General features: G+C 34.9%; 1 pseudogene; it reads right to left on the minus strand.

Annotated features, from left to right (window-relative positions):
• Positions 1-38,967: 38,967 nt before the first annotated feature.
• Positions 38,968-39,873, minus strand: LOC101397137 (zona pellucida sperm-binding protein 4 pseudogene; annotated as a pseudogene).
• Positions 39,874-72,089: the final 32,216 nt, after the last annotated feature.

Raw genomic sequence — 72,089 nt, forward strand, 5'->3', positions numbered from 1 at the left:
AGTACCAAACACAAACAAAGTGCCATATAAGTATTATCATTATCATCCTGAGAGCTGGAGGCTTACTGATACTGCGTGACTAACTTGCTCTTCTCAGGGAAGGATGATGGTAAACAGAAGGAGATTTGTTCGACGACTACTGCCAAGCCTTATGACTTTGGAGGAGATAAGAGTTGTGACTGTATTTGTTACCTTCTGGTGGAAAAAAAATGGTGATCTGTGGTAAAATTCGATCCAGTCTTCATTATTTCATTGAGACATTTCAACAGACACTTCCTTTATTTTTAAGAGAAACAGAAACTGAAAGTAATCTCAATATTTTAAATCAAAAGAGACTTCTCAGAGGAATATGGCAGACATGATGTTAAATTTCTCATTGCAGTATGTAAAACTTATGTACTATAAAACGATCTTATTTTGATTTGCGTAAGAACAAAAGGCAACAGACAATTTGCTAATTCCATTTATTTTCCACATTAAAAGAGATAATCATAAATTCTCTAAATATCATATATGACCACGGGTCAGTCAAGGATCACCTAGATAGACTTTCTTCTATATCTTAATCCCCTAGTTGGAAAGTATAGCCTCCCTTTCTGTAATCTCCCCTGACTCTCTATACTGTAAAAGTTAATATAATTTTTATTTTGGATCTACTTTATGCATAATAAATGTTTCTCAAGGCTAGCGGACTGATTTTTTTTTTTTAACCAAAGTCCTCTTTCTTTCAGAAGCCAACTAAATTAATTGGGCAGTAATGGCTGTCTACATTTCTATTTGTATTTGTTTGATTTATTAAATTTTCTTCAAATATTGTTCATATTATGACAAAGTTGACATTTTATGAAGTAGTCAACTTTCCAATAAATGAAATATACTTCATGGAGAATAATTTTTGATCATAGCCTGAAGTACCACATACATTTTGGTAAAGAGGAAAATTATAGAGCAAAATTATAATTCCACTTTTATACAGATAAAATCTAACATGCAACTGAAAAATTAAAATCAGAGCTCTATATTTCAATATTTTCCTTTTAGTTTTACACAGGAGTTTATTGGTCTTATTTAAAGTAGATATCTTAATTGAAAAAATATTTTTCAACTTAATATTTTTGCATTTTTGGAGAAGAATCACTCTACAAGAAATTTTCAGATGTATGTTTAATCTAAAAAATATTTCTAGATATAGAAATGAACATTTTATATTTTGTGTGAAATTTGATTTGAAAGTCCAATTAAGAAGCTTTTTCACTGCAAGTTTTAGTTGAAGTATGATTTGTATAACATACAATGCACAGGACTTTTGTTTACGTTCATGAGATTTGATAACTATATATGCCATGTAACTAACAAAAAAAGATACAGAATGTTTCCGTCACCCAGAATATTCCCTCATGCCTCTTACAGTCAATCTGAGCCTCTCACTGCTACCTTGATCCAGTGGCATCTCCTTTTTCTCAATATAATGTTTTGTTTTGTTTTGTTTTAAGGAAGATTGGCCCTGCGCTAACATCTGTTGCCAATCTTCCTCTTTTTCTTTTTTCTCCCCAAAGCTCCAGTACATAGTTGTGTAGAGTTGTAGGTCTTCCATATGGGACGCCGCCTCAGCATGGCTTGATGAGCAGTGAGTAGGTCCAAGCCCAGGATCCAAACTGGCAAACCCTGGGCCGCAGAAGCGAATCCCGTGAACTTAACTGCTAGGCAACCAGGCCAGCTCAATCCATATAATGTTTTTGAAATTCATTCCCCTTTTTGCCTATATCAATAGCTTATTTTTATTGCTGAATAGGATTCCATTATACAGATGTATCACAATTTGTTTTTTCACTCACCTGTTGATGGGCATTTGGGTTGTTTCCAGTTTGGGGCTTTCATGAATTAGGATGTTAAGAACTCTCCTGTGCAAGATTTTGTGGGGACATATATTCTAATTTCTCTTTTTAAAATCCCTACTAGTGGAATTGATAAGTTATATTGTAGATGTACAATTAATATTATAAGACAGTTAAACAATTCTTCACAGTGGTACTATTTTACACTCCCACCAACAATGTATGAGAGTTCCATTTCCACACCCTTGTCAACACGTATTGTCAATTTTTAAATTTTATTAACATAATTTTATTACAAAAGAATAAAATAATTTAAAATGCTTAAATTAAACCAATATTTTGTAGAATTAATTCTTACATTATTCATAGATTTAAAATATATTTTTTAATAAAATTATTATTATTAACCCTATTATATCTTGCTTAGTACTCACTGATCGTCTCCTGCCCCTCCTCCTCAAAAGCTTTATTCCCTAGAGGCTACTATGTTGAGTTGAATTTTGGCAATTTTCAAGTCTTTTTCCCTCAAAAATATTTTTCCATTTGATTATCTATTAAGTCTACTAAGAATTAATACATCAATGAATAATAAATGTAATAATTAGCTTTAAAATAGTTACAGGGTATTCATGATAGCTTTGAGTAAATATTTCATAAGAAATTAAAATGAAGTCTGCATCTTAATTACATTGCATAAAGATATTATTTCAGAAATATTAAAAGTACATTTTTTAGTAGTCAAATTTTGCAGCTGGATGTTTAGGGTTCTTCACACATTTGCATTGCTAAATATTCTTCCATATTATTAAAGAGTCAAATTTGATTAACTAATAATTAAAATATGTTGTATGTAGTATCTATTTGAACTTGTTTCAATTATTTTACCACTGTATTATACGCAGTAGGAGAAAGAAATATCGTGTGTGGGTCTCTGTAAGTGTTCGAAAAGGGAAAACTATGAAATGTGATGGAATAAGAATCAGAATTTTCATAATTATTTAAGAATTAACTTTTTGTGTTTAGGATATGGTAATTAGCCAATTTAAAGCTGACAAAAAACTTGAATAAGGCACACAAAAGTCATCTTTGTGATTTCAAGAATAACATGTATCTCCAAAATAATCTCTCTTCTATTTCAGTATTCTTTCAAGTTTGAACTATCCCTTGTAGTGTTCCCCACTAACAAATTGTCTGTCTCTCACATACGTAGGTTAGTTCTACCTTTTTTGCTCCATCAAACTTCTGCTCTACTTTCAAGATTCATCTCCTTAAGCTCCATCTCTTATATAAATCTCTTCCTGCTTCCCTAATGCAAGGTGATAGCCATCTCCTCTAAATATATATAACACAGATTTCTATAATATATTTGACCCATCTTACTGCCTTGTATTATTGCCAACTTGTTTATACCCACCTTCTTTCTCTAAATTCCTTGTTATTCCCTTTGCATGTCTTTTAGTGGTTAGCACAGACACATGTGTGGGTAAAAACACACTCATAATCTCAAGAAAATATAGAGCAATTTATCCTAGTTTTGCTGTGAAAGGATGAGATAGACAGGAAAATTCCTAGAAGGGAATATATTTTAACCAAAGTTTCAGGCATGTCTACATTTAGAAAATAAAGGACAGGCAGAAAGAGAAAATTTAAAATGCAAATGAAAGATTGGATGAAACTTAGAAGAAGATTACCAGAGGAAACTTGAAGAATTGACCAATTCTAATAAGTACAATTTCACTCAGATAAGAACTCTCTGCCAATCAGAAGTATTCCAAATATGGAATGGACTGCCTTACTTTACCACAAAATTGGAATCCATCAGCCAAGGGCCAGAGATTTTTTTTTTTATTAGGAGCATTGAGTAAGAAACTCACAAATTGAACTATAGTTTCTAATATAAGATTTGTAGATTAGCATTATTGCACTTATGAGATTTCCTAATTCTCATTAAGGCAGAAATCGTCTTAAACTATTTTGCATCTCTTACAGTTCAGAGTGTATCAATTTATAGGTAGAACAGTTATGTGGATTTGGACAAGATGATGACCTCTAAATATTATTTCTCTATCTATCTCATGAATTCAGTAGATAATCGTTTTATGCCCACCATTATCCATGTTCTAGGTATATAAAGATGAATAAAGCCCCCATGACACTAAATAACCATTTTGTTTTTCCTGCCTATTCCTATTTAACAGAGAGAGAAATTTGGCATAAATGTGTTTTACATGTACTCTAGCCATGAGAATTCAGAAATTAAAGGATCCCACTTTAGGACAATTTTATGTAATGGATCCTGCTGGCAGTACTGTAGGGAGGCTTTGGCCTTCAGATTAAAAAAACATTTTTTCTTTCCTCAGAAATTAATGTCTTTTCAGAGAGAAGCTCAACTCTTCGTATCGTGGACATACAGAAAAAAATATTTCTGTCTCCAAAGGGATACTAACCGTGGTTTGATATACAGGAAAAGCTCTCTTCTCCTCCTTAGGCTATAGGCTCTAGGTACTTTATTTCTCTTATCAACATTTCTCTTGATGACTGATTAACCCAGCCAAAGTGGTCCGCAAGGCAATCATGTGGATTTCAGAATAACAAGACTGTATTTAGCTAGTTACACCAAATCAAGGCATTAACTATTTAACTGTTCATCCCTTTCCACTCCCACTGCCTACAAATAGATAGTGGAATGGGTCCCTCCCACGTGACAAAAACCTATGGGACAGTTCGATGAACATAAGTTTAACGTGTCTCATCCAAATTAATGCACTTTATTTTCACTGATTCCTTGTTAATTATTGCTGACTTGGATGTTTGACATTAAAAAGTTTTTGTGAGAATACCTCAGTCATTATATGCATGAACTTTTTCGTGCATAGCTGGCTGTCTCTCAGTTCTCAGTTACACATACGCGCGCACACACACACTCTGATTTATTAAATGTAAACTATACAAATGTAAACTTGCTTTTGACCATTATTGCCCTTGGAAACTACTAGAGTTTCAATTCTATAGTTTTAATTAATTGCCCACTGTTTTCATCTATTTGACCTTTCTCTCTGCATTTATCTTAATACTAGGTGTTTAAGAAATTTTAAAGCTTTCCTCTGCAACAATGCCTTAATAAATTACAAGTCTACTGGATCATTCCTGCCTGCCTTCTCTGTAAATTCTTACCATCATTCACTCTTCTGCACTCTCTTCTGTGAGGCATTATATCGTAGAGGCTAAGAGGTCAGACTCTGGAATGATAATGCATGAGATCAAACCTCAGACCCATTCATTTACTACCTCTGTGATTCTGCCATTAAAATGTAGGAGGACAAGAGAAGATAAATATACGTAATACGTAGATGGATGGATAGAAGGATGGATGGAAGGATGGATGGATGGAAGGATGTATGGATAGATGGATGGATGTTTAGATTACTATATCAATAGATAGAATAAATGAAGGAATGAATAAATACCTGCATGAGAATAAGTGAAGTTCACAGGATCTTTAGGGACAAGTTAGTGTTAGTTCTCCATCAGAATATTTAATCGAAGAATTATTGTATGCTTATTTCATATTCTGTTGTGTAGATAACGAAATTATTGAGAGAAACCAGTGGCATTTCTGTCTCAATCTGAAATTTCATCAGAAAATGTTTTTTTCTTAGAGAAAGAAATATTACTGCTTGATCCAAATTAAAATTATCAGCCTAAACTTTTGAAATTTAAAAATGTTTCCAAACCAATCCTAAAATATAATGATTTTTGGCTTTCATTTCTGAACTACAGATTGAAACTTTTACATTATATTCTGAACATGAAGTTCTGTAGGGCTGCTGCTAATTTAGATTGGTTACCTTGGAAACCAGAGCTCTTTCATTTTAACCCATCACTAGTGCCATCCATTTCTATATAACAAAAAAAAAAAAAAATTAAGATGGAATTTTAAAAAGGTAAACTACATTTTTTTTCCTACTCATCATTTGGGAGAACAGTTAAAGCATAAAATATTCAGTAGCAGATTGATATCAATAATGAATATAGCTGAGTCCATTTATCATTCACCTTGGGGGCACCAATGATACAAATAGTCTTCTCAGTACTTACTCTTCAGATCTTTGAAAGACAATAGCTGTTTTTGATAAAAGGTATATGTCTGCTATGCTATCGCCATTCACTATAAAATCAAGAGTGCACATTAATATATCCTGACGAGTTGGAAAAGAATATGTACTGTGTGGACTTTGCTAAATGAAACTGAAATTCTGTTGAGACAGAATTCCTATGATACAATTACCAAATAGTAATAATAATTAATAGGTTGAAGAAAAATATATTCTCATTACCTATATCTATATTTAAGGTAGTAATTTTGTCAAAGTAAAAAGCAAAATCTCTAGAGATTACTAAAATTTTAGGCTTGTTTTAAATACTGTTTAATGTACTTGTGTAGTACATTTCTAGGAATAATATATAAAAATTATTTAATAAAGTGACAACGTTTATAGTTAGCAAATGGAGGCCAAATGAATAAATTTGGTTTCAGAAACTATGGGTTCAGTGCCTAGATCTTCCGCTTAGCAGCTATGAGTCCTTGGGAAATGACTTTTAAGCTTAAAAATTTGAACATAAATTTTGTTTTATGTTTTATGGAAATAAATCCTACCACACAAAATCATTTTTTATACGGAATTTGGTAATATATGTAAAAAAGATATTGCACAATATGATAAATATACAAATCTAAGTAAATAAAATTAGACATACAGCTGCCATCAGGGGTCACTAGTTTATATAAACAGAATTTCAGTTATATGACACACAGAAACATATTGATTAAAATTAATTATTTAATAGCTGAAAGTCTAGAATACCTGTTTTTATTCTGAATCCCTGGTTATTTTTAAATATGAAAAGGTAATTTTTTAATATAAAATTTCAGTGGGAAAAACATTTTAATTTAGCTTATGTATATTTCAGTTGCTGTAACAGGGCTTGATGTATTATTATAGTTTATTAAAAAATTAATGTTTATTACAGTATCATGAATATAAAAGGGTAAATGTACATTGATGTACAGTATATTTACTAGCAAAATATAAAGTGTTTATACCCTTCATTTCTTATATAACCAAAAATTATTGACAATTAAGCAGAACTAAAACTATTAATATTATTTTATGTTTTTACATTAAAGTATAGATTATAAATAGTTAGGACTATATACAATAATAAGTAAATCCATTGCATTCATAAGTGCTCAATAAACTCTATTTTCAAATATATTTATTCTATTTCCAAAAATACATTTATAGCTTGGAAAATATTTTCGCTAGAAAATGATTTTATAAATTGGTGCTAAGTGCCCATGGTTGTCCATAAAATTACTCTAAATACAACATAACTTATTTAGTTATTCTATGGAGCTAACAATCATTCACAAACTTATTTCTATTGCAAAATGAATTCTGATTTGCATCTCAGAGTGGAGGAAATCCACTTCACTTTACCTCAACAAAGATGCAGAGGAGGAAAAGACAGTTGTTTTACAGCTATAATACCTAGAGATTTACAAAAGGGTAGAAGCGACTGAGAAACATAAATCTCAAGATATTTTTTGATTTCTCTTTTGCTTTCTTCTTTGACCCATTGGTTATTCAGTAGCATATTGTTTAATCTCCACGTATTTGTAAATTTTCCAGAATTCTTCTTGTAATTGATTTCAGGTTTCACACCATTGTTGTCAGAAAATATGCTTGCTGTGATATCAATCTTCTCAAATTTATTAGGACAGTTTGTGACCTAACATGATCTACCCTGGAGAATGTTTTATGTGTGCTTGAGAAGAATGCATATTCTGTTGCTGCTAGATGGAATATTCTGTATATGTCTGCTGGTCCACCTGGTCTAATGTGTAGTTTAAATCCAATGTTTCCTTATGGAATGAAGCAAAAGCATTTCTAAGAGAGAAGTTTCTAGCGATAAGTGCCTAGATTAAGAAAAAAGAAGGATCTCAAACAACCTAACTCTACACTCAAGGAACTAGAAAGAGAAGAACAAACTAAGCCCAAAGTTAGCAGAAGGAAGGAAATGACAAAGATCAGAGTGGAGTTAAATAAAATAGAGACCAAAAAGACAATAGAAAAGATCAATGAAACTAAAAGCTGTTTTTTTGAAAAAATAAACAAAATAGGCAAACCTTTAGCTAGACTTACCAAGGGGAAAAAAAGAGGACTCAAATAAATAAATTTATAAATGAAGGAAGAGATATTACAACTGATACATACTATAGAAATACAAGGATCATAAGAGAGTACTATGAATAATTATATGCAACAAATTGTACATCCTAGAAGAAATGGATAAATTCTTAGAAATATACAACCTAAGAAGCCTGAGTAATACAGAAATAGAAAATCTGAACAGACTAATTACTAGTAAGGAGATTGAATGAGTAATCAAAAACCTCCTAACACATAAAAGTCCAGGACCAGATGGCTTCACTGATAAAGTCTACCAGACATTCAAAGGGGAATTAATACCAATCCTTCTCAAACTCTTCTAAAAAATAGAAGAAGAGGGAACTCTTCCAAACTCATTTTATGAGGCCAGCATTATGCTGATACCAAAGCCAGAAAAGGACACTACAAGAAAAGAAAATTATAGGCCAATATCTCTTATGAACAGAGATGCAAAAATTCTCAACAACATATTTGCAAAACAAAATCTAAAAATACAAAAAAGGGGGGAGGGGAATCAGATACCATGATCAAGTAGCATTTATTCCAGGGATGTAAGGATAGTCCAACATCTGCAAATCAATCAATATGATATACTATACTAGAAAAAATGAAGGATAAAAATCATGTGATGCAGAAAAGCGTTTGACAAAGTTCAACATCTTTGATAATAAAACTGTCAACAAAGTGGATATAAAGGGAACATACCTCAACATAATAAAGGCAATGTATGACAAACACACAGCTAACATCAGACTCAATGGTGAAATGATGAAGCTTTACCTCTAAGATTAGGGATAAGACAAGAATGCCTATTTTCACCACTTTTATTCAGCATAGTACTGGAATTCCTGGCCAGAGCAACTAGGCAAGAAAAATAAATAAAAAGCATCCAAATGGGAAAGGAAGAAGTAAATTTGTCTGTATTTGCAGATGACAGGGTATTATATATAGAAAACCCTAAAGACTCCACCAAAAAATATTAGAAGTAATAAATGATTTCAGTAACGTTGCAGGATTCAAAATCAATATACAAAAATCAATTGTGTTTCTATACATCAACAATGAATTATCAGAAAGAAATTAAGTAAACAATCCCATTTACGATAGCATCAAAAACAATAAAATACTTAGGAATAAACTTAACCAAGGAGGTGAAAGATCTGTACAATGAAAACTAAAAGACATAGATGAAAGAAATTAAAGAGGACACAAATAAGTGAAAAGATGTTCTGTGTTCATGGATTGGAAGAATTACTATTGTTGAGATATCCATACTACTTAAAGCAATCTACGGATTCAATGCATTCTTTATCAAAATTCCAATGGCATTTTTCACAGAAATAGAAAAAAATATATGTCCTAAATTTTGATTGGAACCACACAAGACTCTGAATAGCCAAAGCAATTTTAAGAAAGAAGAACAAAGCTGGATGCATCACACTTTCTGATTTAAAACTATCTTACAAAGCTATAGAAATCAAAACAGTATGGTATTGACATAAAAACAAACATATAGATCAATGGAACAGAATAGAAAATACAGAAATAAACCCAAGCACACATAATTTGTTAATTTTGACAAAGGAGCCAAAATTTACAATGGGGAAAGGATAGTCTCTTCAATAACTGGTATTGGAAAAACCAGACAGCCACATGCAAAAGAATGAAAGTGGATACCTATCTTATACCATCCACAAAAATCAATGCAAAATGTATTAAAACTTGAACATAAGACTTGAAACTGTAAAACTCCTTAAAGAAAACATCAGGGGATAAGCTCTTTGACATTGTTCTTGGTAATGATATTTTGGATTTGATGCCAAAAGCAAAGGCATCAAAGCAAAAATCAACAAGTGGGACTACATCAAACTAAAAAGCTTCTGTACAGCAAAAGAAACCATTAACAAAATGAAAAGGCAACCTATGGAATGGGAGAAAATATTTGCAAACCACATATCAGATAAGGGGTTAATATCCAAAATATACAAGGAACTCAATAGAAAAGTAATAAATAACCCAATTTAAAAATGGGCAAAGTACCTAAATAGACATTTTTCCAAAGAAGACATACAGATGGTTAACAGGTACACAAAACGGTGCTCAACATCCTTAATCATCAGGGAAATGCAAAGTAAAACCACAATGAGATATCACCTTAAAACTGTTAGGGTATCTGTTATTAAAAAGACAAGAAATAACAAGTGTTGACAAGGATGTGGAGAAAAAGGAACTATGTGCACTGTTGGTGGGAATGTCAATTGATGTAGCCACTATGGAGAAGAGTACGGAGGTTCCTCAAAAAATTAAAAGTGCAACTACCATGTGATCTAGCAATCCCACTCTGGGTATATATCCAACAGAAACAAAATCAATGTCTTAAAGAGATATCTGTACTCCCATGTTCATAGCAGCTTTACACCCAATAGCCAAGGTATTGGAACAACCAGAGGGTCGATGCATGAATGGATCAAGAAAATGCGGTATATAAATGCAATTGAATATTTTTCAGGCTTAAAAAAGAAGGAAATTCTGTCATTTGTCGCTACATGGGTGAACTTCGATGGCGTTATGCTAAGTGAAATAAATCAGACAAAGAAAGACAAATGCTGCATGGTATCACTTCTATGTGTAATATAAAAAAAAGTAACAATAAAAGTCAAACTCATAAAAACAGATAGAACAAACGTGGTTGCCAGGGGCTGGGGGTGAAGGAAATAGAGAGAGGTTGGTAACAGGGTACAGAAAAAAAAAAATTGATGACACCCTACCAGTATATCAATATGCTAATATCCAGCTGGGACATAATCCATTAAAACAATTCAAAGATGCAAAAAAACAAAAGAAATATAAGTCATTTATAATTCAATGTATTCATACATCAGAGTTTGCTAAGTCTGGAGAAAATACTGGGCTAAATTGAAGCAACATCCATAAAATATATCTTTATCCATATAAATGTTCATATTGATATATTTTTAAGCTAAGATATGTATAACATAATATACATAAAAATCCCACAGTTCATTAAGAAAAGTCAATCACATAAACAGCAACCATTAGGATTCCTATAGTTTGCTGGTGTAGTTATTCTTAGGCTTCCTTCTGCAAGCAAATAAATACATACATAAATAAAGAAGGACAGAGAAAGAAAGAGAGAATGGACTATCAAGGTTCCTTTTGTAATGTAATAGGTAAATAAATATCGTCACTAAAATCTGCAAGAGTATGGCCACGCACTGGTGAGATAAACTAAAATCTATGCAGAATCCTTATGCAAAATTAGAAATCTAGCATTGCCCTTTGGTTCACAAATTATATAACACAAACCAACACTGGAGGGCAAGGAGAGTTAAGAAACAGATATAGATCCCCAAGGAATTTAGATGTATAAATTATTAGGTGCAGAATATAAAATGACCATGTAAGACTTAAAGGAATAAAATAGAATATGAAAAATGGCCAAGAAAGAGAGAGTATAAAAATGCATGGAAGATTGAAGAAAAATAAACCATATATGAACTTATTGAAATTTACAACTCAGTGAATGGGTTCACCAACAGACGAAACACCTCTGAAGAAAGGATTAGAACTCTCTACTGAGCAGGAAGACAAACCTGAAGGTGTTACCAGGATGAAACTCAGAGACTCAGAAAAGTGGACAATATAAAATAGTGATAAAGAGACATAGAGGATAGAATGAGGAATGAAAAGAAGAGACATTGATTCTGTCACAGTTCTGGAGCTCAGAAGTCTGAAATCATGGTGCGGGCAGGCTGCGATCCCTTCAAAAGCTTTAAGGGAGAAACTTTTGCACCTTCCAGTTCCTGGTGGTTCCTGGTGTTCCCTGGTTTGTGGCAGCATAACGCCGGTCTCTACCTCTGTCTTGACATGCCTTTTTCCCTCTTGTCTCTGCATCCTCTCCTCTTCTTATAAGGACAATAGTCATTGGGTTCAGGGTCCGCCCTAAACCTGGAGAATTTCCCCTCAGGATCCTTAACTAGTTACATGTGCAAAAAACCTCTTTGCAAATAAGGTCACATTCTGAGATTCCAGGTGGATGTGAATTTTGAGGGGACATTATTCAATCCACTACAGAAAACAACCAAGTAGCCAATGTGAGAAGATTGGAAATATTAAAAAGTAAAATATATATAGATGAAAATCAATGAACCAGAAATACATGGGTAATAACACAGGTTAATTTTATATACACGATGTTGAGTGAAAAAAGCTGCCTCTAATCATCATACAACATGATTCCATTTATATAAATTCAAAACAACAGTCATATATAAATATGGTAAAACCTAATTTAATAAATGAAAGCAAATGATAGTTTTAAAAAATGCAAGATAGTGTTTATGACTGGATTTCGGATGGAGGAGGATGGGGGATGAAATTAGAGAGGAGCACATAGATAATTTCAGCAATATTTGTAATATTCTAGTTCTTAGGTTGAGTGATGGCCTCACGTGGATATACGTATATACATATGTACCTATATTGTGTGTGTCTATAAAATATTGTGTAATATAATTACTTTAAAAACTGGAAGAGAAAGTCACAAATACGAAGAAAGGTGCTCCAAATTTAAATAAGAAATAAGGCACTGAGTAGACTTAACTACATGAAATTTAAAAAGAAGAAAGGAGAGGGGCAAGAAAAGATGACTATGAAATAGACATCAAGAAGGAGCATATGAAAGCTGTTTGTTTTAATTTTAGACTCATTTCTCATATGTTTACATATGTGCATAATCATGGAAATAAATAGATCTGCCTTTTACCTATGACTAGTAACATTAAAAGAGATGATAGTTGCATTTTAACTAATTTTGAAAGCAATATGAAAATATTTTATGTATATGCCATTTCAATATATTCACATATGACTCTAATGATATTTTACATCATAGTTGAATTCCGATCAACGTGTTACATGGGACGTGTGGAAATATCTATTCAACAAAATGAAAGATGAACCTAAATTAGGTTTTACAACATGATAACAAAACATGGAAAATTTGTATTACAAAAACACAAGATGGACCATAAATAAGGCCAGGCCACATAAATTTCCCTGTTATCACTCACCGGTGCTAACTAGCTATATAATTTAATTATGGAAAATATTGTTCCATGGCATAGTTTCAATAAACAGTGGTCACCTTGCCATATTATATTAAATATGCATTTTTAATATTTAAATAAGTGTCAGGAGCCATTTATCAAGCCATTTGCTGTTTTGCCATATTTAATAATATTACAAATTTATTAAGTTGTATATGATGAGAAGTTAGTAGTTTGAGATTTCTATGACTTTACTCCTTCATGACAGTTCCTCCTTACTGGAAACTGATTTTAAGAGGACTTTTGAGTAAAAATTAAACGGCAGAATTTTTGGTTTCTATCATGCATCTTCATGAAAACCTTTATTTTTTCAGTTCTCATAAAATCATTTGACATATAGATAAGTTCACAGAAAAATGTCTATACTCAATTGTTTTTTTCTTTTTGATTAAGGTGGAATTATTTTTGAAGGTTTTCCCCATCCAGTAGTTTCAAAGCTGTACCTTACTTTTGGCTTGCCCTCTGACAAATTGTGTCTTCCTCTTTTCTCTCCCACTCTAAATATGTATGCTTTAAAGTAGGAATAAATGCCCCTCATATAACTGAGTTGGAAGTTCCTAAAGAGGTCAGCCAGTGCATTGTTTGTTCCAGATACTAGTAGATCAAATGTCATTTATTTTCTCACTCCTTCATTTAAGAAACTTTTCTTTATGTATTCGGTATTGTGAGCCTGCTTCAAGAAAAGAGAGCTGCATCTTGCCACACCCGTAGAGTTAATTATTAATTGAAATATTCAATTCAAAAATAATGAAATTCAGATCTTTGAAGAATTTTTGAAGGTTTGCACTTCACATACACAAGTCAAACTAAATTCAGAAGTTCATAATTCTCTATTTTTGCCCCAGTTCTGGAACTATTGAGATGATTTGTAACACTATTTACATGAAGTTAAGACTGGACATTTCATCTATATTATTTATTTTTCCCACTTGTATAAGAAAGGGTGATTATACTACACATTATAGAGTTTTATGAAGAGAATGCAATAAAAGACTAGAGGATACTTTTCCACTGGGATCAAAAGGCACTTCTATCTCATCTTCCTGATTTTTAAAACAATAAAAGTATTTTGTATCTATAAATTGTGTCCAGAGAAAATAGACAAAAATGGCTAAGGGAACAAGCCTGCCATTTCTGGGTTCCTAGTCTGGTTCATTCTGATTTATCCCAGAAATGCTGACTTTTGTTCACATTTACATCTTTTTTTTCTTGGCGTTGTACCCAAGTAAAGCTATTATCACCTTTTTGTGGAAGGTGTGGAAGTTCTAATCCTGGCATGAGGAAAAGAACACTGGACTAGCTCTCAGAAAACTCTGTAACTGTAATCCTTCTGATTACATAATCCCTCTCACAGTTCTTCAAATAGACCAAAGATGTTCATAGGATCATTGTGAAGAGCAAACTAGATGATATATAATAACAACAATAAAAATCCTGATTTGTTACAGCTATGTGAGAAATTTGAATATTAATATGCAATCTTCCTTAAAAAATGACCTATGTTTCTGATTTGCACAGTGTTTCAAAACTGCTCATATTTCATTAACCATACACTGTTTTCTTTCCACTCAGAGTTCCCAGGTTAATGAAGGAAGATAGTTTGACTGACTTCAAATGTATGTTTTCCTTATACAGCAACACTGTTTTGGTTTGATTTCCCTTGGTAAAGCAGAAAGTACCATGCACTATTAACCTGAGTCTCTCTGTATCCTTCAGAAACTACTGTTAATGGTTACCTTTTAGGAGAAGTTAATAATAAAAATAAAAGGCTTACTAATAATTACCTACCATCTTGTTTTCATAATGTACTTAAATATTTATACTTCTACTCTTACATTAAACTAATCAAATGAGAAATACTACTAAAGGAATTGCCTTATAAATAAAGGCTGCCCAGAAAGATGATAATCTACTTTTCTGTGCCTCTGTAATTTTCTAACCAAATAGGTTTTCATTGTGTTGCAAAATACTAGCAGATTACCAGTGACATGGAAAATGTGTCAGCACATATAAATGCAGGCTGATACTAATGACTATTATTCTTTATATTATTGACCCCCAGGAGATTCTGATTACAGAAAGCAATGTTTGAAGTAAGGATAAATAATACATTTCAGAAATATAAAACCTTTTTTCACTCTTTCATTAATCCTTGTCTTTTTTATTAAAAAAACTAATTTTATTAGAACGGTTACTATTGGCTTGGATTTGCATAGGTGCTTATAGACAAGTTTGAACACATCAGTTAATTGAGGAAAATATTCTATTGCTATTTCTCAAATTATGATCATAGAAGTGTTATTATATAGAATTTCATTTAGAATCACATTTTATGGTCCAGTTCATCCTAAGATATTCAAAGAAAAATGTCAAAAAGAATAAATCTTCGCAAAAGAATTTTTAATGACACTAAAAGAAATGAAAAATATTTTGAATAACTTATTTTTGTTTCTTCTTTATATGAGTTTTGTTTTTTACATAATATATATATAAAATCTAACATACACACATATCATATGCATATATGCAATATTTAAATATAAATATTTAAATATAAGATTTAAATATTTAAACTTTTAGGTGCTCCCCAAAATCTAATTCTCTTAAACTATCAGGTGTAAACATATTCAGAAGTTATACAACATAGTATCTTATAGGAAAATTACTTATCTGAGTTTTTCTTCTATTTGCTTTCCAGTACATGTTGCACAATGAGTTTAGATTATCACATAATAAAAACAAAAATCTATATCGTGATTAAATTCACTTGAAAAAATATATTTTTTTAATCCAGATGGAATTTAAGTTAGAAAAATATGTAGTCAATGAATTTTCATACGAGACTAACAAGTGTCTATGTTAATGATAGACATCAACCAGCTTAACACTTAAGAAAGGAAAATATAGAAATTCATATCTAGAAATGTATAGGAAACATACTTAAAAATAATCACTCATCATGTTCATTTAATTTTTGCTTTTATTAATTTAACTTTAAAATACCACATGCATATTTCTTATTGGGAAAGGAAAGCTGCTTTTCTAGAACATGTATTTGACATATGTACTGGGCCTTTGATCAGCACATAACATGAACACAGTACATAAAAATATTTATGCTATAGAAACAATAGATCCATGTCTGTATTTGTGCAGTCAAAATTATCGTCGAGAAGGGAAACACGTTTGAGTGTAATGTTATGTTGGATTTCCCTTCAGAAAAAAAAAATTTAGTTTTATATAATCAAAAGAAATTATAGAATTATATTAGAAAAAATAGATGAGTTAACCTACATGTTTGATTTTTCTTTTGCTTGTATATATTCACCATGATGTTTCCACAGTACAGATTTCCTTCTGAATGTTTATTTTTTCCTCCTCTCAGTTAACCCAGTGTCTCTACATATGTGAGGATATTTTTCAGAAATAGCTTGGATGTTTGCCTTAATAAAATAACTACAATATTGCTCTTTCTCTGCTGTAACAGTTTCCAAACTTTTTGAAGCCACAAGATACATATAATCTATAGTAAAAATCCTTCAAAACTCCTAAACTTATATTGTTATATATGTACAATGTGGGCTCATTGGAAAATACTGTATCTGGAAGATATCTAAAAAATTTGAAAAGAAATTCTTGACTACTTTATTGAAACAGGGAGTGCATCCATTTGATCTAAAGCAGCTAGAAGATCTCCAAAAATACATATACTTCCCTGACCTCTGCTTGAATTTTCATTTTTTCATAAGGATGTGCGGGACGGGAAGGCCTCAGAAAGACGTCTCAGTCTCCACCACAGTCCCCAGTGCCTCAACTAGAGGAGAGCACTGCCACCACCAGAAATTTTTGTCTAAGTAAGTAAACCCCTGAGAGGTGTAGGGACCTGAAGCCTTTTTAATACTTTCATCTCCTTGTCTTCCTTCCTGTCTCCAGTGTAGAGGGTTCCACTCAGGAAACCTGCCTGTAACTCTGAAAAGTTGAGATTGCCAAGATTACAGAGCCGAGTGCGACAGGATAGAGATTCTTTGTTACTCAAGAATCCCTTAGGGTGTTCATTACAATATGTTGCCAAGGGTTGTCCTTATTTTAATAGAATTTTTATATGAAAAAGAAGTTCTACAATTAATCATGTAACATAGACTTCCTGTGTTATTTTTAAACCATTAGGCTTAATACCCAATATTCTAATTTGTACTAATCAATTAAAAAGAAAATCTCATTCTGTATATTGGCTATAGATCCCACTTCTGATATTCAACTTTATTTACCTAAATAGTGAAAAAGTTTCTTTTTACCAAAACAGTAATAAGTCGCTATAGAAGAGATAGTATACAGCAATATGTAACTCAAATGAACTTTTACATAATCACAAAGCATCCTGCTTTCCTGAAATTTTCATCTGGTAAATATACATCACTTTTTGAAAATTTAGGAAATGTCTATTTCCTTTTTTCTATACGACAGTTCTTTTCCATACAAACTGTTGTTTTGATACCCTTGCTTATTTCTGACTCTGAGACGATACAAGAGGTAGTCATTCAATAGGTTTTGGGAGAAAAATCATTCAATTCATATGTTTCTGTCCTTGTATAGACAGAACTCAAGTAAAAATTACTACTATTACTAAGATATAAAGAAATAGGAGTGGTTATTAAATTGTGGGGACATGGTAAGTATTATAAGCAGTGAGGCATTATAATTACCTTTCAATTAAATTAAAACAGTTAGCCCTAAATTTCTTATGTTCATCCTATGAAGAACTTTCAAAAATATATACAATAAGCATTAACTTAATCACTATAAAATGAGTGTCAAGAGATAATTACTTATATATTCAGATAAACTCAGATTATTATGTAATTCATTTTAGTTATGATAAATTTAAGTTAAAAAATGAAAGCAATATGATCCTAACCATATGCCATTAAATTGGCCATGCTAGTGTATTCATGTCTCATATAATTTATGTGGTTGAACAGTCGCATATGGTCACTGTCATTCAGAATAAGAGGAAATATGCATATTTGACTTCAAACAAACATTCTGTGTGATTTATAACCAAAATGATTTCAGTGGAAATTTAAGCAGTTGTACTTTGTACACTGGCTAGTTTTCTGTTAATAAAAATTGAAGTGACTCTTCAGAGAAATTGCTCTTCTGCCTTACTTTACTTATATTTCATGAAATTAGTATAGGAAATGGATCATGCTTCCTAAAGATGAGTGAAGGAAATGTATTATGACAAAAGTGATAAAGGAAACAATAGTTTTGCCACTAGTTCTGGTTAATCAAGATATTTATAAATTATTCAGAACATGAAATGGTTCACTAATAGTAATAGATTGAATTTAAAACACCAATGTGAAATTTATAAACCATTTGATAATTTTTCAGTATCATTGTTCAAAATTAAAATGTCAATATGGCTTCCTAATTGTGTGAGCAGAAAGTAAATCAAACATACATTTTTTGATACTCTTATGGTCTGAATTGTGTGCCCCACCAAATTCATTTGTTAACTCCCAATCCCCAATGTGACAGAGATTTGGAGATGGGGACTTTAGAGAGGTAATTAAGGTTAAATGAAGTCAGAAGAGTGAGACAAAAATCCAACATGACTGGTGTCTTTCTAAGAAGAGAGACACCGTGGGTGTGCATGCACGAAGAAAAGACCATGTGAGGACACAGAGAGAAGGTGGCCATCTGCAAACCAGGGAAACAGACCTCAGAAGAACCCAACCCTGCCGACACCTTAATCTTGGACTCTCAGCCTCTAGAACTGTGAGAAAAAAAAATTTCTGTTGTTTAAGCCACCCAGTCTGTGGTATTTTGTTATGGCAGCCCTACCTGACAAATATAGTTACTTAAAAGAGTATTTTCTGTGATTATGGAAATTAAAAATTGACATTGAAATTTTGTGTCAACTTACATCAACTAGAGTCATTCATTGATAGAACAAGCTGTCTCATGAATCAATCCCATATCTAAACAGGAGTGGATGACCAGCTGTCAAGGGCTTTCAAGAATAGATATTTATATAGATTAGGGTACAAAATTACCTGACTTCTAATGTTCTCTTTAACTTTCAAAAGTCTAGAATAATCTTTAGATCATCACACAAGTTAAATTTGCTCTACTGTCTTCATCAGTCAAACATTAAATAATAATCATAAAATAAAGAGAATTAGAGAAACAAAGATGAAGAGAATACGATTCCTTCCAATCAAGGGTCCAAGTGTGGGGGAGAAGGATGACAAACTATAAACCAAGTTAAAGTATTGTGATTGACCCACAGATGTCTTCTGAACGAAGAACTATGGGCACACAGAGGAAAGATAGATGAACTTTGTCTAGCATCGTTGCTCAAGTTGGAATCTTTGAGTAGCATCTAGGGAAATTTTTAACTTTCTGAAATATATTACCACTTTTTGTGGTTATGTGTGTAGAAGTGAAAATTTTTTAGATGTAAGTGACAGAAACCCAGTTCAAATTAGCTAACACAAGAATGGTATTTATTTTAGGGATACTGGGGCAGTTTACATGACAGAAGGAGAGGTTGAACACTCAATCCATGGGAAGGGCAAGGATGTAGCTAAACCCCAGGAACCACTAAAACAAGGACTCAAGTGCTTCCACAATTCCCTTTCCATCATTCATTTCTCTATATGTTAATTTATTTTCTTTTATTGCAGAATGTTTCCCAGAAAACGATGGAAAACTAACAGCTCAAGTGTTTTTAATCTTAAACAATAAGAAGATACACACTTTGTTCTCTTTAGAACCAACTTCAAAAACTCCAGGGAAGGCTTTGAATACTGCAGCCTTTGATATTGAACTAAGATTTTGATCAATCTATTTAAAAACAACCACATGGAAAGAATAATGGGAAGGAGAGGGGATGTATATACAATAACCTCTAGTGTGGATTCAAGAGAAAAGATTTCAATTAACTTTAATTAATTCTAGCAAGAGTAAACCAGGAAGACCAGGGGGAAGAGTGCTTCATGCTGACCAAATAATAAATGAAACTAAAAATAAGTGCAATATATGCCTTGTAGTAAAGACAAGGTAATAAAGTAAAGAAAAGCTGGACCATGAAGAGCAACGGGCCGTCTAATTTGCGCTTTATGTGGTATTGTTATTGTTGTTAGCATTAGTATTGTTTTTAGTATTCCTTTCAAAATTTAATTCCAATGAGCCCTCAGGATTCCAAGTGAGTCACTTCTGGTGTATGGTAGGAATGGAGTTGGAACAAGAGGTTGGAAAAAAAGACACTGCATCCTCATCAGCAAATAAGTTTCTTTCTTTCTACATTTTGTTTATATGTCTCTGTAAGATACGGATTCAAGAAAAAGTTTAAGAATTTGATTGAGGAGTCATGGAAATAGTATAAGTAAGAAAGAGATGATCAAGTTTTAATTATAGAGTTATCCTTTGCCTCATGGAGGAAGGCGAAGAATGATGGAATCTGATGTACTGATCCGGTGTGGAGGCAAATACAGTATTCCAAAATAATGGATAAAGTCCTACATAAATGCAAAGCCATGAGGATCATAAGGAGGGAACAGATTCAAGACCTATAAGCAAGTAGAAATGATATGTTTTTGTGAACTTTGGAATAGGAGGAAATAGGGAACAACTGGGGGACACTGGATGGAAGATGGAATACAGAATTAAACCCATATTTGGGGCTTCAGCAATTGTAGGAATAAAGGGGGAAAAGAGGAGGTGTGATAAAAGTAAGTTGTCTCAGAACACAATATCCTTTAGGTGGTGAGAAATTCTAATCTGAGATTCTAATCCGAAGTTTATAGAAAATGTGAAAGCTGAAGTAATAGTCTTTAGGGGAAGGTTGAAGACCATGGGGTGTGTAATGTTGCCTAAAAGCAGTGTTTGATGAGAGAGACTGCTGAGTATGAAATCCTGAGAAATATTATTATTTAGAAAATTGGCAAGGAGAGGAAAGCCATCAAGAAATTGAGGACAAGAGTCCAAGGACGTATGTGATTATCCGAAGATAAGTTATTTCCGGAAACCAAAGAAGAGAGAATCGAAAGAGGAAGAATCAAATATTGGAGAAAACAGGAATAAAATGAGGTTTGAAAAATGTTGATTACTTTTGTCAGTAAAAAGTCTATTAAGCAGGTTAGTTAAAGTTTCATTTTGGAAATCATAGTACAAACTAGATTTCAGTTGTCTGAGAAGTAAAAGGAAAACCAGAAGGATGAAAACTAATATAACTTTTTCTAAAAGTCTAACAATGAACAAAGGAGAGATATAATACAGACAGGATTCTACTCTTTGAATACTCAATTGTTTTGTCAAGTCACTGACATTCTAAGATAGTTTTACAGATCATCATAAAAATGAATGGGACTCAACAAACATTTGTATCATAAAGATGGGCTGAACTAGACTTCAGCAATAAAATATCCACAAATCTCAATGGCTTAAAAAACGCACGTGAATCTTTCATTCAAAGTACATAAATAGTGCAGGGATACAGACTGAGATTCTATCTTGACACATTGTTAATGCAGGGAAAGGAGGGTGGGTGCTTAGCACGGGCTCTTAAGCTTCTACTGTACACTGATACTTCATTGGTCAAATTAAGTAGTATGGCTTTGCATAACTTTTAAAGAAGACATAGATAGAGAGGAGCCAGGTATATTTGCTGCATGATGTCTAAAATTTATAAACTTGTTTTCTGTTTTACTAAACTAATCTTACCAGAGGCCACTATATCCCTCTCTGCTGACACTCAACCTTTCTCTCCCCCACCCCAATCATCCCATATAATTTCAACCAAAAGGCTGAGATGACTCCAAATGAGTCTAAACCTGCCACCTAGGAGTAGAAGGACCATTAGACCATTAAATTATGCAGTTTGGAGTGTGCCTGTCTAGGAGGAAGGTCAATTTATCCCTTGGTATAGACACCAGAGTCCATATTACACCAGATTTGTTGTGGCTCCAACAGTGAAAATCAAAGTTGTGATGTTGATCTAGATTAGGTTTACCGCCTTCCCCTGAATTGTTTATCTCAGGCTGTAAGTGAGTTCGGATACTACTTTTGCCTATTAGAAATACCCCGAATGCAGAGCACTCAGGTTTTAATTAATCTTTCTAAGGCTGTCTTGAAATGTTGAAGAAGCATCCCTCATATAAAGTCCACAGACATCCCTAAGGTTGGCTCCATATTATCTTCAAATAATACATTAGAAGCAAAATTTTCAGTGGAATTGATCTTTAAAAAATACTTTAATTTTGGAAATGGGTGTGAATGGAACTTTAATGGTTTGAGGGTAGGTCAAAAAATAGGTTGATTTAGGCCCAAGGGGAGGGAAGCCTTTAGAAATCAAAGAGTAGCACAGTAACCTAGAAATGAAGTATAGGTTTATTCATAGCTACACAAATACATCCACTGCATCACCATGATTCAAGAGAGAATTTCTTCAAAAGGATTTACATTATATAGTACAATTTATCTGAAGAATGGAAATCCATATTGTAGTGAAATTGGTAACAAACCATCTAGTATTTGTATCATGATTGACACGTTTCCATAGCTTCCAAATTCAAAATCTCATGTATACACATAAAAATAAATCACAAAAGATTTAAATAATATTCCATTACATGTAACTTAAATAAAACTGAAGTTAGTGATTAAGAATATTAAGATAATCATTTGGAAGTATCAAAATGCTTGTGGTAAACAAGCTACTCTATTATAAATCATAAATTTAATTCAAGAACTACATTCAAGGAGAGATTTATTGTCACAGACATACTCGTTATAAGCAACAACAGAGAAACAAAATTACAGAGCAAAGCAAAGGTCAAATCCAACACATTAGCTGAAAATAGATGGAGAAATGCAGTCAGATTTCTCACCAGATCAGTAGCCTTAGGGCCTCGACGATTCTAGGAAAAATGTTCCCAGGAATTGTAAGTTCTGAACATGAATACAAGCTGGTTGGTGTTAGAATCATAGTTCGATATATAAGAATGGACTTAGAATGCTCATGAATGCAGTATAAATTGCATATACATTGAAATGAGTGTGAATTTAATGAGAACTCTTGACTAGTGAATTATATAACATCATTCATCAAGCAATAAGGAGGAGCATTTTTCCGTTAAATAATTTGATTGTTTTTCGTGTCAATATTTAACTTTAAAACTGGGTGACTGGATTGACTGACCCTAACATTGTTGCTAAGAGACGGAAAACAGGCTGGCTGATTTCTCCAGGGCCTTTCATGTAGATAACTCCTACTTTTAGTCATTAGAAATTGAGATCTGTTCCTCAGCTCTAATAGCCTTGAGTCACAGTAGCTTCATAAAAATCTTACTGTTGCTCTGTAATGTAATGTATTCATCGCTTTATAATGATATATAAATTATCAAGCAAGTCCAGAAATACTATCTAAAAATTTATTATTTTAACATAAGAAAGTCTACATGAAAAATAATTATGAGCAGTGAAATGTTATTAGAATAAAAGTTTAGAAGCTTAAACCTCTTCATTGGCCTCTGCACCTTTCATTCAGAGTAATCTTTTCTAAATGCAGATTTGAATATAATAAACCTGCTTAAAATTGTTCAAAATTCTTTATTGCTTTAAAAAATATTGACCCAAATCCTTGACCAGCTGATTAAGCAAAGCTGAGTTCATTAGACTTACTATCTTCATGGAGAACACATCGAGCAAATAACAGTTTTGTCTCTTTATCACAACTTATGACACAATGCTTACAGTTTTATGACCTAGGTTCAGCGATTTCAAAACAGATCATCCTAGATAGAGCACTAGTAGGAATTGATCAGAATTTATGATAAAATATCTTCGCATTGGTGGAAAAGTCTTAATAAGCAAAATGTTCATATGGGCAAATGAGCTAATTTATTTTTCTTTCATAGTCCGATCTTCCAGAAACAAATATTGCCTGGAACAAGTAGCTAAGTTATTTCACCAGCTACAAGTATTGTTTAGCACAGAAGCAGGAAAGTTTTTTGGGTTTCAGGATTGTTTAGCACAGACAGAGAATATGATTGGCCCCAAAATTGTTTAACATGTTGGTAGAAATTCTCAGTCCCTTTTCAGTCATTCTTTAGACTAAGCTGACTGGTGGATCATTTCCATCACATAATATGATCAATGTTTGATATGTCAGAGTCACATATTGAGTTTTTGACAGTACTGTTCCAACCTTTGTAAGTGTCACATTTTCTGTTCTTCTTTGGAAGACAATTTGTTGCATCACTGATAAGACAGTGCCTGTATAGCAACAATAAAGATTCTGGAGAACACACATTTGAATAATATAATACAGACAAATATTAAGTGAAAGATTATGATTACAGTTTGCTGCTGATATCCAAACAGAGACCCAAGATTGCTAAACTTAAACCAATAGAAGTGATCCCATCCCTAATCTAATAACTTGTAGACTAGATACAAGGATATTAGTTTTCTGACTGTCTGGCCTGTGGCTATGATCACCATATAAAAAGTCACTTTGTGGTTGATTTCAGCTACTCAGATAAGAAAGTGATTTCTTATAAGAAAATGATATCAAAACAAGCTTAGTTGGCCCTCAAGAAGTAAAATCCCAACAGTTGCTTGGTTAAGTTGTGTGGTGTAGTCAATTCTGAGCAAATAATAGCCAAGTATTGTACTCTTACAAAAGAACAGCAGGATGAAAAAGCAGTATTAAAACTAGGGACATCATCAATTTCACAACTAAGCAATAAAATGCCTCAGTTATTCTAGAAATCTTAGTCAAAAGAGTCAGAAAAATAAAGAAGAAAAGCATGAAGATGAAAATATTACAATTTTGTCTCATGCAGATCTCATTCTTTACTTCTTGGGTGACAGCTGTCTACTTCTTAATAGCTTTCTTGATTAAAAATCTTGGGGTGTATATTAGTTTGTTAGGGATGCCGTAACAAAGTACCACAGACTGAAGGCTTAAACAATGGACATTTGTTTTCTCAAAATTCTGTAAGCCAGAGTCTGAGATCAAGATGTTAGCAGAGCTGGTTCCTACTAAGGATAATGAGGGAAGGATTATTCCAGGCCTCTCTGCTTGGCTTGTAAATGCTTGTCTTCTCTTTGTCTTTATGTTGTCCTCTCTTTGTTCTTGTCTGTATCTAAATTTCTTCTTCTTATAAGGACACAAGTCATATTGGATTATAGCCCAACCTAATAACTTCATTTTAACTTTATTACCAATGTAAAGACTCTGTCTCCAAAAACAGTCACATTCTGAGGTGCTGTGGTTTAGGAATTCAACATAAAAATTATAGGGGGACACAATTCAGCCCACAACATTCCACCCTCTAACGTTCCAAAATTTTTGTTATTCTCATATTGAAAATACATTCACTCTATCCCAAAAGTCACCAAAAGTCTTATTTCATTCTATCATCAAGTCTTAGTCCAAAATCTCATATAAATATCATCTAAATTAGGTATGGGTGAGACTTGAAATATGACTCATCCTGAGCTGTGAACCTGTGAAACTAGACAACTTATGTGCTTCCAAAATACGATGGTGGGACAGGCATAGGACAGACATTCACATTCCAAAAGGGATAAATCATAAAGAAGAAAGGAATCCAAGTCCCTAGCAAGTCTGAAATTAGCAGAGCAAATATTATTAGATTGTTTTTTTAAGAATTTATTTTTTTAGAGCAGTTTAAGGTACATCAAAATTGAGAGAGAGGTAGAGAGATTTCCCATATTCTGTCTTTACACATACATAGCCTCCCCATATCAACATCTCCCACAAAAGTGGTATGTTGTTACAGATGATAAACCTACATTGATACACCATAGTCACCCAAGGTCTGTAGTTTATATTATGGTTCACTCTTGGTGTTGTATATTCTTTGGGTTTGGACAAATTTATAATGACATGTATCCACCACTACAGTATCATACATAACAGTTTCACTGTCCTAAAAAATCTTCTGTGCTCCTTCTATTTATCCCTTCTCCTCCACCAACCCCAGGCAACCAATGATCTTTTTACTGTCTCCATAGTTGTACTTTTTCCAGAATGCCATAGAGTTGAAATCATATAGTATGTGGCCTTTTCAGATTGAATTTTTTCACTTAGTAATATGCATTTAAGGTCCTTCCATGTCTTTTCATGTCTTGATAGCTCATTTCTTTTTAGCACTAAATAATATTCCATTGTCTGGATGTACCACAGGTTATTTACCCATTCACCTACTGAAGAACATCTTACTTGCTTCCAAGGTTTGACAATTATGACAAAGGCTGCTTTAAACACAGGTATGCAGGTTTTTGTGTGAACATAAATTTTCAGCTCCTTTGGGTAAAATATCAGGGAGTGTGATTGCTGGATCATACCATCAAACTATCTTCCAAAGTGGCATTAGCATTTTGCATTCCCACCAGCAGTGACTGAGAGTTCCCATTGCTCCACATCCTTGCCAGCATCTAGTATTGTCAGTGTTTCTGATTTTAGCCTTTCTAGTAAGTGTGTGATGGTATCTCATTGTTGTTTTAATTTGCATTTCCCCTACGATGCGAAGCATTTTTTCATATGCTTATTTGCCAACTGTATATCTTATTTGGTGAGGTCTCTGCTGAGGCCTTTGGCCCATTTTTTTTATTGAATATATTTGACATATAATATTGGGTAAATGTAAGGTGAACAATATGTTACTTTGAAACATTTATGTATTGTAATATGATTGCCATAGTGATATTTATCACATTATGTAATTATAATACAATATTGTTGTCTATATTCATTAGACTGTGCTTTAGATTACTATGGCTTATTTACTACTCCTTGCAAGTTTGTACCCTTAAGCAACATCAATCTTATCCCCCTACCACTCATCCCCTTGTAACCACCATTTTACTCTCCATTTTTTATGAGTTTGACATTTTTAGATTCCACATATAAGTCATATCATACAGTACTTGTCCTTGTCTAACTTATCTCACTTAACATAATGTGCTCAAGGTCCATCCATGTTGTCACAAATGATAGGATATTCTCCTTTCTCACGGCTGAATAATATTCCATTGTATATGTATATCATGTCATTTTTATCCATTCATCCACTGTTGGGCATTTAGGTTGTTTCAGTATCTTGACTATTGTGAATAATGCTGCAATAAACATGGGAGTGCTTATATGTCTTCCAAATACTTTCTTCTTTTCTTTTGGTTATATATCCAGCAGTGGAATTGCTGGATCTTATGGCAAATCTATATTTACTTTTTTGAGTAATCTCCATATTGTTTTCAGTAGTGGTTGGACCAATTTACATTCCCACCAATGGTGTATAAGTGTTCCCTTTTCACCACATCCACTAGCACCTGTTGTCTTTTGTCTTCTTGATGATAGCCATTCTAACGGGTGTGAGGTGACATCTCATCGTGGTTTTGATCCGCATTTCCTTGACAATTAGTAATGTTGAACATGTTTTCATGTGCCTGTTGGCCATTTTGATGTCCTCTATAAAAATGTCTACTTAGTTCTTCTGCTTATTGTTTTAATCAGATTGTTTTTTGTTACTAAATTGTATGAGTTCTTTACATATTTTGGATATTAACCCTTTATCTGATATGTGGTTTGCAAAAGTATTCTCCAATTCTGTAGGAAGTCTTTTCATTTGAATAATTTTTTCTTTTTTGTGCAGAAACTTTTGAGTTGATATAATTGTGGTGTTTATTTTTTTATTGTTGAGTTTTTAAGAGTTGTTTTTATAACAGTCCTTTATCAGCTGTGACTTTCACAAATATTTTCTCCTAGTCTGTGACTTGCCTTCTCATTTTCTTGACGTTGTCTTTCATAGCACAGAAGTTTTTGATTTTAATGAAGTTTTGATTTTAATGAAGTCCATTCTTTCTTTGCTCTTTGGTCTGGAAATTCTTCCAGAAAGAAAGATAATGTCATCTTGAGGTTCACCTCATTTGTTTTCCTTCTGTCAGGGATCACAGTTCTGTACCACCTTTGTCCAATTTCTGAAGACAATTATTACACATATTTTATGAAGCTTTCTACTTCTATTCAGTGGGAGCTTCACTCCATAGATTTTAGTCCATCTACCCTAGTAGTCTAGAGAGAGAAGGATGTGGAAATCACTGTGTTTGGCAAGTCAAAACCCCTCCCTGTTCCTCTCAATTCTTCATATTTGAAGACATTTTGCACCGCCCTGATTTTACTTATTAGGTCACCTGCATCATAAGTTTGAACATCGGCAAATATGGAAGACAACATTGATTGTCCCAAGTAAAGAAGGTAGAGAAGCAAGAGTAGAACAGGAGTAGCCCTTTCCATATTTTTTTCTCCCACAATTAGTCCAGAAGCCTCTTGTTCAAGTTTAGTACTACCGGTCTACTTATACTAGTTAGAAAGAACTTTCCACTCACTACTTCCTACTTATCTTGATCCCCACCACCATCACTCCTGTAGTTCTCTAGGACCTTGACAGAATGAGCCAACAATGCATTCTATTTCAGTATCTTAGTAGGAACCTGAAACAAAACTGAATTAATGAATGAGAAATTTGTTTATTGAAATCAGAGAGAGTGAAAAGACCTAATGACTTCTATTATTAAGCTATAATATCCTGGTTCAATCAATCAGGTGGAGGCATACTTTGCCCTAAGAGTGCTCAAAGTTATCACAGTTACAGATTTTCTTTCAGTCTCAAAATAATAACCATTAATCAATCATCAAGTAAACTTTATGTACGGTTGCCACAAACTTTATTTGTTATCTACCTACCAATTTTTTTCCCCAGAGGAAAACTAAACTATCCCTTAACAATGCTGCAAATTGTCTCTTAGGGCTGGATTTAGACAAATGGCTAATTTCAATCAATAAGGTGGTTTTATAATTTTAAGTTTTAGAAGGAAGTATTTCCCTTACATATTTCCAAACCAAGGACAATTATTTGGCCTCTTTTTTGTTGAATTTTATTTATGTGTAAAAGGAAAATTTGCTTGCCTGAATTTGGTTCTCAGACACTGCTTTTTTAGGACATATGTTTTTTTACCTTACTCACAAGTATCGATCTGCACACTGTGCTCCTTCTTTTCAGTTAGCACTTCCCATACCTCAGAGGCATTCTCAGTTCTTCCATTACTGCTCTATGCAAGTCCCAAGACATTGCATTTCTCACTCTCCTAGGTTAGCTAGTGTGCTGTTATGTCCAGCTAATGGAAGATACTAACAGGGAGGAGGGAAGGTGAGAGACAAAGAGAGATTGGGATAGTTCTTCCTCTCTTTATCTTTGCTCTGGGCCACATTTAGGCAGTGGTTGAATCTCTCATTGACTAATTTATTTTTCTGTTGGCCACTACTCAATGGTTCCAGATCTCCCTGGATTTCAAGAGCTTGATTTCCTGACTTTCTCTCTTTAGTCTTAGGGGTGATAACGACCTTTAATTATTGCTAGTCTGTTTGCCTCAACATCCTTTATTGGGTGCCTTAAATTTTCCCACATGTCTCAAAATTTATCTTTTTATTATACTCTCCTGAATTATTTGCTCTGGTTTCTATGTTCTAATGGGACCATGGCAGATACCTATACATCAGGTAAGATTCTATTTTTAAAAGGGGTGAGAAAGGATTAGCAGACATTTGGTCCTGTCCAAGACATCCATGGAGACTTTGGTCCACACCAAAAGGTCCTTGAAATTTTGGTCCTATTGAAAACATCCATGAGCATACTTGGTTCATGCCAAATGGTCCTTGATATTTGGTCCTATCAAAAATGTTCACAAGTAGACACATCCCTGGGTTCAAATAACCCATAACGTTTATTTATACTTTTGGTTTACAGGACTAATACACAAAAAATACTGACATGTTTTATTTGTCCAATAATTGTATTGTGGCCAATGATAACCTTTCTTGCCTTGGTAGCTTAGCTGGTAATGGCACATGAGGTTAGTTAGGTGGGTCAGCATTTGAAACTTGCAGAAGAGCAGGATTTATGTTAACTGTGTACTGAGGAAGAGTCCTACAGTTAGAGAAATGCACTGAGGTTGTTAATTTGAAGATGGGATCTCGCGGTGTATAGTTTATTAATATGTCACTGGGAAGTTGGTTAAATGTGGCTAGGTCATTCAATAAGGGAAGAGTTTGAAAGGAGGAACTTGGTTCAGGTTCTGTGTAAAATGGGCGGTGAATGTGTTGAGGTAAACATTTTGCAGAACGTCTCATTTGTTCGGGAGGAGTGAGAATGGGTGTGATTCTCCTACCACATAGCAGTGGGGTGTAATAGCCACCATGAGGGGGATATTGGGCATCTAATTAACCCCCCTACAACTATCCCATTGCCCAGGGTTAATGGGCGATGTTTCCCTTGAATCAACGTCCTATAGAGGTAGACTGAGGTAGACTGCAGGAAGCCTCTGATGCTATTTAGAGAGGTTTTAGTGGGTGTGACTCCCACACCTGTCAATCAGTGTGGACCCCCATGCCCTCAGCTGGTGTCTACCTACTGGCTGATCCGGCCTAGCCTAAAGGGATGTTGAATCCATAAGACATTAGTAAGGTCTAGCCTACCAGCAAACCAGTGACCACTGGTCAGAAGGCTATGAAAGAAAAATAAAAGCAAAAACAAAAACCTTCTTCTGTTGCTAGGTGATATGATATCTTTATTTGAAAATTGTCAGTGGAATATGGCAGAAATAGTATACTCACAACAAGAAAAGCCAATGTTACATTATAATGGTTTTTGTTACCATTTTCATTCCTTTACCAGAGATAGAAGTAAAAGGTACTGGTGTTGTGAAGAGAGGAGCATGCCTGATGTACAACTCATCAGGATTTGGATGACATTACAATCATTCATATGAGACAGGAAAACATTAGCATAAGGTTTGTGTTGAAAGATAAGTAAGGAAAACTCTGAATAGGTTGAAATGACAGGCCGAAGAAGAACCAAATGCAACACCATCACAGGTACTTCGAAGAACTCTCCATGCTACTCATGATGAAGAGGTCCTGTTAATGTTACCAGAAAGAAACTCATTAAAGAGGCAATTAAATAGAATTCAAAACAGACATCGACCTCCAAACTCAACTTCATTGCATGGAATTGAAATTCAAGAGGAGTATAAAGTGACCAGACACAGAGAACCATTTTTTATGCATCATTCCAGTGCCCAAGATGACAAAAGAATTCTTCTTTACACAACTACAATGGTATTCAATGTTTAAGTGCCAGTACCACGTTATTCAGCAATGGTACCTTCAAGACGGCACCAACACAGTTCACTCATTTATTTACTGTGCACGGTGTAGTATAGGGTTATACTATACCATTGATTTATGCATTCACAATGAAAAGGTGAAAAGACACTTACAGATATGTGTATGAGAAAGTACTTGCATATGAGTGGGAAAGAAATCTTGGCATTACCCCTTCACTGTGTATAATGGATTTCAAGATCGCAAATATGAATGTAATTTGACTACTCATACCAAATACACAAGTAAAAGGATACTTGTTTCACTTTACACAATCACTGTGGCAAAAAAATATCTTCTTTGGGTCTAACATTCAAGTATATGACAACAGAAAGTAACACCTGTAAGAGTGCATCCATGTCGTTTGAACTTCCATTTGTGATTTTGGAACACGTAAATGAAAATTATGAGTACATTGTGGAGAATGCAGAAGAAAATTTAGAGGAACTAAGGGATTATGTTGAAAGAGTGCACATCCACGGAAGGCCTGGTAGAGGCAGAAGATGACCAGAAGCTCCAAGATTTCCACCAGAAACTTGGAATGTCTATACATCAGTACTGAACGGTGATCACAGGAAGAACAATGCAGTGGAAGGCTGGCATGGCAAATTTCAAAAGCTGGTGGTAGTGCATCTTCTTTTAATTTGGAGATTTATTGAAGTGTTAAAAGATAAACAGCAAAGAAATAAACAAGTTAAAAGATAAACAGCAAAGAAATAAACAAGTTATCACTCAGGTTCTTGGTGGTCACACTCAAATACAACCACCAACTTCTCGATGGTACTAACAAAATGAAGTTGATATGACTGAAATTGTTAACAGATATGACAAATACAAAGTTAATAATCAGGTCAATATATACCCGAGAGCAATTGCTCATCAACTTAAGAGTAACGCTGCCGAACTTCATCAAGAGGAAGAAAAGAAAAAATGTGAAATCCAAAATTGACCATGAATTACAACAAAAATAATGTAAATAAAAGTATAATGAAGTTGAATATTTGTATTATTTAACTAATCATGGACCAAATGTCTCCGTGGACATTTTGGGTAGGACCAAATGTCCTACAAGGGTAAGAAAGCAGAAGTTTGTTTGTTTTTGGTAGATTAGAGAAAGACACTGTGGCAAGGTAGCAGGTCCCAAGGTTGTGGTTACAGTTCCATCATCCCCTTTATGTTTTTTGTGTGTTTTTAATTCAACCCGTTTATTCACTCTTCACAAGGTTTGCATTAGTTGTTCCTTCTATCTTAGCCACTTTTTCTCTGGTTTTCTTGTTTGCTTGCTTAGTTCTGTTTTTGTTTGGCTTTGTTTTGTTTTTTTGTGACTAGCTTCTCTTCATTCCTTGGGTTTCAGGTCATGTTATTTTCTCAGGAAAGCCTTCCCTGATCCCTCTGTATAAAGAAGCATCTACCCCTGTCATTCTCTACCACACCCACCTATTCAATTTCTTATCTCATTTACAATTTCCTTATTTGTGTTTCCTTATTTATTATTCATTTTATGTTTCTTTTTTAATTTCATTTTATGTTACCTTATTTATTATTCATCTCTCATCATCTTCTACAGATGTGTAGTTCACGAGAGCAGAGTCTTTCCTTTTTTTTCTTGTTCATCATTAAGCTCCTAGCATCTAAAATGTAAAGCCTGTCGCAAAGTCATTGTTTAATGAAAACATTAATAATGCTTCAAGATACAAGGAAATACAGTGTTTGGAGAAAAGCAATTATTCCCAACCAAGTCTTGTATTTTGGGGCAAAACTTCTTAAGTATTATCTGCTTTAGGAGTGTCAGAAAATCGTTAATGTCTTTATTTAGTGACAGTGGGGCTCCTTTAAGTGGCAAAGAGGATGGATCTGCAGGCTAACTAAAGCTGTGAAGACAAAAAAATCTACTGCTGATGTTAAGATCATACTAGCATCATTCGTACCCATAAGTTGGTGAGATATGAAGGTATGAATTGCAGACCCTTAAAAATTAATTTTGGCATCCAATTTAAATAAAAATAAGATAACTTTAAAGGCCATTAATAAATCTATTCACTGAATATATCTGCCCATTCTAATTATAATACCCAAAAATCACATATAGATTTTAGACTTCATTAAGTGAATTTTTCCTCATTAAAACTCTGATAAAATACTTAAAATTCTTTTTCTCAGAAGATGTAATGAGTAGAATTAGAAAATGCCTCTATGCTGGGAACAGACCTTCGAAACAGAGATGAATTAGTTTCCCTGCTATCTAGTCCCTGAGCTCTATTTAAAATGATCAAATGTACTTATAATCATAGAAAATCTCCAGTGAAGTTTTGTAGTCCATCAGTGCACAAAATCAGCATTTTTTCAATTAGCGTAAAAGACTGAGTGGCTGCACAAATTTATCTGGTAAAAGGAAGACAACTGAATTCATAAGAAAGCTAGTCTCTAGTGGGGAAGCCAGATCAGTAGACGATATTAACTTATTTTTTTTCTATTTCATATCACTGCATAGTGAATTGAATAATAAGTGAATTGAGATATTGAAACAAAACTGTACTAAAGGTATTTGTCTTATGAAATTTAAAATTGGAATGTATCTGAATAGTACTTTTATTCTCTCACCTTGAATACACTATAATATGTGCTGTGCCTCCAATCCCTATATTAAGGTGTGGGATTTAGTGAGAAAAGTACCAGGGGATTTGGAATAAGGGTACCTGAGCTTGACTTAGTCTCTTCTCATTGCCAGGTCAACATAGTTATACTGTGCATGCAATCCTGGTAGACTTAACAAGGACAATTTAATGATTCCATCTTAAACGTGATATCCGGAAGAATTTATAAGTGGTGCTAAAACTGTGGCCTCTGTAATATGACCATAACTTACATTCATATAGGAGATTAGAAAACCTCTGTCCCAAATAGCTGCCTCTTAGAAAATAGTAACTTGAAGACTTTTATTTCGTCAGTCTTTCTTTTTGTTCGAGTAATAAAATTCACAAGCAGCTTCTTTTATGCACTGCCATTAATAGCCCTGTGGGTTTCATATTGAACCCCCATTTTTCTCCTATTTTCCTCCCACAGTACCCAGAAATTTTTATCCTTCAGCTGTTTCTCATTATTTCTCTATCTATGCTCCTTATATTTTAGTCCCACTGAGAAATGAAAAATTATAATGAGCTTTATTCACTCCTCTTTTTAATCTAGATTAGATCAGGAATACTCATACACAAAGATTATAGTGATTTAATACAGAAAAGTCTCAGCAGTGAACAGTAGGCACAATTATTCTGGTAAGAAGATCAAGGAAGTTTGCCAATGCAAGTCATGGAGGCCTTCCAAGAGGAGCCATCAATGAGAAGATAAAGTAGAGGGGGAAACTGGAAATTTCGGCAGATATGTGGAAATAATTGTGATACCATGGGAACTCACTTGAATGGACAGGACCTCTAGGAGATATAGTGATACAGCCACAAAATCTGGATATAGAATTAATGCCATATTTGGTGTGGGTGGAAGATAATGAGATTAAGTTAAGGAGGAGATTAAGTTAAGGAGTTAATAACAGAGATAGTGGTTCTAGAATAGGGATACAATGTAAAGTCTTAAGCAAAAAGAATAAAATACTTTTGGGGGGTGGAATTAGAGTCCAATATCAGAGTAATATGATAAGAAAATCTGAATAAATGCTGAATTCATGAGTTACTGATATAAGACTTATCAAAATCTATGTGAATAAACCAAGAATTGGTCCAACAAGTTTTCGCATGCAGTTATTTTTTGTGCATTTATTTAATTTTATTGAAGCAACATTCGTTTATAACATTATATACATTTCAGGTGTACATCACTATATTTCGATTTCTGTGTAGACTACATCATGTTCACCACCCAAGGGCTAATTATCATCCACCACCATACAAATCACACGCAGTTATTTTAACTCCCGACACATCTCTATTCCCTTAACTCTGGCAATTCCAACACACTCCTTTGATGAGTTATCTTAGTACCTGTAAAGCCTTATCTGAAGCCCCTCATCCAGAGTTATATAACTTTTTTCTAAAAGTACAATAACACTCTTTATAGTACTTAATGCATGGTCAATTTTAATGCAAGTCTCACCTAGATGAGGGAGGAAGGAAGACACCTAGAGTAAGTTTAGTCTGCAGATGAAGTTAAGTAGCCAGGTCAGAGGCAAAGAAAAATTCCTGAAAAGACAAAAAACTGTTATGCAAGTACTTCTATAAAATTTTATTATTACCAATAGAAAGGAAACTTATAGAGTAAAAATGACTTATTCTTAGGTGTTCTCTCTTAGGCCCTAATCTCAGTCAGTTTTCTGCTATTTTCTCCAGATCAATTTCTGTATTAGGCTGGGTTTGGTTTCAGGATGAAGAAACTATTGAAGTTCTTCTAAGCAGAAAGGGACTTTATGCATGAATTAGGTTTTTTCTGAGATATTAAAAGGATTGAAGAAAGTCGAGCCACTACAAATGTCCCGGAATTTCACCTTGTATTTTCCTGAGGCAGTCAATAAGGGAATGAAGAATGAAGGAGGATAGATATGGTGTGTCAGTAAGAGTTCAAGAAAAATGGAAATTACACTGGCTATTTCAACAGAGATAATTTAATTTAAGAAATTGATTAAGCAGATATTGGAGAATTTAAATAGCAAAATGGGAAGAAATGAGGTAGGGAAGGGGTGATAAATGAGGAAATTGGTACTGCTTTTAGAGATGGGAAAAAAGTTTAGAGTTTTCAGAACCTAGAAGCCAAGAGTAGGATCCACATAGATTTGGGAATCAGACATGTGTAGACGGAGTGCCAGCCAGCTACTCTGGTAACCCAGGGGTGGCCAGGAGGGGTCTTGCAGACAATAACAAAGACCTCAGAGCAAGGAGTGCCACCTAGTACTTCAGGAGCTCAAAAGAAGGGTCCCACAGAGTCAGGGCTGAGAACTCCTCAGGAGATGGCCTCATCTGTTAGTGCTGGCATCACGTCTGTTCAGAGGGGTCTTGTAGAGCTGAAAGTCAGCCTAGTCCTGGTAACCCCCCAGGGGAAGGGGTGGGTGGTGAAGATGTTTCAGAAAGAGCCAAAATATGCTAGAAATTGGAAACCACTGCTGTAGTCAGAGCAAAGCAAGACTGATGAAGTGACACTGATAGGAGGAATAGGCAAATTGAAACTACCAAGTCCCTTCTTTTCTGCTCCTGCCTCTCGGTGTCCCTCCATTGCCTGTACTGAAAAAGCATAAGAGGAATTCACATGACAAAGAGTTGTAGATTGCAGAGTCCCCACTCCAGCATCAAAAAGCGAAGTATAAATACTTTTAAATACTTGGATTTAAAGTTGAAAGTCAGATAGTTTCATAACCATCATGAATAAGACACATAATTGCAAACTCTAGTTAGGATTCCTCACCCTGAGAAATGTCCTGGCTTTATGGCTCAGTGCATGAAAGAGATAAAGCCACATTTGGCTTTATAGCTGCAGAGAGCGCAAGCTAAGTAGTGATAGTTAGGCACTAAAAAACCTAGTGTAATAATTGACTTATAGGGCTTTACTGTGAGCTATGTTATAAGCCCACCTTCATAACCTGCTCTCCCTGAAAGGGATGGGGCAGGTGGGCAGAGGCAAACACTAAAAACTGAAGAGTGACATTGTGATATATTAAGGATGGCCACATATTGTTTGCTACTCCTCCACTCATAGGCAGACTCTAATTCCCCTCCTTTGAACCTGGACTGGCCTTAATGATTTGACCAATCAAATGCAGCAACAGTGACATTCTGGGACATTTGAAACAGGGACATAAGAGTCTCTCCAGCTTCCACCCAGACCTCACTGTCTCGGGATCTCTGAGCTGTAACGTAAGAAGTCTGACCACAACATCGGCAAGGCTTCTTGTAGGTTCTCTGCTCAAGAGTCCTAGTTGAGCCCAGCCTTCCAACTCTCTCTGCCAAGGCACAAAACATGTGAGGCCAAGTACCTTGGATCCTCCACACCAGCCCCTCTGCCAGCTGAAAACCACTCAGTGACATCTATTGACAACATGTGGAATGGAAAAGTCAGCCTGCTGGAATTCATAACCCACCAACTGATGAGAGATAATAAAATGGTCATTTTTTTTTTTTTTTTTTTTGGTGAGGACGATTGACCCTGAGCTAACATCCATTGCCAATCTTCCTCTTTTTGCTGAGGAAGATTAGCCCTGAGCTAATATCAGTGCCCATGTTCCTCTATGTTGTATATGGGATGCTGCCACAGCATGGCTTGATGAGCTGTGCACAGGTCAGCACCCAGGATCCAAATCAGCGAACCCCAGGCCCCCAAAGCAGAGCATGCAAACTTAACCACTATGCCACCAGACTGGCCCCACGATCGTTGTTTTAGGCCACTAAATTTTGGGATAATTTGTTACGCAGATAGTGGGATGGCTATACATAAGATCAAAGACATTCAGAATTCCTGTGAGAGTTTTTGGGGCAATGTGTGCCATATAGAGTGCTAGTTTTCCAGTTTACTCTAAACAGCCTTTTCCACATTATTCTTGAAAGGAGAGCAGACACTAAAATGAGAGGAAATGATAGAAAGCAGGGGGTATATAATAAATAAATCAAATGAAAAGAAAAAAATAAAAGTATATACTTCTCTGTACTCTCAGGGGAAAAATGGACTCAGAATAAAGAGAGAAATATGAGGTAATAAAATCACAGAAAGAATAAGGAAAATGATGTAAAAAAAATGACGCGAGCTAATGATCTGCAGCTTTTTACCTGGAAACAATCAGTGATGCAGAAGCTGTGCTGGGTGGGAGATTTAATATAAGCCTAAAAACTCTGAATAAGTGGAGGAAGGTTCTTTGTTTTTCCAGCCTTATATTTCTTTATTTTATTTTATTTTTTTAATATTTTCATATAAAAATGTCTTCTGACTTCCCCAGTGTCTCTAAAAGGCCAAATTTATGTTCTTATTCTGGCTGGTAGTCTTGTCAGGTTAAGTTGTTACTTTTCATTTTCAGCTCATTGAACTCAGTTCTAATTGTTGGAATACCCCAAGCAGGCTGGTACTACAACAAGGTAGAAGGTGAAGCTAACTCCTGTTGGTTGGCAGGATTGTAGCTTGGCCTAACTCACTTTCAGGAAGCCCTCATTCTCCCAGATCACTTCAGAACTTCCAAATTTCAAAGATAGGATAGACAGTTAGCAATTCCAAATATTTAGTGGTTATTTTGAGAAGGAAGAAGCTTAAGAACAATTCCATGAAGTCATTTTTTACTTTCTCCAAATGTCAAGGATTTCTGGGGAGCAAGTTCCATCTGGAATCCGCTATGTTCATATCCTAACTTCAAGACTCTTTCCTGGTACTCAAGCTTTTTATCAGTCTAAGAAGGTAAAACTCATGCAAATATTCTTTCTTCCAACAATACCAAAAAATTACAATCTCACTTTCAATCTCAGCAGCCATTTGACTCAGAAAGACAGATAGAAGGGGTGAACAGTTTTATTAACATATTAGGTCTGGGTAACTCATCTTCGTTTCCTGATAGACAAGTAAGACACTAATGAGGCTCCAATGATTAAGGCCCCAGAAAGGCCTGCCACCCACAGAGGTTGGGAGTCTACAGGAGAACTTGAGTATTCTTTAGAGTTTTTCTGAAGAGTCCTTAGTGGCTTGGAGAAAAATCATGTGACCCTTGCTAGAGATGCTAACAGTAGTGTTCTGAAAATGGATGCCAGAGATTTTTCTTCTCCTGGCAACCAGACAGGTTATGAAACAGGATGATGTCCCAGCAAGCTGGCAGACTGATGCACTGCCATGCAGATACACCGGTCTCCTGAACACATGCTTTGCCACGGAGTCCTCAAAGCTGAAGGTGAAAATGCTAAAGTGCTGGCAGTGAGAAGGAAATGACAGATCCAAGGTTTTCTGGACAGGGATCAGTTGGGTCCGATAATTTTCTCCATTGTAGGAGTATCTCTTCATCAGCATAGGCCGCTGTGACTGATGCAGGGGGTTTGTACTGGACATCCCCCAACATTGACATAGGAGCAGCCCTCGGTAAGGGTCAGTTCTGTGGTGGAGGGAGACCTCAATGTAAATGGGATGCTGAAAAAAAACTTCACCATTGGGTAGTCACTAACAGTGTAGTAGGAGCCGTAGTCTTTATCTTCAGCAGTCTTAAGTTCCAGATTGAGGGATCCAGGCTAGGTCTCAGGTAGGGGTGGTGGGAGAGGAAGAACGGGGACATTAACCAGAAGCGTGTTGCTACTTACAGAGTTGTTGCAACTGATTTGGAGCCTGAAGATACCGTCACGGGTGATAGAACCGTGGCTCCAAGTTCTCACATCTCTAGCTGCAACCAGCTCATTTTCGTATTGTGACACCATAGAAAGTAAATGGAACTGGGACAGGGCAGAGGTGTGTGTTTCCATCACGGGGCTAAGGAGGAGTAGACAGCTGCATTCAATTTAACTTCATACCAAAATCTTCTCTAGGTAAAATAGCTTTCAGCACAGGAACAAAAACATCCATCTTGTTTTTCATAGACTCTCCTCTTCCCAAGTTTCTGATTCATATTTCTGTACCTTCTTATAGGCAAATGACTCAAAAATTTTATTTTATTTATTTTATTTTTTTCTTCTGAAGTTTCTGTGTCTTTTTTTTTTTTTTTACCACTTTTTCTCTTCCATTAGGTTTTATACTTACCACTCACCAAAATTGTTTTTGTCAGGGTCAACAATGACCTTCATCTTTCCAATCCTGACATACTGAATCTTCACCTTACTCTCACACTCAGCAATTCTTTCATAAAACACATTTTTCACTTCATTTCTAGATAATGCAGAAATATGTAGCACCTGACCTACCATGCTTAGTCATTCTTGCCAAATCCTCTTCTCCCCATCTTTAACTGTTGAAGTGCACCAGAGGTTAGCACTTTCTATACTCTTCATTTACGTTAACTTCTTGGTGATTGTATCTAGTTCCAAGGTTTCAAAGTTCCATCAATATAATTGAAACTGAGCAAGAAGAGGTTAAAAAATCTTCCCTGGGCTAGAAGAAGATCACAAAAACTTTGAGATAAGCTTTGCTAACTGCAGCTGTGCATATTCAGCATAATCAACGGTTGTTTAACCAGGTCTTTCTGTCCCTCCTTAGTATATGAGTGAGCTGTCTTTCCCAGGAAATCAAGGTCCAGACATCAAGATTCAGCCTCACAAGGCCAAATGCAGGCTGAAGATGAAAACTAACAAGAGAAGTCCAGACAGTCAAGGGAAAGAAATTCAGTCTTCAAGGCCAAACACAGGCTGGTGGGAAGGTGCCCACCAGCACGTCCACATGCTCCCCCTCCCTCACCTAAAACCCCAGCACATGCTCTCCCTTGCAACCTTTAAAACCCCCTGCCTCCCATCTTTAGGGGAGACGGGACAAATTTGAGAGCTCTCATCTCCCGGCTGACGTCACCCGAAATAAAAACTCTTTCCTTGCCGTAAGGCTGGTGTTCTAGTTTTATTTGGCCCCTCTTGTGTGGTGGGTAAAGAACCTGGATATGTCTCTGGTAACATAATGATGACTGCCATATTTTAATTCCATCCCATATTCTTATCTAAATTCAAGATTTGTTTGTCCAGTTGCCTATTTGATGTATCAATTTTGGTGTCTAATAAGCATCTTAAATTCAAAATGTTCCTAGTAGACCTTTTTCTTTCCCCCACCTAAACTGTCTCTTCCCTGGTATTTTCCTTCTCAGGAAGTGATGGTACAGTTCAGCTAGTTGCTAAACAAAAAATCCAGAAATCCTTCTTGACTCCTCTTTAACTTATACCCACTTTATCAGATAATATTCTTGATTCTTCCTTCAAATACTATACAATATCCACCAAATTCTCACCAAGTACGCCCTATCGCTCTGGCTTTGTCTCCCTGCATGTGGTCTTGAACTTGCCCCTGCTTCTATCTCCAATCTAATTTCCCAGTGCTACCAATCTCACTCACTCTTCTCTGTTCACACTAATCATCACCTGTTACTCTAACAATGCCATCCTCGCTTCTCTTCAGGTCCTCTGGGCTTGCTTGGTTTTTTGAATATGATACTCTTCCCCAAATTTTGCATAGTTTGTATAGTTCAATTCTTTACTTCATTCATGTCTCTCCTCGTATATCACATCTATATAATGGTGTTCCCTCCCATTTCTTGTCACTCTTTATTCACAAGGACATGTAATTCACAAGGGCATATAATTCAAAAGGTGAGAGTACTTTTTATTGTGTATCTGTAGTTTAGAAGTGATTTAGAAACTCATTATATATCTATTAAATGAGCAAAAAAATATTGAGGACCACAGTAGGAATACATGTAGTTCATTAAAACATTGTTTCTGAATAGTGAGCATCCCCAGATACAGGTTTTTCTAATATCTAATATAAAAATATGAAAATCAAATTATTGAAAATGCTAATAAATTGAATGGTAAGATTTTTAAAAAACATAATAACTTAGCAAAATGTAGATAATGCTTTTTCAAATTTAAAAGTTATAGAGGCTGGCCCCGTGGCATAATGGTTAAGTTCACACACTCCCTTCAGCTGCCTGGGGTTCGCAGGTTCAGATCCCGGTGTTCATCAACCCATGCTGTGGTGGCATCCTACATACAAAAACATAGAATAAGATTGGCACAGATGTTAGCTCAGGGACAATCTTCCTCAAGCAGAAAGAGGAGGATTGGCAATGGATGTTAGCTAGGGACAATATGCCTCACCAAAAAAAACGTTATAATTCTATGAAAGTGATTGCTCATGCTTTTCTTTGAATTTCTGTAAAATCAATCTCAAAATTAAACACACAAGAACAGATAAGATAAGATAAGATTATACCTATTGACATCTTCTGTCTAATGTCAATCGTGAAATATATATTTTTAGCATGAAATATTTCAAGCTTTTCAACCAGCATGTTCTGATGATTACCCCTTAGATAGCTGTGTTACCACTTTACCACATTAAAGTTATCATCTTCCATGGTGGCCAAATCCTAAAAGAAAAATGATAAAATTCTGGAAAAAATAATTAGAAAGAGAAATATTCTCCTGCTCTTCTATTTGATAGTTGCTTGAGATACATTGAGGAGCATATGTTCTCAGCTGCCAGTAATTGAAATTTGGAGACTGCTTTAGAGTCAGCAATGATCATCTCAGCAACAATTTCCAATTTTCATCATCTACAAATTTATTTCTATATCCAGAAACAGAAATTTTGGAAAGAAAAGTATTTCTGAGGAGTCAATATCTTGTAAATGTTAAAGTTAGCTAAATGGATAAGTAACTGTATGTGGACTAAATCTAATTTTTCTTAATTTCCTCTTGTATGACTGGAGTATGTTGGGTAATTATATTATGAGTCTGCTTAGGGAAAAGAACACGGGATTGAGGAAAAACAAAACAAAAGAGGGAATTCCTAGAAACACCTAGGTAATATCATTGGAGGAATAACTGACTTTTCTAGAAGATTCAAATATTTTAGCTGGGATAACAGTGACATATGCTAAACCATATATTCAAAGTAAGAGAAATGGCCAGTCATCATAGCAGTCATGATATAAGTCAGGAATTCTGAGCACTTTAGTATAGGGTGAAGTTTGGACCACGGTCATAAGTCCAGAATTTAGTGGTTTGTCAACTGCCAAAATGGTTGGGGTTGAAGTACTTACATAGTAGAACCAAACCAAACTTAACAACTTTTAGATGTCCTTTTTTTTTTTTACTTTAATACGGCAACATATATTTTTTTCTGTTATTCCATTAGAGAAGCTTTTAGGAAATCAATCCAACTATTGTATATAGGCTCATTTTACTTAGGGAGAAAGTCATTATTGAAGAAGTTGAGTGAAGCCCAAAGCACACTTCTCTGCTATCCTTCCATCAAATTATAACACAGAACAAAAAGCAGCCCGAGCAGAATCTGGTGCCTCATGCACTCCACACATTTTTAACATGGTAATGAAATACTTACAGTAATCATCTTATGCCACTGCAACAATTTGTTACTACCTGGATGATATTGTTCCACATAGGTCAGATTACTTCTAAGCTGTCGCAGATGCAAGGTCATTTTTGCTTAGAATGACTGTTTGAATCAATTGGCAAGATATTAACGAGTAATTCTTGAAGACTAATTTTTTTTCATAATACATCTTTGCAGTACTATTTGGAAATATTGAATTCTGCTGTACAGGGCAAAAGCAAAACAAATAAAACAAAAAGTGATATTAAACTTCCAAAAATGCTAATTATAGATATTAAATGATTTAGTAGCTTGTGATATATAGGCAGAATTAGTAAGATATATGAAATACAGAGAGTAAGTCAGAAACTTATAAGACTCATTAAAGATAGAATAAAAGGAATATATGATTAAAGGGCTAGAGCAAATAAGAATGTTATATGTAGATGGGAAGGGATGGAAAGACCTCAATATAAGGGGCAGATCATGTTACCTCCAGGTTGGTAGCTTATGTCATTCTTAAATGGTACCCTCCCCTCCACTAATGACAACTGGTATGATCTCATGCTGGCTCCATACGTATTATTCCCCAGAAACAAATAAAAACCATGACTGTTCGTCAGGCTATCTGGGGAGATATATCTGTGACAAGGAGGAGTTGGCCAAGTCACTCTGATAAAGGGAATATGTGTCTGCTCTATGTGTCTTTTGTCTGATGAACCCCCTTGTTCATCCATAACTCTGGTCTTGTATACATATGATCAGAGCAGAAGTGTGATGTGGCAGACAGAGATACAGAACATAAGAACATTGGTTAATACAGGATTAAGATAAGTGTTCTTTCTACCCCACTTTCACCCTGTTCTAGGTGTTAGCCAAGCCCTTATCCTCACCTTTGTTGCTTGCTGTGTTTTAAAGGAATACAATAAGCCATGAGATCTTTGCTCCTTAATTTGGTTTGTGACTGTCTCTGGGATAATCTGCGTGGTAATGTACTTGGACACTACCACAATATCAATGTAACTTTCCAAATAACAATTTGGTTGCCCACCAGAATATAAGGAATCCTAACAGGAATGTTTTTTTCATCTTCTAGACTTTTGAAACAACCTCCTCCTTCAAATATTCAATATCTATTTACCAAGGAAAATCGCAAATGGAATTGCCATGTGGGTAGTGAACTTTTATAGGTAGACTGATATATTTATGGCTAATTGGACAGCTTTTCTTATAATGCCACAGGAAATAGGAATTGTCACACGTGGAAATATTTTGGAAGAGAAAACTGTTATTAGTATATTCTGCAAGGTCATGGTAGGTAGCACTGTATAATTTTTTTATTGGAATAGCAGTGCTTTTCTGAATATTGAACATAATGCATGTCAGTCACCATGGCATATTATAATTAGATAGTTTTTTTAAAAAATGAATTGATATAGAGCATGTTTCTGTTGTCACAATATTTTATAAAAAGTAGACATACAAGGAGAAAAAGATATTTTTATATTTCCCTTGAATCCAGCTTTCTATTGCCTCATAATCCATATTTAAGCACAGAAAACTGAAATACCGCATACTATATTTTTATATGAATATAGGTTTATACAATTTAATTATGCTAACTTTTCTTAAATAATAATAAAATTCATGGTGATCTTTGAAACAGGTATTAAAATAACCCCTAATATCATTTTAAAATTATGATTAAGTGATTGAGGTCATGAGTTACAAGAAGAAAAATGTAATCTATTACATAACATTGGGGGAAATCTGGGTTGATTTTTAAGTTGTGATCAAAGAAAGATGCCACATTAATTCAGAGTCAACTAAAAACTTCAGAATGGCATGTGAGAAAGTCTAAAGACATTTTATGTATTTCCATTATAATAACGTGGAATAAAATTGAGTTGTATCCTATGTGAATTTTGCTTAATGATTTGCCATAGGTGAAAACCATTTCTTTCAAAACAGTAAAACTCAAACTAAATTTACACATGTGTGTATGTGTATATACACATGTGCACATATATGGTGTGCTACTCTGCATCATTTAAAGGGTAAATTACTCACCCAAATGTCAACCTGTTATTCTATTATTCTTCCAAATGTTTCCTACATTGCCTCTGCTTAATATGGCAAAGAGATGCTTGATACTCTCCATACTGTGTCCTTGAAAATCATCCAATTCTGGGCAAAATTGCTAGGTCTTAGGACCTACTATTGCTAGGATATGTGGAGCCCTCAGACAGCGTGTTTTCAGAATTGCTCTGACCTGCTTACTCATGAAAGTTACACTCACATGAAGGATTCTCAAGATATCCAGAATCTTATGTGTTAAATCATAATTCCCTGTCACCTCACAATGTGAAGAGATAGATTTGAGGGCATTATGGATATACAGCTGAGCACCAAAGCACTGATTTTGGGGAATGGGCAGTCTGAGGGATATGGGACAGCTTTATCTTCTCAGCAAATATTGCAGTGTCCTTGGGGATGAATCACTGTTACCTTCCACTTCTCCTCCTTCTCAAGAAGGTCAGGTCTGAAGCATGACAAGTGAGACGAGCTCTTTTCATCTGTCCACTGCTATGGGAGTGGGAGGAGCACACTTTAAGGGGAGGAACTATCTTAAAGTTACATTCAGTATAGGAACTTTGTATCTAAATGGGCCTTAGTCCAATATGACAGGTTTTAACAAACCAGCTGTTTTACTTTGTAGGATAATTATTTACCAGGATACAAGGACCTCTCAGAGGTGCTGGGCCATAACCAGTCACAATATCTACTAACCCAGAGTTAGCTCTCCCACTCTTTCTCCCAGGTGATCAAATCACCTCCAGAGATGAAGAAGTTAAACCTCTAAATACAAAAACAACAACAACCAGAAGGGGAAAAAAAGTATGGTTCACATCTGCAGACAGCTAATCTTTGACAAAGGAGCCAAGAATATACAATGGATAAAAGAAAATCTCTTCAATAAATGGTATTGGGAAAACTGGACAACCACATGCAAAAGAACGAAAATAGACCATTTTCTTTCTCCATACACAAAAATTAACTCAAAATGGATCAAAGACTTGAAACAATAAAACTCCTAGAAGAAAATACAGGCAGTACACTCTTGGACACATGTCTTAGAAGGATCTTTTCAAATACAATGTCTGCTTGGGCAAGGGAAACAGAAGAAAAAATAAACAGATGGGACTACATCAGACTAAACAGCTTCTGAAAAGCAAAGGAAACCATGAACAAAATGAATAGACAATCCACTAACCGGGAGAAAACAAATGCAAATCATATATCCAACAAGGGGTTAATTTCCAAAACGTATAAAGAACTCGTACAGCTTGACAACCAAAAAACAACCAATCTGATCAAAAAATGGGCAGAGGATATGAACAGACAGTTTTCCAAAGAAGATAGACAGATGGCCAACAGGCACGTGAAAAGATATTCAACATCACTAATCATTAGGGAAATGCAAATCAAAACTACAATGAGATATCACCTTATACCCATTAGAATGGCTATAATTATCAAGACAAAAAACAACAAATGTTGGAGAGGATGTGGAGAAAAAAGAACTCTCATACACTGCTGGTGGGAATGCAAACTGGTGCAGCCTCTATGGAAAACGGTATGGAGATTTCTCAAAAAAAAAAAATAGAAATACTTTATGATCCAGCTATCCCACTTCTGGGTATTTATCCAAAGAACTTGAAATCAACAATCCAAAGAGGCTTATGCACCCCTATGTTCATTGCAGCATTATTCACTATAGCCAAGAAGTGGAAGCAACCCAAGTGTCCCTCGACTGATGATTGGCTAGAGAAAATGTGGTATATGTATACAATGGAATACTACTCAGCCATAAAAAAGACAAATTTGTCCCATTTGCAACAACATGGATGGACCTTGAGGGTATTATGTTAAGCGAAATAAGCCAGACAAAGACAAACACCATGTAATTTCACTCATATGTGGAAAATAAACAAACACATGGACAAAGTGAATAGATTAGTGGTTACCAGAGGGGAATAGGGTGGGGGTGGGCATAAGGGGTACAGGGGCACATATATATGGTGACTGACAAATAATAATAAACAGGAAATTTCACAGTGTTATAAACTATTATGACCTCAATAAAATTAAAAAAACTTATGGTTATACTCTTCACCCAGAATAAAAAGTATGCTTATTCTAATTTGGTGCTTTTTAAATAAATGACAGAAAATATGTAGAATGGTTTACAATCAACCTTCAACCCTTCTGAAAAGAAAAAAGGAAAACTCCAAATGGAAGGTCCTGATAGATACAGCTTTACCAGACTAAGCAAGGAACATAGTCAAGGTGGAATCTCCAAAGTAATTTCCCCTTCCTCTAAAATACTTTGGATTACTATCCTTATTTGTGCATTAAAAGGGAAACAAAGAAGTAATTCTACCCAGAAAAGAGAGGTACGCTTTAGGAATATAAACTGTAAATCATTGTTCATTTCTCTCACTAAACAGAAGAAAATATACATGCACATACACCAATTCACTTTTCTTTTACTTATAATGAGATTTTGCTATGGTATTAAATTATTAAGTAAGCTATTATTTTTCAGTTAGTTATTATGCATATTCCTGTAGAGTTTATCAGGAGACACATGATTTATAAGTAATTTATAATTTATATAGCATCATTTTTAATAATCAGTCAGTATAACCTTATGTGATTAGTCAATATTTAATTGTTGATAAAAATGATCTCAACAATGCATTTCTATTTTACTCACAAGAAGAGCCACGTAAATTCAAATGAATTATGGCAGGGGTATATTCTCCTTTAATTAGGCAAACTTTGAGATTATTTTCTTTCTTTCCAAAGTTGCATAATTTTTAACACAATTTTTAGACATTCTTTAATAAAAAGTTTATAAAATTATGAATACAAATTCCGTATATAGGTGAAATTTTATTTAAAATTAGAAAAGAAGCCATGACAAATTATTTTTTTCAGAAAGCTATAACCATAGGAACACACATGGGAAGGACTCCTGCAGGAGGGTCACTCTGAAGCTTAAGCATATTGGCACTCAGTCTCTAGCTGACAGCCAGCAAGGTTAATAGGAACGTCAGTCCTTCAACCACAAGGAACTGTGTTCTGCCAATGCCTTGAATGACTGAGGAAACTGATTCTCCTCTAGAGCCTCCAGAAAGGAATGCAGCCCTGATTAAACCTTAATTTTAGCTCAGTGACAGCAAGTGTAGGACTTCTGACTTACTGTAAAATAATAATTTGTGTTGTTTTAAGCTGTTTAGTTTATGGTAATCTGTCATGGCAGCAAGAAAAAATAAATTTAACTGCCTAAGAAATATTATATATGACAAATAAAAATTTATTTGTGGTCAATAGTTTTAAATAATGTTGTTAAAACACTAGAGAACAAAACTGCTGTTTAACAAAATTAAAATAAATATAACACAGCCATAAAAATATGCATCGGAATTTGAACGATTTTTTTCAATAGAGTATTTATACAATACATTGTATTTTTTCCAGCTACTCATAAACCATTTTGTTCTCTTTAACAGAAAATACATTTTTTATCTAGTCTTTGGAAAGAAAACTTCCTTTTACATTGTCTCTTGTGTAAAACAGCCTTGACCCATGATACAGAACTTCAAAAAGTAGTTTGTTTAAAAAGACCTTTAGGTGGATTATGCCACAGATTTACTCAAGTTGCTATATCAGCATAGAGTACTAGCAGTCCCAAAAATACAATCTTATCCTTAAAAATTTTTTTATAGGTAATAAAGTAATGACAAGTAAAATATTAAATTTCATTCTTTCTACTTAGACAAAGAAGGAAAGAGAGGAAGGCAAGTTTCTAACGTGTTTTGAGTCCTAATATATTTCAATCTCTTTAGTAGAGCTGTTAAAATGACAACTAGTTTTCTACAGTATGTTCAGGTCTGCATTTTACAGGGAATACCGAGAATCAGAATGTTCATATAACTTGCCAAGGTCACACATCTTATACTTGATAGCAGTGAAGCAGTGAAGGCAGTCCAGTTTGGTCTAACTGCTAACCCATGCTCAGTCCCCCTACTAAGATGATCGGTTTTAGAGAAAACATGTAGGAAATTGAATAAAATAGCAATGCAAGAATTTCTCAGTGGCTCAAAGAAATAGAGAAAGAGCAAGTCAGGATAATTGAACTTCATGTTTATTCCTCAAATTTAATTTTCTACTAATAACTTCTATTCTATTCTTCCTTTTATCCAAGGCACAGAAGGATTTTGGTTTAATCTCCTTCCCTAGCACCTTACCCACAGACGTAGAGGTGTTAATGAGCAGTGAAATGGCCCAAAGGCAGACAGCAAGAGGCAGGAGGGAAAGAAGCAGGGGACCTGGGTAATCTAACCCAAAAATCAGCCCCTTAAACATTCAAAATACAATAGTTTTTGACATTATCTGGATCTTATCGCCTGAGCTAAAAACATAAATTGAAGTATGATTTATAGGGAGTCAAGCTAGACTTTTGTTAATCACTCAAGCAAGAATAAACATGTGTCCATGGTTCTCTCCAGACTCTTAGAGTCAAAAGCAGTCACTGTGAGGTCTACAGCAGCTTCAGTCTTTCCCTTCCTACTTGCCTTTCCTCCACCTTCTCTCCTTTCCTCCTTCCCTCCCTTCCTCCTCCTTCCTCAGAGTACACATGTGATGGAAGTGCCTTGCTGCTTGAATCCTCCTTCCCTTCCTTCGTTCCATTTTCCTATCCTTTCTTGTTCTCTTTCTTTCTTCTTCTTTTTTTTTTTTTAAATTCTAGCCCTTAATTGAGAAAAATCTCCATCTGATTTTAGGTATTTTAAATCATCTGCATATCACAATCTAAAATGTTCTCCCTTCTTTCTTATCATCAAATTGGCATTTTTACCCTTTCTAACTACTACCATTCATCCTCCCAATCTGCCCTCAACCTTGTTTAGCTAAATAGTAATAGGTAGTTTTGGGTAATGTTAGTCTAAATCTTTGCTAAAATTTATAGATACGAGTGCAGCACACGTGTATATGTGTATGCACACATGCACGCTTAGAATTTTTTTGTCATTCCAACTTCTTTTTGCAAAGATCAAGATAGAACAAAAGCTTTTCCGCTCTGTATTTTAAAAAGCTGTTCTTGGTTGGTAACTTCAGTTAGTGTAGTGAGGGCCTCGGGCCATTTGTGATTGCCTTTCTCTCACAATATGCCTTAATCGATCCTTCTGCTAGATTTATTAGTTTTCCTAGATCTTGAGTCAACCTATTAAATAAAAATATGCTCTAATATGAATGTTATTTAATTGCAAAGAAAATATATACTTGTCCAAGCAAAAACATTTCATTTTTGCAAGAAAAATACTTCCTTGGACCAATTTACTAGGTGATTGAAATGATCAAGTTCATTCTATTAACATTATTTTCCTTATACTCTTGTTCTGTGGAGGGCACCATCAAAGTCGCAGTAACAAATCTATTATATTACGATGACAAATGATAGGAGATTTCGGTTGATTATCATATGAGGGGGTCTGTCGTGTGAGTAACTACACTGATGCAATGGTAGCCTCCACATTTGCTTCCAACCAGGCTATCCCAGAAGTCATGGAACAAAAGACTCGCTGAGCAAATTAAGATGCATGAATCACAAGATTTATTGAATAAACTAAAGAGGTATAGCAAAAATTCAGGGGAAAAGAGAAAGGATAAGGTATCACACCAAGAACAGGGTACACGTGTGGTAGAAGCAGCTACTGGATCCTTGTTCCACCAGCCACGTTCATATGTCCTGTCTCTCTCACACTTCAACTATCTCCTTTGATGGTGAGGTTGAAATGAGGGCTTAGCAGACAGAAGGTGCCTGGAGCCAATACTCACTTTCTATATGAGTGAGACACAAGGGCAAAAACATACCTGCTGATCAGCTACGGCTTTTGTAGGGTAAAGGACACTTGGGGCCAGAGTCAATATGGCCAGAATGGGGGTCACAAATGAAGGACATAAATTGAGTGTCTTATATGACTCACGTGTTTTACTGCATCGTTATCATCTTGTCCTCCATGTGTCCCATGTAAGTGTACCATGAATATTTGTTATTTCTTGGTCTTTTTATCCCTTTCTGTCAATTGTCAATACATATATACCCTACTTGCATTATTTATGTCTAGCACATCTCTCAAGCTTCTTCTGTACCTAGTTTCATCTATCATCTTAGTATGTTTGCTTTTCTTATTTTTTTATAGCAAAACAAAATATTCTTAAATAATACTGTAAACACATCCAGAGCATAAATTTTGAGGTATAGTATGAAGCTGGATGAAGACTGACATATATAGTGGGAATATCTGAACAATAAGGAAACCTTACCAAAAACATGTGAAGAGTTAAAGAAAAAAAAATATGTGTATGTATGCAAGTATGCCAACCTACTTAAGACCCAATGTTATTGAATGCAAGTTTTCTCAACCAATCAGCTAATATTAGGATTCAATAGTGTTAACATACTCACAAATGTGTGTTTTTAAGCTCATCCTCTTCCTAAATCTTTCTAAAATACTTTAGAAAGCAAAGAGCCACGTGCGCCCTCTATTTGCAGTCCTCTTGGCCATCAGGTGAGTTTGCCACATAAAGTTTATCACTGGTCAATCTGCCATGTTGCTAAAATTCCCTCACTATCCTTAATTCCACGTAGTTTTCTGCTCTCTTCCATATTTAGGCAGGTTTGGCCTCAAGTACTGGCCACCGTGTACTCCAATCCTGATGGCAATATTGTCATTTTATGGAAGGGGAGAAAACCCTCCACTACCTGGTTTGTTAGTAGTATTACAATGGTCACAAAGCAGAGCACGTTTGTTCTGTCAGTATCTTCCCTATGTCTCATTACTATTATCGTTATTCTGTTGTTGTTGTTTTATCATTACGTCAGTACCTTATAATAATATTTTCAACCTAACCCTACTCTGATGTTTGTATTTCTTTGAATAGCTTGTAAGTAAAATGTTCTTAATAGGACTGTCTAATAATTAGATGAACTTATATTATTATGAGATGCAAAGAACTACCGGTCAGACTTTGAAGGGAGCACAGGCTTGGAATAAGCATATCTAGGTTCTCTCTTCAATTGTTGAGAAACTATATCAATGCAGATAGTTGTGGCAACCTTTTGGGACTGAGCTTAGGGAGTGGTATTTTCCTCTATAGCAAGAAGCAAAAGAGTAGAAATGTTATGGAATTCAAATCATTGTGAATAAACTAAAAAATCTCCTGACATTCTGTGTCTAAATATAATAGTACATTGGGCTTTCAATATTTGAAAACTAGTTCTGTAATCTATTCTTTGTTAATTGGCTATTTTTCATTTTTTTCTGTATTATTATTCCTTTTCACTTTCTTTATGGTTCACATGATTAGAGATTTCCCTTATTTATTTATTCAAGAGGTATTTGTTGTATACCTACTATGTGCCAGACACTGTTTTAGAGCCTGGGTATACAGAAAGGAATAAACACAAAGCACTTGCCTGCACAGATTTTATATTCTAGTGGGAGGTACAAATAGATGGATGGATAGATAGATAGATACATACATACATAGATAGATACATAGATAGACAGATAGATAGATAGATAGATAGATAGATAGATAGATAGATAGATACGTAGATAGATAGATAGATAGATAGATAGATAGATAGATAGATAGACAGATACATAGATAGATAGATAGATAGATAGATAGATAGATAGATCGATCGATCGATCGATCTTTCTTTGGCGGGTACTTCTGAGCAGACTTTGAGTGAAGTGAAAGAATAATCTTTAAGCTGAAGGAGCATTCTCCTTTGCAGAGGCCCTGAGATGGGGCATGTTTGGCCTAATCAGGAAACTAAAAGGAGGCCGGTGTGGCTAGAGAGCAGTGAAAAATGTCAAGACCATAAGAAAGCAGTCAGAGAGTAATCCTGGGACAAGATCACAAAGTTCGCCATGGCAGCTTACAGACGACGCCAAGGTCTTGGTGATGTTCTGAGTATAAAGGGAAGCCAATGGAAGCTCTGAACAGGGCAGTGACGTAATTTGGTTTATAGTTCTGAAGGTTTAGTCTTGCTACTGTGCAGAGAATAGCCTCTGATGAAGCAAGAATGGACCACTGATGAGGCTATAATAAAAGTTGAACGATGGAGGGATAGCTGTTCCTTGGAAGCAGGATAGCAGAGTAGAGGTAATGAAAAGTGGTCAGAGTTTGGATGCATTGTGAAAGTGGAGTTGGTAATATGTTCCGCTTTTTGGATGTAGGCTTAATATAAAGAGAGGTTTTTGTCTAAACAATTGGGCAGATGGTCTGCCATTTACTGAGATTGAACCATTAAAGTATAATCAGCTTTGAATAGCAGAGGTGGGGAAGAGTTAGGGTTTCAACTTGTTACCTTTGGGATGTCTAGTAGAGATACAGATGGGGATATCAAGTAACGTTTGGATTCATCTCTAGAATGCAGAAGGGATTCAGTGTCAAATATGGTAATTTGAAGTAATCAGCATATAAAGTTGGTATTTAAAGCCTTGTGACTGTATGGCATTGCTTGCAAAGTAAATCTAGAGAAGAGAAGAGGATCAAAGACTGAGTCCTAGTGCACTCCATACCTCAAATAAGAGAATACGAAGGCTCAGCAAAGGAAATTGAGAAATAGTGTCCAGCGAGGTAGAAGGAAAACCAGGTAAATGTGGCATCCAAGAAATTAAATAAAGAGACAGTATTTTAAGAGGTAGGAAGTAAGCAACCTTGTTCCATGAAGCTAAGACAATGAGTAAGATTACGTGTTAGAATGCAACATGGACTTTGTTTTGTGAGCAGTGTTAGTGGGTTGATGATGATGAAAGCCGTAATGGAATAGGATGGAGAGAATGGGATGAAAGGAAACAAAGACAACTAAATAGACACTGAGGTCTCTTAGGACCCCCTAAATAGCATTCTCCTTCCCACTTGGATTTTGAATAAGTCGAGAAATAAAACAAAGGAGATAATGGATACAGAACCAAAATAGCATATTCATTAATTCTAAAAGCTAAAGTGGACCATGTGGCTTTCTATCTGTTGGCCTGATGACTTTCTCAACCGAATCTCAGAATCATACACAGACTCAGTCCTAGGTTGTTCTAGAAGGCCTTCTCCTGAAGGACCAGTGGAATATAAGCATCTTGCACACCACTCATCTCCAAGTAGAAGAAAAGTGTAGTTATGCTGAGTGTACTTGCCAAATAAGATCAATCAGAACACCTCTCCTGAAGTGGAGTAACAAGGGCAGAGAGAATCCAGAAATTACACTAGCAAAGCTCCTTTCAGAAGAAGAAACATCAGGCATGAGAAAAAATCATTTCCCACTATCAATATTCAACACTTTCAGGAGATTTTCTGTAAAAATGAGCAAAAGTGGAATCTGGCCAGAAGTGGAGATGAGCTAAAGGAGTTTTTTTAAAGTATGAAATATAATAACCAATTCGTGTGATGTTCTATTTTCATCTTAGCATGTACAAATTCATGCTATTTTGTTATAGATACATTAAGTTGTTAATTACCTATCTCCCCCAGAAGAATGTTAGTTCCATGAGAGTAAGGAGTTTCTTACATCTTTTGTGTAAGCACAAAACCTATAAGTGTCCCTGGCATATATTCAGTAAGTATTTATTGAATGTCTTAATGATTTATTGAGTATACTATCATATCAATAATTTAACCTATTTGTGAAAGCATAGTATAGTGTAATCAGCACTTGATATGCAATCAGAATACACGGACTCTAGTCACAGTTTTAACATTTATGCCATCTTGGATAAGCATTATAACCTGTCTGAGTTTCAGTCTTTTATTTTTCTTCTGAGAAATGAGGATAAACATAATTATTTTCTTTTTGACCTCAGAGGTATACTTTAAAAAACAATTTATATAACAAATGCAAGAACTCTTTGAAAAGATTGGTTGTGGAATAGTGTTCTGTTCCTCTGTCTGTGTGCCTACAACTTTTAATTTACCTTTAAATCAGAAGGTGTTGTCTTGATGTTACTCATCTTTCATCAATCAGGCTGTCACTGCAGTTCAGTCACTATTTGCAAATAACTGGTTGGGATGTGGTGAAATTAAACTGTAAAATATATTTAACAACAAGAAGATATAGACTTAGTCATGCCATGCTCTAGATGCTTTTCAAATTACCTCAGCTTTTATTATTAATCTTTATTTAATAATGCTTTTGCAATTTCGAGGTGATACAAAGTAGAATTCTTACTTTCCCATCTCAAAATTTGAAGAATAACTGATAAAAAGAAATTTCTGTGCTGGCCCAGTGACATAGCGGGTAAGTTTGTGCACTCCACTTCTGCGGCCCGGGGTTCACAGGTTCAGATCCCGGGTGCAGACCTACGCACCACACATCAAGCCATGCTGTGGTGGCATCCCATATACAATATAGATGCAAGATTGGCCCAGATGTTAACTCAGAGCTAATCTTCCTCAGCAAAAAGAGAAAGATTGGCAATGGATATTAGCTTAGGGCCAGTCTTCCTCACAAAAAGAAAAATAAAAAATAAAAAAAAAATTTTAAATAAAATAAAAGAAATTTCTGAAGATGACGTATAAGCACAGAAAACAATAGACGTCCATCATCATGGGGTGGTGTGACATCCTATGAAAAGCATAGCAAGTCAACGGTAATTGGAATTTCTAGGTACTCAGGTCTTTGTCACTGGATTATACTTTTAGTCTTACTACTCTCACCAGTAAACCACACTGAATACAAATGTAATTGTAACTTTATTACTTTACAAAGTAATAATTAAGCAGTATAGACTCATTTTCCTATTTCCTATTAACTTTCTGCATTTGAATCCTGCCAAAAGACACCGGGAAGCAGATTTCTTGAGCGTTCTGTAACTTCCTATTGATTCTCTCCACCATTATTCTAGGATCACTTCTGACTACAAATTGGTTTGTACCAGAGGGGGCAAAGATAATGAGTCTAGATTAGAATAAGAATCCTGTGGCCAACAGTCTGTTTCTTTGAATTGAATTGTTGATAAGGCAGTTGTAATTACTATTGCCCTACAAAATGAAAACCATAACACAGACATACAGGGGACAAAGCAGATAGAACTGTTTTCTTTATATTACCCATGCCTATGGTAAATAAATCAATAAATAGCAATAACAAAAAATATCTGAGCAGAAAAACAAACTTATAAAATGTGAGGAGTTAACACATTTTCTTGTGAAAATATCTCAACTTATCTCTTGGAATGAAATTTGTCCTGTCACAGCCAGGGATTTTCTGGTCAAAGTAGTTAAGGAATCACGAATACATAAAGAAAAAAGTAAGGCATGAGCTGATCTCCATCACTGTGTTTTCTCAGAGGCTATTGAAAACTCTTTAGAGCACAAAGTGAAACACTACCCAACAAGGATGAGAAGGGCTTCTGGGAGATCCTCCCCCTCAAAAAAGTGACGCAGTAGGGGATTTTGCTTTTGTTTTTCCCCCTTTTCCTGTAGACTTTTCATGCCCTACCTTCACTCCTTTTTAGTATTAATCCCACAGTGTCTTGAATCCAGGAGTTGCTAAATCCAGTGCTCCTGGTTTGTTGCTTATTCTCTCAATGACCAGAGAAACATCAGAGTACAGTGACCAGGATCATACACCCCTGCTCCAAAAAAAGCTACATGTATGGCTTACCAGGTAACTTATTCTTCACGTGCCTTCTTTCTACATCTGTAAAATCAGGTTAATAAGAGTATCTTTCTCAAAAAATTTTTGAGGGGGGCTGGCCCGGTGGCATAGTGGTTAAGTTCACACGCTCTGCTTCAGTGGCCCGGGGTTCACAGCTTCGGATCCTGGGCATGGACATACGCACTGCTCATCAAGCCACACTGTGGCAGGCCCCCCACCTAAAGTAGAGGAAAATGGGCATGGTCGTTAGCCCAGGGCCAATCTTCCTCAGCAATAAAGAGGAGGATTGGCAACAAATGTTAGCTCAAGGCTAATTTTCCTCACAACAAATATTTTTTTTGACTACTAAATGCCATTGAATTAAATCATACTGATTAAGCCTTTAGGCCAGTGACCAGAAAATTGTATTCTATGCAACAGTATACATGAAAGTATACTATTATGTATATAGTGAATCTGAAAGCTCGTGAGGTCCTTTTAAAATCCAGATCTTACTCCTTAGACAATTGGCCTGGAATTATATTTGCATTACATCTGCTATTTTAGACAGTATAATAAAGAGAAGCATATATTAATGACATGGAGAAAAGCTTCTAAAATGAGGAAAATATGTAAAAGAATAAAAATGTTGACTGATATAGCCTTCCATAAAATTCAAAACTATTTAGCATTATCATCCAACAAACCTTGACTATATTGATTTTGATCACAGGTTATGATGGTGAAGATTGTCTTTGAGATAAATTGCTTTTTGTTTTTCTTTTTCAGGAAAAGAAAATAGCTTAATTTTAGTTGTTATAAATCTGTGTCCTTGTAGTCAGGGCATAAATTCACTTTGTGAAAGAGATGAAAAGTCAAAGAATCAGAGACACTGAGAGACATGACTGACTTCTGATTTGCAAGCGGCCCAGATCCTCCACAGGCCTGGATCCTGTGGGCCCAGGCTAGAGCCACTGCCTGGCTTCTGTCATTGTTACTGTGGAGGATTTTTGAGGAAGGCAAGCTTATACTCTGAGGGACCATCTCCCCACCCCTTCCACGCCCCCTGCTCTCTCCCCGGAGGAAGCGGAAGGGATGTGCTCTATATTTTCATTCCAAATAAAATTATCTTTCTAAAAGCAAAAAAAAAGAAAAACTTTCAACCATGCTCATAATGTAGGTTCAGACATTTCTGTTGCACATTTCTAAATGTCTGCTGAGGCCCAAGAGGCATATCACATGGGCTTAGCTTGTCCAGAGATCACCGCATTAGTTAGCAATTGTGGCTGTGATGATGGTAGCACATCACTGCTGCTTGAGTGTTCAAGGCCAGAAATACCAGGATACATCTGTTACATAACTGCACTGATGTATCACACCCTTGGGGGCATTGGGCAGCGGTGTAGACAGAGTTTGGACCTGCCTGGGCCTCCTAAATCTCTACCCTCCTAAACTTTGGTGGCTATGAATAACGCCCAACAATAATTAATAGATTTATATATGCAACAGGGAGCATTAGAAATAAATTCAAGGGAAGTGATCTCGAAAAAACTGAAAGTCCTAAGCCAAGTAGGAGAAATCATGTAATATAGCATCATTTATACTCAGAGACTGGTTACTTTTTGTTTTGGAAAGAGTGGTAGGCATAATTCTAAGATAGCCCCAAGATTACCACCACCTGGTTTACAAGTCCCCTTGAATATGGGTGAGACTATGACTATGACATAATTCATGCCTGTGATTAGTTTATGTTTTATAATAAAGACAAAATGTTTTGCAAATGTAACTAATATCCCAAATCCATTGTCTTTGTGTTATTCAAAAGGAAGATTATCCTGGGTAGGGCTATCCTAATCAAGTAAATACCTAAAAGGGACTCAGCCCTTCCTAAAGGGAAAGATTTGAAGAAAGAGAAACTTTTCCATCTGGCCTTGAAGAAGCAGATATCCGTGCTGTAAACTGCCTATGGAGAGTACCACGTGGCAATGACCTGACAGTGGTCCCCAGGAGCTAAGAGTGGTCCTTAGCTGACAGCCAGCAGGAAAACAAGGACTTCAGTTCTACAACTGCAGAAACTAAATTTGTCCATCAACTTGAGGGAGCTAAGAAGCAGATCTCTCCCTCTTTAAGCCTCCAGATGAATCCTCGCTGGCCAACACTTTGATTTCAGCCTGATGAGACCTTGAACAGAAGAGCCAGCTAGCCGACTTTGGGTCCTCCTGACCCACAGAAACTGTGAAATAATAAATTGTGTTGTTTTAAGTTGCTAAGTTTGTGGCAACTTGTTTTGTAGCAATAAAAAACTAACACAGAGAGTAGTAGAGGCAATCATAGATCTCTACCAGAAAAACAAATGTACTAGTCTGTAGTGACTAGAGAAATTGAAACAAAGCATAAGAAACTGCTGTTGTCATGCTGCAAAGCATATCCAGGATAAAACTGATTCACCACACCTCCATTGCCACCAAACTACCATCCTCTCTGACCTAAATTACCCACAATAATTTTCCAACTGATCAATTTGATTTACTCTTTACCTTTTTGTAGTGCATTTCAACAAAGCAGCTAAAGTGGTTGTCTTAAAATAGAATAATATTTTTGAGCTCAAAACCCTCTAATGACTTTTCATTTCTCTCAAGTAAAGACTAAAGCTTATAACACGCTCCGTGTCCCCTAACTTCATCTCCTAGTTAGAGATCTCCCATTCACTCACTCTAATACTGCCTGTGCACACCATAATGCCCTTTTCTATTTTATTTTCCTCCGGAGAACTTTCAGCATGTAAAATACCAGGCGTTTATTCATTTATTAGGTTATTTTCTGTGTCCCCATCACACCCCATCCCCAACTCACTAGAATGTGTGCACCATGGGAGCAAAAAGTTAGTCAGTTTTATTCACCGATATATCCTTAAGTGCCTAGAACAGTGTGGATGACCAAGTTGGAACTCGGTCGATGTTTGGTGAATGACTGAATTCAAACATTTATTTTTCCAGGAAATATTCCAGTAAAGGGGAGGCAAGACAGTGTCTTTTGAAAAGACACTTCTAGTAGTTTATCTGTTTAGGAAATACATTCGTACACGCACATTTATCCATATACAAATGGGGCATATTTTCCTTTAAATGTTTAGAATGGCCTCTCTGAATTCCCTGTATGACAGGGAGATGTCTTAGAAAGATTAAAAGGAGATGAATCGTTCTCCTGTAGTTATTTGGGTGTGACTTTGTTCTCTGCTTCCATACTCCTGGGAGACACTAATAAGCTATTCTAGAATTTGACTCTAATCTGAAGGTGAGTCAGTTGCTAACCATTATCATACTCACTCAGTTGCTAATAATTGGAGGGAGAAATGTATCTCATGATCGTACTGAACTATAACAAGTAGCTGGGAGCTATCTTGCGTGATAATTAGCTTCAATTCTGCAAAATACCTGGCAATGACCTGAAGAAAGAAATTAATGGAATCATGATGATTAAGACTACATACCCAATATGTCAACTTACATTCAGGCCACACCTCTGTATTCTCAAAGTTATGCAGTTGGCAGACCATAAACAGTTTTCAGCAATAAAGAGAGATCAGTGCTGGTCAGAGCCTGACAGTTGGCTGTGTCATATGTGTAGTGTCCCTATTGTAGCAAGCATCTTTTTGGTTCAAAGTAATAAAATTTCCTCTTTTAAAAAATAATAGATTTAGATTCTAATGTTTTGATTTTGTCAAATCCATAAAGAAGATTCATTATATGTTAAATGCACAGGTCAGAGGAAGTAGGACAGGAGACCTGTGCTACTGAATAGACTCCAGCTGGGGCCACAATCAGACACAGCAGCTACTGTTGCCTAGAAATGCATCCCAGACTCCAATTAAAATGGAAATAAGTATCATAAATATTTTGACAATGCTCCTCTTGGAGCGTCTGACCTCAGTGACATTTATTTTGTATCTAAATTATTGTCAATGTTATTTGTTATAATTCCATTAATTTGTCAATGTTATTTGTTATAATTCCTGTTCATTTAAATCAGCATGATCCTACATTCATACACCTGGGGAGGGAAAGTTCTACTTTACCTAATGAGGAGGTTTCTCCAAGATGCCCCTTAGTGGGAAATCTGGGTCCATTTTTCAATAGGCGTATGTGAGTCAGTAGTGTGGTACATAATGGATTTTACAGTTCAAATCAGAGTTTCATTGAATAAAATCCTTTATTATCTATGTAGTGAAAGCAATTCAGTTGTTCAAGGGTGATTATAAAACAAGAAGTCTTGTATTTAGATTACATTTGCTGTTTATTGCATTTTATTTTATATACATAAACATACAACACTCTACATGTATTCCAGAAAAAAATGAAAATTCTGTACAAATAATTAAGTCCAATGAAATGTAGCCAAATTTAATAATTGAATGCAAGAAGTTATTCTAAATATAGTTTCTAATACATAGAGAAGATTCCGTAGAAGTTGAGGCCATTTTGCATGACTTTGCTTAAAGTATATCATGAGGAAAAGGAAAAATAGACTACAAAATTTCTTATCTTTTTGCTAGCACTCTTTATCACTCTAAGTAACACTGCTTATAAACTTCCAATTATCTGAACGAGAAAAAATACAGAAGTGGGTTTTAAAATGTGCAGCATTTTCTTACCATACTCTCTGAAATTTATTGGAATTAGAGCTTCATAGAAACCGCCTCACAAATTCCAAAGCCTTTTTGAGAAGTTATTAGTATTAATTCAATGATAAAAAGGAGACCAAAGCGTAATGTAACAATTCTGATTATAATTTTCTTATGAAACTTAAAAACTTATTTTCTACCTGTAGCTTTTTTCTTTTACAGTAAAATTAACATGAATGAAAGGAGAACTTGAGCATTTCGGCACACCTTTTGTGTTGTAGTTGTTAATCAAAGCATAGAGAAAACTAAGATGTAATCATTCCCATTAATCTCAGAGCTTTAGATAGCTGGAATTCAAAAACAACCTTTTTTACACTTTTGATTGAGTAATCTGAGTGCTTAGAAGAGATTAATGAAAAACCACCATGTGAAAAACTGAACTAACCTTTCACTAATTAGTTTTCCTGACCTCTATGACATCCACAAAGAGAATAAAAGCAAAGCATATGACAAATACCTTCTTTTTTATTGAATAAAGCCTGATCTATATATTTTTTGCTTTAAACTGCTTTAGACTGTCAAAAAATCCGTCATAATAAAGAACAATTTGCAAATGTACAAATTAGTCATAAATAGTTCTTATTAGGCCTAAAATAGGCAAAGTCTCATGCTGTTACTTCAAAAACTAGACTGAAAATCCTAAGTTTATAGTGACTGTCAAGGGCAAAGTAAACTAAAGTGTCACCTAAGACTTTTATCTGTAGGTAGAGTTTGAGGGTGATTTATAGAATTGTGATACATTTTACCCAGAGATAACCATGACTCATTTTTTTTTTATCACTGTTGTGGACAAATCTAAAAATATCATTTTTCAAAAGCTATGTTTTAAATCATTAATAATTCTTGTGCTTTTCCTCTACAGTTGATTCAAGTTTTCATACTATTCTTTAGTCTATACATATATACACATACACACTCACACTCACACATATAAAATTCTATCGAATGGCACAAAATTCAAGTGAAACCAAGTGAGAGAATTGGCAACCTTCAAACCTTCAGAGAGGGATCTGAAAGCTCTTGCTTTATTTTCTAACTCTCCATTAGCTTTTACATGTGAACCCAAAATTATATACAGATTTAACCAATCCAAAGAGAAACACCTAGACTAGATCCCATTTCCCCTGCAAGATACTATTATTTCTATGTGTTTTCAATAGCATCATCTTCTTTAAAAATTTTACACGCTTGCTACCTTCATATCTTCACACTCTCAATCTTTTGTATCCTTGGGTTCTTCCAGAACTTTATCATGATTGATTACTCTCACCATCTTTAAACTTTACCCTCTTTATCGTTATAACAACACCATGTTGATTCTCTGACATGTTAAGGGTCAAGATTTCATTTCTTTTGGTAGCTCTACTTTGGTAGCTCTGCCAATGATTGGCATGGGCTTTCTCCAAGGGAGATGATCTGTCATCAGATCATATCTCCTTTCTCTTTCTCTTAGAAATTTCATTCACATCTATTTTTCAACAAAGATCTTCAGATGATTAGAAAAATTTTCCTTTTTAATCCCATCCTTTCTTTTGATAACTATTCCATATTAAACCTGCCCTAGTCATCCCTAATTGGAATTTTCCCCAGTTCGGCAATGTTTATTTGTCCAATACAATATAGTTTTACTGCACACATATCCTGAGTCACACAGAAATATTCAAAATTGAATGTATCATTCTTCTCCTAAATATATTTTTATACTTCACATTGAACTATTGTAAATTCTGTATTTATCATTCTCTTGTGTTGGACTAAAATTTCTAACAGTTATGTGCCAATAGCTATTCTGAAAAATACTAAAAATCCATTGCGTCTCTGAAATTCATGACAATCATTATATAAAAGATAGTTACTTGGTTTCCTTCAAATATTCCTGTATTCTGAAGGCATCCTTTCCTTTAATATCCAATAAAAATTCTAGTGTCCACATTCCGGAATCTTCCTCCCCTTAATATTTCCGAGTAAATGCAGTGCTTAGTTATTAGTGGTGTGGTGAGTGTTTAAAAATATTGTTCTTGTCAACCAACATCTAAATTTCTGATACGTCTTTAATTATTGTTCCCATCTTATTATCTCATCTCCTGAAGTCTGCTTAAGGCAATGCTTTCTTCTCTGCCTTTATTCATCCAGTTACAAGTAATGTAGTGTTTTGGAGGATGACATAATTTTACTGAAGTTTTGTGGATAATGGAGGGTGACTAAAGCTCAGAATAGTATCCGACTTAAAATTCAGCATTAGACACCAGGGAATACACATTCTTGAATTATTTCCTCTACAGAAAAGTTCTCATTGGTTCCCTCCAAATCACTAGAATTTCTTCCCCTATGGGCATTCTCTTTTATCTTCTGGAAAAATTCTAACATTTCTGTTAATTTATTTGGCAGAAGAACTTTGCTTTTTCTTTGTTTTCTCATCTTAATTGCAAATTTACAAGTAAGGAGTTTTCTGAATCAAAAGAACAGTTCTCTCCTTATGTGTAACCCAGCTAGCCATGTAGCAGAACATATACCAGCATTCAAACTAAGGAATGAAGTTTTTTTGCTTCCTAAGTTTGCCTGTCCTTATTAGTCTAGAGCCAAGCTATTAAAACTGCATGCCTTCATAACCCTAGCACCAAATACTTCAGCCAGGACTTTCTCCCTGCCATGGAGAGTCATGGGAGTCATGGTGTTGTTTGGAAGACTCCAATAAGAACAGACTAGAATTGATATAGTAAAGAATAGTTACACTTTATTCCCACATGAGAGCCTTTGTTCTTTAAGGGAGCCTTTAACTAACCAATTCTGATTCAAAGACAGTGAAAATTTGATTCCCTTCTTCTCTATTTTGAACTCATTCTCTAGTGCCTTTGCCCTCAAGTGACTTGACCATCAAGAAGTCCTGGCTAGAGTACCTTACCTCAGTTTGGGATTCACTTCAGTGTGCCCTTTACATCTCACTATAGTTCATGTGGTCATCTCTATCCCAGAAGTTAAGAAAAAATTTCCGTTCAGTCTCTCTTTTATGGTAGGTGGCTAACCTATCATTGTGTACCACACTATTAGACATTCTCACTGCATGGCTATAGTGGGCCACTACCAAGGAATTGTCTCTTTCTCCTATGAGTATGTCTCATACTTTTCAGAAGTGGACTTAATGTGGCAATACATAGAAATATGGAAACATGTATCAATAGGTTTAATAAAGGAAACAACCTTCATGTATAAGAATTTATGTCTACTCTATGAACAGAAGAAAAAAAGAAAAAAATATGTCAACACTCATAACAAGGGGAAATAGACATTTCTGTGAGTCATTGTATTAGTTTCCAAGAGTTGCAATAACAAAATACCAGAAACTATGTGACTGAAAACAACAGAGATTTATTCTCTAAGAGTCATGGAGACTAAAATTAAAAAATCAAAGCATTGGGGCCAGCCTGGTGGTGTAGTGTTTAAGTTCACGCACTCCACTTCAGTGGCCCGGGGTTCACAGATTCGGATCCTGGGCATGGACCTACACACTGCTCATCAAGCCAGGCTGTGGTGGCATCTCATATATAAAGTGGAGGAAGATTGGCACAGATGTTAGCTCAAAGCCAATTTTCCTCACAAAAAATAAAAAATAAAAAAAATCATTGACACATTGGTTACTTCTGGAGCCTGAGAGTTCCAGAGAAACTGCTCCATAATTCTTCCCTCCCCTGGCTTTTGGTGGTTGCCAGCAATCCTTGGTGTTTCTTGGCTTGTAGCTGTATCACTCCAATCTCTGTCTCTATTGTCACATGAAATTCATCCCTCTGTGTGTGTCACCTTTGTGTCTCTGCCCAAATTCTCTTTCTTTTCTACTATAAAGACACCAGTCACTGGCTTAGAATCCACTCAAATTCAGTAGGACCTCATATTAACTTGATTACATATACAAAGTCTCTGTTTCTAGATAAAGTCACATTCATGAATAGATATACTGAAGTCACAGTTTTCTAAGTTTTATCTCCTGGATCTCTACTAAGTCCTCAAAGTGAATATTGGAGAAAAATTCTTTAGTGTTTCCAGAAGGGAGAGTGGAAAAGGAACAATTTTGTAATATTCTAGAGCATTCTATTCTTCTTAACAATGTCTGCCCTTAAGAAAAACTATTTAACCAGAGTATAACCTGCTGTAATAAACCTGTGGTTTTATTAGACCTCACTGAGCTGAGGGAAGGGAAGTACCCAATTCCAGTCAGCTCTAGCCTTACTGTGGGTGAGGGAAAATACCCTGCTCTAGCCCACTCTATCCATCCTGTCCTACCTAAGGTGTGGGGTTGGGGAAAGCATGTGTGAAGGTCACAGCCTAGAGGAATATGCTCACTAAAAGACTTGAACTTAATCGTAGAACTATAAAATACTGCCTCATTCACTACCACATTACTAAAGGCCTACTTACAGCAGTTCCTTTTACCCAGAACGTAATGCCCTGTATCAAGTAAAAAATTACAAGAATACTGAAGACAAAAAAAACAAATGGAAGAGACAGAGCAAACATCAGAACCAGACTCAGATATGGCAAGGATATTGTAATTATTAGACTGGGAATTTAAAACAACTATGATTAATATGCTAAGAGCTTTAATGGATAAAGTAGATGGCATGCAAGAACAGATGGGCAATGTAAACGGAAAGATGGAAATTCAAAGGAACAACCAAAAAATACTAGAAATAAAAAAAAATATTATAACAGAAATAAAGAATGCCTTTAATGGGCTTATTAGTAGACTGGATAGGGCTGAAGAAAGAATCTCTGAGTCCTAGGATACCTTATAGAAACCACTAAAACTGAAAAACAAAGAAAACTGAACAGAGTATTTAAGAATTGTGGGGCAACTACAAAGGTGTGATGTATGTGTAGTGGAAATATTAGAAGGAGGAGAGAAAGGAAGAGAAGAAATAGTGGAAACAATAATAAGCAAGAATTGCTCCCAAATTAATGTCAGACACCAAACCACAGGTCAGAAAGCTCAGAGAACACCAAGCAGGATGAATACCAAAAAAAATTACACTTAGGCGTATTATTATCAAATTATAGAACATCAAAGATAAAGAAAAAAATCCTGAAAGAAGTCAGAGGAAGAAAATACTTTCCTAATAGAGGAGGAAAGCTAAGAATTACATATGACTTCTCCTCAGAAACTACACAAGCAAGAAGAGGGTGGAGTGAATTATTTAAAGTGTTGAGAGAAAAAAACCCACCAACTTAGAATTCTGCATCCTGTAAAATTATCTTTGAAAGTGAAGGAGAAATAAAGACTTTCTCCAACAAACAAAACTTGAGACAATTATTGCCAGTAGACGTGACTTGCAAAAAATGTTAATAAAAAAAGTTCTTTGGAGAGATGGAAAAAGATATGTCACAAAATCAGATCTATACAAAAGAGGAAGAATACTAAAGAAGGAATAAGTGAAGTAAAATAAAAACTTTTATTTGTCCTCTTCTTAATTGACCCAACAGATATCACTTTCTTCAAAATAATAATAGCATCCTGGTATTCATTTATTTCTATGATATATATATTTCTATATATACATATATATCTTGCACACTTATGTATAAGTGAAATGAATGACAGAAATGTCAAGGGATGGGAGGGAGGAATTATGAATATATTATATTTTGTTATTACAAGGTACTCACCCTACCTTTAAAGCAGTATAGTGTTATTTGAAAGTGGACTGGAATTTGTCGTAAATGTACATTGCAAAATCTAGAGCAAACACTAAAAAAAGTAACAAAAGAAGTATAACTGATGTACTAAGAAAAGAGAGAAAATGGAATCATGTAAAATGCTCAATTAAAACCACAAAAGGCAGGGGCTGGCCCCGTGGCATTGCGGTTAAGTGCGCAGCTCCACTGTTGGCAGCCCGGGGTTTGGATCCCAGGCACGCACCGACGCACTGCTTGTCAGGCCATGCTGTGGCAGCGTCCCATGTAAAGTGGAGGAAGAGGGCACAGATGTTAGCCCAGGGCTAGTCTTCCTCAGCAAAAAAAGAGGAGGATTGGCATGGATGTTAGCTCAGGGCTGATCTTCCTCACACACACAAAAAAATTAAAAAACAAAACCACAAAAGGCAGAAAAAGAGTGGAAGACAAAAATAGAAACAAAGAACAAAGGCATCAAATAGAAAACAGAAACAAATAGGGTAGATATTAATCCAACTTGGGCAATAATTTCTTTGAACATCAATGGTAAACGCAGAATTAGAAAACAGAGATTGTTAAAGTGGATCAAAAAACATGACACAATTATACACTGTCGACAAGAAACTTACTTTAAATATAAATACCTGTAGATTAAAAGTAAATGGATGGAGAAAAATATACCATACTAATACTAATCAAAAGAAAGCAGGAGAAGCTATGTTAATTTCAGACAGAGCAGACTTCAGAGTAAGGAGAGTAATCAGGAATAAAAAGCTTCACTACTTAATGACAAAGTGATCAATTCTGCAAGGAAACATAATGATCCGTAACATGTATGTGCCTAAGAACAGAGATCAAAATATGTGAGGCAAAAACTGATAGAAATGCAAGGATTAATGGATAAATTCTCTATTACAGTTATAGATTTCAACATGTCTCTATCAGAAATGCACAGATACAGCAGGCAGAAAATCATTAAGGCCATAATTGAAACCAGCAAAACCATCAATCAACAGGAAATAATTGACATCCATAGAGTACTTTGTCCAAATAACTGCAGATTGCACCTTATTCTTAAGCTCACATGGACTATTCACCAAGATAGACCACATGGTGAACCAAAAAAAATATATTATCAAATTTTAGAATAGAAATCATACAAAGTATACTCTCAGGTCACAATGGAATTAAATCACAATGGAATTCCATCAATTATGGAAAGATATCTGGAAAATCCCAAAATATTTGTAGATTAAACAAGACACTGAAATAACACACGCATCAAAGATGTTTCAAGACAAAATTAATAAACAATATTTTGAGTTAAATAAAAATGGAAATACAAATAATGAAAAACTGTAGGATATAGTAAAAGCAGTGCTTAGAGGGAAATCTATAATATTGAATGTGTATTTAAAAAAGGAAAAACTAAAATCAATAATTTATTGATCTAAAATCAGTAATTTAAGCTTCCATCCTAGGAAATTAGAAAAAGGAGAGAAAATTTAATCCAGAGGAACCAGAAGAATAAAAATAACAATTAGATCAGAAATCATTGAAATTGAAAACATGAAATCAATAGAAAAATTAACAAAGCAAAAAGTTGATTCTTTGAAAAGATAATAAAGTTGATAAACCTCTAGTCATGATAACTAAGAAAAAGAGAGAAATTATTAATATCAGAAATGAAAAAGTGAGGATCACTACTGATCTCACACACATTAAGAGGATAACAAAGGAGTATTGTGAACAACTCTAAACTCACAACTTTAGTAACTTAGATGAAATGGATCAATTCGTTGAAAGACACAATCGACCAAAACTCATACAAGGAGAAATAGATAACAGATCCATATTTATTAAAGAAATTTAATTGACACCTAATAATCTTCCAAAACAGAAAGAACAAAGCCCAGATAGGTTCACTAAAGGTGAATGCTATCAAACATTTAAGGAAGAAGTGATACCAGTTCTCTACATTGTCTTCCAGAAAATACAAGCAGAGGGAACACATCCTAACTCATTCTATGAGGCCAGCATTAACCTAAAACTTAAACCATAGAAAACATTACAAAAAAGGAAACTACAGATTAAAATCTTCATAAATATAGAAAATTCTCACCAAAATATTAACAAATACAATCCAATAACGTATACAAGAATTATACACTATGATTATTGGGATTTATTTCAGGTATGCAAGGCAGTTTCCACGTCTGAAAATCAATTAATGTAATCTAGCATATCAACAGGCTAAAGAAGAAAAATCACATGATCATATCAATAAATGCAAAAAAAAAGTACTTGGCAAATTCAGCATCCATGAGTGATAAAAACTCTCAGCAAACTAGGAATAGAGAGGAATTTCTTCAACTAGATAAAGAAAATCTACAAAAATCTAGAGCTAACATCACACTCAATGGTAAGAAACTAGGTGCTTTCTCTCTAAAACTGATAACAAGGCAAGACATCCCCTTCTTATCACTCGTATTCAACATTGTACTGGAAGTTCTAGCTAATACAATAAGACAAATAAAGGAAATACAGGGTATACTGAGTGGGAAGGAAGAAATAAAACTGTCTTTGTTCACAAAAGACATGATTTTCTATGTAAAAAAATCCAAAGAATCAACAACAACAAAAAAACTCCTTGAACTAATAAGCAACTATAGCAAGGTGAAAGATACAAGGTTAACATACAAAAATGAACTGTTTTCCTATATGCCAGAAATGAACAATTGGAATTTGAAATAAAAAATAACAACATTTTTAATGTTAATGTGCACCCAAAATGAAATATTTAGATATTAATATAATAAATAAGACATATCTATAAGACCTGCATGAGAAGAGCTATAAAACTCTGATGAAAGGAATTCAAGATGTAAATAAATGGAGAAATATTCCTTGTTCATAGAGAGAATTCCATGTTCATATTGAGAACTCATTTTGCCAAGACGTGAGTTCTTCCCAACTTGATCTATAGATTCAACATAATCCCAATCAAAATCCCAGCAAGTTATTTTGTGGATATCACCAAACTAATTCCACAGTTTGTATGGAAAGGCAAAAGACCCAGTATAGCAGACACAGTACTGAAAAAGAACAAAGTCAATGGACTGATACAACTTGACTTTAAGACTTACTGTAAAGCTATAATCACAAAGACTATGGTAGTGGTGAAAGAATAGACCATGAATGAATAGAGATCCCAGACATAGACCCACACAAACACAGTCAACTGACATTCGACAAAGGAATAAAGACAATTAAATAGAGAAAAGATATTCACTTCAACTATACAATTGAGCATCTGGATATGCACATGCAAAAAAGTGATTCTAGAAATAGTGGAAATCAAAATCTATAAAATGTTCTTGAGAATTTCAGGCCCATGATATCTACTAACGGCCTCTCCACTATGTTGAAGTCACTAAATTATAAAAATGCTACCATTTAAGTGGTTTTTTGTAGGTAATTTTAATGTTTTAAAAAAGCAGAAGAAAATGAGGAATACTTGGACCTATAAAGCACACATTTATGGTAAAAAGTTTTCAAGATTGTAAAATGATTAGCTTTTTTTCCCCACTGGAGATGTTTTTCATAGTAAAAAATAGGTCTTTCTTTCCTTTCCTAGCTTTTTTTTTTTTTTTTTTGTAAAAATGATTTCACAAAAGAATGTAGAATGTTGTTTGAGGTCACATATAAAATTTGAGTCCATTTTGTTAAATCAGAATCCATTTGCTCAAGATTACACTGTCTTTAGAATAGGGTATGTTACCATCCTGTCCTATTTTATCTTATAAAACCAAGACACATAGTAAAATGAGTAGAGTCTCTTTTCTCCACAGATATCATGTAATGAAATAATATATGACATTGGCAAAAACAGCTCAATTACAGAATATTTTTCAATTGAAAAATTGCAGAACACTTACCTTATTACTAAATAGCATAGTACTGTACATCTGCCCTACAAATAAATGATTGACATAATATTACATAGATTAATCCTGCCCAACTATAAAGATAAAAACCTTTTAAGAGAAACAACACATTCTTGGTGTCTGCATTTCTTCTATTAATTGATTCAACATTTGGGCTATGCTATATGCCAGGAAGTCTGCTGGGCCTGGGGTAAAAAGATAAACAAGATTTCTTTGCCAAGGACACTTAATAGTGTTATATTGAAAAGAAAAGCATCAAAAATAATTATAATAATTCCAATAATATAAAAATATGACCAGTTTCCAATTTTGCCTGAGTGACAATTGGACTATCATTAGTCCTATAAGCATGTCATGAAAAGAAAAGAATATTATTTCACAAAATTTAAAAACCTTACAAGTATCTTGGAGCATAAAAGAAGATGCATTCATGGGGCCAGCCTGGTGGCATAGTCAAGTTCGCGCACTCTGCTTCAGTGGCCTGGGGTTCGCAGGTTCAAATCTTGGGTGTGAACCAACACACCACCTATCAAGCCATGCTGTGCCGGCATCCTACATACAAAATAGAGGAAGATGGACACAGATGTTAGCTCAGGGCCAGTCTTCCTCACCAAAAAAAAAAAAAAAAAGATGTGTTCAGTGTGG

Source organism: Ceratotherium simum, chromosome 19 (assembly GCF_057802395.1).
Source record: "Ceratotherium simum simum isolate JZ-2026a chromosome 19, ASM5780239v1, whole genome shotgun sequence".
NCBI lineage: Eukaryota > Metazoa > Chordata > Mammalia > Perissodactyla > Rhinocerotidae > Ceratotherium > Ceratotherium simum.